Genomic DNA, 72,089 nt, shown 5'->3' with positions numbered 1-72,089 from the left:
TTCAAGCTTGATTCGAAACTCGATAATTTCAAATATTTTGGCTCGATCTCGGCTCGAAATGAAGCTCGAGTTCGAGTTCGGCTCGAAACATTCGAACATGTTCGTGAACTATTGCTCGGATATTATGGTTCGAAAAGATCGAAATGTTTGAAAATGTTCGAAATGTATATATATTTATTATATAGTTATATTATATTAATTAAATATTAAGGCTCGCGAACTATCGAACATAATAATTTCGGCTCGAGCTCGGCTCGAAAAAAGTTCGAACATGTTCGAATTCGGCTCGAGTTCGATAAGTTCGAATACGAATCAAATATTTATCGAGCGGACTCGTAAAGCTCACGAACTGACTCGGTTCGTTTGCACCCCTAATCTGTATACATTAATATATTTCTGCTTGAAATGGTTGTTTATTGGACTTTTTTATTAAAAAAACAAACAAAAAAACAACTCGTGCTACATATTCATCTGCATATATCTCATAAATTAATATTGTTTTAATTGTTGGATTACCACTATAAGTATGAATTTTATATATAGCCAATCACGTGTCTTGAATAATTCATGATATATTCGACACGATATGTTTTTTTCTACCGCATAATAGAATGTACATAAATTATTTTTGAAAGTATATAAATACGAGTTTAAAACAAGGTACTTGATGTGATTAAAAGTTGTGCCTCTAATAATGAAGTAATTTATGAAGACAGTAGTTAACCTTTTACTTGACTTGGAATTTGGAAATGAATTACGAATATGACTTGATTCTCTGTTATCTTGTGATATCACCTCCCACTCAATTATATAGGTTATATATATATATATATATATATATATATATATATATATATATATATATATATATATATATATTATATATATATATATATTATATTTCCCTAATATATAAGTTGTTATTTTCTTTAACAATAATTTTTCTAATATTTTACTAATGTACCAAATTAACTACGTATTGAAAAACATAAAAAAAATTAGAATGAATTAAATAAAGATAAAATAGCAAGTTTGTATATAATTTGTTTTTTAATTTTTTTTCTTGATCAGTATGAAAAGGTTTGCCAAAAGTAGTAAGTTACGGCCAAAACTAATATCGTATTAAAGGAAATACTTATCAATATTAATGTATTCAATATTTCCACCCACCGCATTAAAATATTTCCTCTAACCCATATATATTGTCATATTTTTTTTTAACACATATTAAGAAAAAGTTATTGGAAAAGTAAATTTATATAGACTTCTTATTTTATTCATATTTAATGTATTAAAAAATAATTGCACATTTTTTAAGGTGTAGTTAATAGGGGTATATTAGTAAAGAAGTGTAAAAAAATAATTACTAAATATAGTATATGACTATATATTTGGGACAAACAAAAAAGGAAACGTGGACAATATAATTGGGACGGAGCAAGGATGAAAATTTTTCCCGCGGGTTCGGGTACCCGCCGGAAAAACCTGAAACGGAGCGGGTTTGGAAAAGTATTTTCGGGTATGGGTTCGGATTCAGGGATTTTTAAAAATCCCCGAAACATATTGTAACACCCGTTATTTTTAAATACGTAAATCCGCATGCATAATTAGGATATTTAATTATTTAAATTTTAGATTTATGGGTTAAATAATTATGTGAATTATTTGTGCATGATTTAATTTATTTTTAAGCATTTAACCCATAATTAGTGATTTTTATGATTTTTAGTATTTTAATTATTTTATCGCGTTGATGGGACCGTGGACGGACGAGATGACAACTTTCCACCCAAATTATTTTATGAGCCTTTTTAGAGCCCTAAAATATTATTTTGAGTTTTATTATCTCAAAATTTTAAGTATTTAATTTTATATAATTTTAGGAGTCCATTTTATTCAAAATTAGCCAAAATATTGACTTTTTAGTATTTTTAAAATTCCCTTAATTTAATATTTCGGGATTTTATTTTTAGTATCAGATTTTTAAGTATTAGTTGGAGCTTTTAAGTTATATATTTTAGTATTAAAATCATTATTAATATTTTAATTATCCTAAAATCTATTTTAATTAAAATAAACTCTAACCTAATCTACCCCAAACCCTTAACCGATCCTTCACCCTAGTAGCCGCCTCCATCCCACTTCTCCATCATCTTCTTCATCGTTCTAGCAAGAAAACTCCATAGGAGATTGATTTTTCAAGCTTCCAAGGTGGTTGATCATCGTCCCGTCGTCCCGAAAACGTTCTACGCAATTCGTTCTTTGAATTCATCGGTGAAAGGCATGATTTCTTCTCTATTTTTGTGCAATATCAGTGATATAGGGTGTGTGTGTATGCATCGATTTTTATTTAAGTTTTCTTTTAGAAATTCGATCGGTATTGAGGTATGCATATGGTTCTTGTTTTGGATTGATCATGTACACGTTTTTTTTCTAGCCATGGATGTTCTAGCTGCTGGTAAGGGTCCCTAGGGTGTCTAGGGTGAGTCTAGGCTCGATTGGCTCGGTCGAATCAAGCCAAAAGAGCCCAGAAATCGAGAGGTTGCAGTCGGGCTCCATGGGTGCGCAGCTAGGGTTCGAGGGAAGAGGGGCTCGGGTTTTGGTTTAGGGCGTGCATGGGGCTGGGGCTAGGGCCAGGTCGGGACCGCTCAGACGTGGGCTACGTCTGGGCGGCGGGGCTCCGGCCAGGGGCGGCCGGAGCTGGCCGGCAGCAGGCCGTGAGGACCTGCTGCTCTCGGCCGAGAGGGAGCTAGGGAGGGAGGTCACGGGTCTGGGCTAAATTCGGGTCTGGGCCGGGTCTGAGGGGCCCGGGTCGGGTCAGTAGGGTAGTGGATCGGGTTAAGTGAGTCCGGGTCCGGGTTTGGTGGGTCGGGCTCGAGTCTTTTTATTTTTAAAATATTTTATGAATTTATGGGTTTTTGGGTCAATTAATTTGAAATAAAATTATTTGGATTCCCAAATAATTTTATTTGGACTTTTAAAATTTTAATTAAGTTAGTCCATTAATTTGATGGGCTTTTGAGCCCATAAAAGTTATTGGGCCAATCTTGGGTTTTTGGGCCCATTGGGCCAGTCTAAGTTGTTATTGGGCCTAGAATGTTTTATGGGCTTTAAATTATTTTAATTGGGCTTAGAACAAATTTATTGGGCTTAAGTATGTAAATGGGCCAGATTTAAGTAATTTGGCTTGAGTGTTAGGGCCAGCAGTCCAGTACAATCCATGAGAAATTTGCATGTGTCCTGAATATATATTTAATTATTTTTATGCATTGAAGTTATTTTAATATTTATATGTTAGTAAGAAATTAAATTAAATATATATGAAGGGCACACATTTTTATTTAAATACATGCATTCATGAAATAATTTTATGCATAATTAAATGTTTAAGGTTGAGCAATAATAAAATATTTTATGTTGGAAGTTGAAGTAGTGTGACAATTTAAGGGGGATTCGTCCCCATATGTGAACTATTGAAGGGCAGTTTACTGCCAATTTAAGAGGTGATTCGTCACCGCCACGTACGTTGGTTTCCACGCTGATCAGTATTTAATGTATGATTTAAGGTTACACTACGGATACAACCATGCGATGTTAGAAAATAATTGCTCAACAATGTTTATGTATTATGTTATTTAAGTTAAGTTAAGTTATGTTATGTTATGAAATTTTCAAGCATGCTCATTCATGTATATGTATGTATTAGTATTTAATTGTTTTAAATTATTTTAAACCCTTGTTATGTTAGCATGTTGGGCCTCTAGGCTCACTACACTGGTATGGTGCAGGTGAGTACGTTGAGGATGAGGTTGTACCCACCGGAGGCGAGGATGTATGAGCGGGCATGCAGTGACCCCGTGACCGTGATAGATGTCTGAGTCACATGCATGTTTTTGATTATGTCAGCATGTTACACATTTTATATTATTTTTCAGTGGTTGTGAGTTTTGAATATTTTATTGAATATTGTCAGTGCATGCAAATTTTAATCAATTTATTTATGCAGTATTTTTAATTAAATGTTTGACTCAGATATTTATTCTATTTTAAAGAATGCATTTTTATTTAAGTATTTAATTGTTTATTTATTTATTTATTTTAAAATCTTTTTATATTGTGCATATATGTATGGGCATATATGTACATATTTTATTTAGTAAGTATAAAAAAAAAAAAAAAATTCCGCATATTTATTTATTAATTATAGAGTTAGGGTCGTTTCGGTTGGTATCAGAGCCAGGTTCTTGGAGGGGTCATTACTGCTATGCGAGCTCAGAAATCCACGCTACCGGTCTGTAAGTTTTAAGTATTTATAGCATGATTTAATTTTTTAGAATTTAAGTTAGCATTAATTTGAAACAACTTAGTTATGCATGGCGATTTACGTAAAGAAATATGTGGTGGTGCAGAATGCCTCCGAGACCAGTTAACAGACGTGGGGGACTTCCACCTCCACCTCCACCTCCACCTCCACCTCCGCAGAACCCTATTGCAGCATTGGAGCAGGCCAATGCGAATATGATGGCGGGGATTACTGCTCTGTTAGAGCAGCAGGCTACTCGTCCCAGGTTGTCCCATGAGGAGGACGTTGCTGAGAGGTTCCAGAAGAAGGGACCCAAGGAGTTTGTTGGTACCACCGATCCTTTGGTGGCGGAGGGATGGATTCGCTCTCTGGAGTCCATCTTTGCTTATATGGGGATCACAGACACTGACAGGGTGAACTGTGCGACGTACATGCTGAGGGGTGATGCAGCGCTCTGGTGGGAGGGTGCAGCCAGGGGAGTTCACCTTCCTACACTGACCTGGGCAGAGTTTAGGCGTATCTTCTACGCCAAGTACTTCACTGAGGATGTGCGCAGTCGCATGATCCGAGAGTTTATGAGTCTCCGTCAGGGGGACAAGACAGTGGTTGAGTATGTGAGACAGTTTGAGAGGGGCTGTCACTTTGTGCCTCTGATTTCAGATAGTCCACCAGAGAAGTTGAGGCAGTTTGTGGAGGGTTTGAAGGCGGATATCAAGCATGATGTTCGCATGGCAGACGTCCTTACTTATGAGTCTGCAGTCAGTAGAGTCTTGCGTTCCGAGGAGGGTCGGAGAGAGATCCAGAGGGAGCAGCAGGGGAAGAGGCAGTTTCAGGCAGGGTATCAGCGACCATCTTCGCAGCCTCCTGCGAAGAAGCAGTTTACAGGGCCGGCTAAGGGCCCGAATCCTCAGCAGAGGCCGCAGCAACAGAGGGGCGGGGCCCCTAATGCCATAGCTTATCCTACTTGCCCGAAGTGCCAGAAGATGCATTCGGGACCTTGTCTATTGGGAGCAGGAGTTTGCTACCACTGTAGGGAGCCAGGGCATCAGATAGCTAACTGCCCGAGGAAGAAGAACACCGCTGGTAGGGTGTTTGTGATGCAGGCCGAGGAGGTAGATCCAGACACCTCCTTGATCACCGGTATATCTTATCCCTAGCATTTTAATAATTTTCCTTTGGTTAAAAATTTCGTCTTTAATTTGGAATTTGTTGTTATTTGGGTTATTTAACTGCATGTTAGAATAGGAAGCATGTTTTACTTGTGATTAGAATTAAGAATTTGTAGTGACTCGTTGGGGAAAAATTTAGTAGTGGTATGAAACTGTTGGGAATTTTCTGCGTGCAGGGAGAATTCTAGTTGGAGGCAACTCCACGTTTGCGTTGCTAGATTCAGGGGCTACGCATTCGTTTATCTCCCTGGAGTTTATCAGGTGGGTAGGCATCACACCTGAGAGTAGTGACAGTGAGTATGATGTTACTATGCCGTCAGGGCAGATTATTTCTACCTCGAAGGTTATTCGAGGACTGGAGTTGGAGCTGCAGGGACACTCCATTCGAGCAGATGTAGTAGTTTTGCCTTTGAGTGGATTCGATTTGATTATGGGCATGGACTGGTTGACAGTCAATGGAGCTTCGATTGATTTTCGTCGGAGATCAGTGTCAGTGAGACCTACAGTAGGCGACCCGTTCACTTTTCATGCATCTCAGAGCAGTGATATTCCTCAGGTGATATCTCATATTCAGGCGAGGAAGTTGTTGAGACGGGGTTGCCAGGGGTTTCTAGCGAGTATTGTCACGACTTCAGAGTCATCTAGCAGATCATTATCAGAGATAGAGGTGGTTCGTGACTTTCCGGATGTCTTTCCGGAGGATGTTGCCGGAATTCCACCAGTGAGAGAGGTGGAGTTCAGCATCGACTTAGTGCCAGACACCGTTCCTATCTCTAAGGCACCTTACAGACTTGCTCCTACCGAGATGAAAGAGTTGAAGGAGCAGATTCAGGAGTTGTTAGAGAAAGGCTTTGTTCGTCCTAGCTTTTCTCCGTGGGGGGCTCCGGTGTTATTTGTGAAGAAGAAGGATGGCAGTATGAGACTGTGCATCGATTACCGAGAGCTCAACAGGGTCACAGTGAAGAACAAGTATCCACTGCCGAGGATAGAGGATTTATTTGACCAGTTGCAGGGAGCTTCAGTGTTCTCCAAGATCGATCTGCGATCTGGTTATCATCAGTTGCGTGTCAGAGATGCAGATGTGTCCAAGACTGCTTTCAGGACACGATATGGGCATTACGAGTTCTTAGTGATGCCATTTGGGATGACCAATGCTTCAGCGGTTTTCATGGATCTCATGAACCGAGTCTTTCAGCCGTATCTAGATCAGTTCATCATAGTCTTTATTGATGATATTTTGATCTATTCTAGGAGCATCGAGGAGCATAGACATCATCTTCAGACAGCCTTGCAGACTTTGAGGGAGCATCGGTTGTATGCCAAGTTCAGCAAGTGCGAGTTTTGGATTGAGCAGGTGGCATTTCTTGGCCACATTATTTCGAGAGATGGGATTGCAGTTGATCAGTCTAAGGTTGAGGCAGTGCAGAATTGGGGTATTCCGAAGAATGCTTCAGAGATTCGCAGTTTCTTGGGTTTGGCTGGATATTATAGGAAGTTCATCAAGGGTTTTTTCTCTATTGCAGTACCCTTGACTTCCTTGACCAAGAAGAATGCGAAGTTTATCTGGAGTTCAGACTGTCAGAGGAGCTTCGATCAGCTGAAGGAAGCACTCACTACTGCACCAGTGTTAGCGATGACAGTACCACACGAGGAGTTAGTGGTGTACACCGACGCGTCTAAACTAGGTTTAGGCGCAGTGCTTATGCAGTGTGGTAAGGTTATTGCGTATGCGTCGAGGCAGCTGAAGATTCATGAACAGAACTACCCGACGCATGACTTGGATTTGGCAGCAGTGGTCTTCGCTTTGAAAATCTGGAGGCACTATCTGTATGGCGAGAAGTGCAAGATTTTCACAGACCACAAGAGTCTCAAGTACTTCTTCACACAGAAGGAGTTGAACATGAGACAGCGCAGATGGTTGGAGTTGGTGAAGGACTATGATTGTGACATTAGCTACCATTCGGGTAAAGCTAATGTAGTGGCCGATGCTTTGAGTCGGAAGTCGTCAGTGGTATAATGTTTGACCGTACAGTTACCACTACAGAGCGAGATTCAGAGACTTGGCTTGGAGTGTTATCCGAGTGGTCGTGCACCGAGCTTGTCAGTGTTGACGGTGCAGCCAGTTCTGCGAGATCAGATTAGAGAGGGACAGTCTACTGATGAGGAGTTGCAGCAATGGAGACAGAGAGATGAGGCTAGAGGTAATCTCTTGTAACAGTGGAGGATGGTATCGTGCAGTACCGTGGTAGGATGTGGGTACCGAACGTCGATCAGTTGAAAGCTGAGATTTTAGCAGAGGCTCACACATCTACGTACTCCATTCACCCCGGAAGTACGAAGATGTACAAAGATTTGCAGCTATTGTATTGGTGGCCCGGGATGAAGAGTGACATCGGGAGAGTGGTGTCAGAGTGCTTGACTTGTCAGCAAGTCAAGGCAGAGCATCAGCGTCCAGCAGGACTTTTTAGACCTCTTCCTATTCCGGAATGGAAATGGGAGAATATTACGATGGACTTTGTGGTTGGCTTACCGAGGAGTGCCAGAGGTTGTACAGCGATTTGGGTGATTGTGGATAGACTCACCAAGTCAGCTCATTTCTTGCCGGTGAGGACTACTTATACTTTGACACAGTATGCAGAGCTTTACATCAGAGAGATTGTTAGACTGCATGGCATACCAGTGTCTATTGTGTCAGATAGAGATCCGAGATTCACATCAGCGTTTTGGAAGAGTCTGCACACAGCTTTGGGGACGAGGCTTTTGTTCAGTACAGCATTTCATCCCCAGACAGATGGTCAGTCTGAGAGAGTGATCCAGGTTCTCGAGGATCTTTTGAGAGCTTGTGTCATTGATTTTCGGGGCTCTTGGGAGACTAGACTGTCATTAGTGGAGTTTACCTATAACAACAGCTTTCAGTCGTCTATAGGTATGGCTCCTTATGCAGCATTATATGGGAGGAGATGCAGATCTCCTGTGCATTGGGATGAGGTTGGTGAGCGGATTTTGCTGGGTCCTGAGATTGTGCAGCAGACAGCTGACATAGTGACTCAGATTCGAGATCGGATGAGGACTGCTCAGAGTCGGCAGAAGAGTTATGCAGATGCCAGACAACGAGATTTGGAGTTCGCTGTAGGTGATCACGTATTCCTGAAGGTGTCACCTATGAAGGGAGTAGTGCGTTTTGGCCGGAGAGGCAAGCTTAATTCGAGGTATATAGGGCCATTCGAGATCTTGGAGAGAGTTGGCACGTTGGCCTACCGTTTAGCTCTACCTCCAGGGCTAGCGGCAGTGCACAACGTTTTCCATGTATCTATGCTTCGGAGATATGTCTCCAACCCGTCGCATGTGTTGGATTTCGAGCCCTTACAGTTGCCACCAGATCTAGTGTATGAGGAGAGGCCAGTGCGGATCTTGGCTAGGGAGGAGCGGAGGCTTAGGACGCGGGTCATACCGATGGTCAGAGTCCAGTGGCTGAATCACTCAGAGGAGGAAGCTACTTGGGAGACCGAGGCAGACATGAGGACTCGCTACCCGGAGTTGTTCGGGTAAGTACTTTAAATTTCGAGGACGAAATTCAATTTAAGGGGGGGAGAATTGTAACACCCGGTATTTTTAAATACGTAAATCCGCATGCATAATTAGGATATTTAATTATTTAAATTTTAGATTTATGGGTTAAATAATTATGTGAATTATTTGTGCATGATTTAATTTATTTTTAAGCATTTAACCCATAATTAGTGATTTTTATGATTTTTAGTATTTTAATTATTTTATCGCGTTGACGGGACCGTAGACGGACGAGATGACAACTTTCCACCCAAATTATTTTATGAGCCTTTTTAGAGCCCTAAAATATTATTTTGAGTTTTATTATCTCAAAATTTTAAGTATTTAATTTTATATAATTTTAGGAGTCCATTTTATTCAAAATTAGCCAAAATATTGACTTTTTAGTATTTTTAAAATTCCCTTAATTTAATATTTCGGGATTTTATTTTTAGTATCAGATTTTTAAGTATTAGTTGGAGCTTTTAAGTTATATATTTTAGTATTAAAATCATTATTAATATTTTAATTATCCTAAAACCTATTTTAATTAAAATAAACTCTAACCTAATCTACCCCAAACCCTTAACCGATCCTTCACCCTAGTAGCCGCCTCCATCCCACTTATCCATCATCTTCTTCATCGTTCTAGCAAGAAAACTCCATAGGAGATTGATTTTTCAAGCTTCCAAGGTGGTTGATCATCGTCCCGTCGTCCCGAGAAACGTTCTACGCAATTCGTTCTTTGAATTCATCGGTGAAAGGCATGATTTCTTCTCTATTTTTGTGCAATATCAGTGATATAGGGTGTGTGTGTATGCATCGATTTTTATTTAAGTTTTCTTTTAGAAATTCGATCGGTATTGAGGTATGCATATGGTTCTTGTTTTGGATTGATCATGTACACGTTGTTTTTCTAGCCATGGATGTTCTAGCTGCTGGTAAGGGTCCCTAGGGTGTCTAGGGTGAGTCTAGGCTCGATTGGCTCGGTCGAATCAAGCCAAAAGAGCCCAGAAATCGAGAGGTTGCAGTCGGGCTCCATGGGTGCGCAGCTAGGGTTCGAGGGAAGAGGGGCTCGGGTTTTGGTTTAGGGCGTGCATGGGGCTGGGGCTAGGGCCAGGTCGGGACCGCTCAGACGTGGGCTACGTCTGGGCGGCGGGGCTCCGGCCAGGGGCGGCCGGAGCTGGCCGGCAGCAGGCCGTGAGGACCTGCTGCTCTCGGCCGAGAGGGAGCTAGGGAGGGAGGTCACGGGTCTGGGCTAAATTCGGGTCTGGGCCGGGTCTGAGGGGCCCGGGTCGGGTCAGTAGGGTAGTGGGTCGGGTTAAGTGAGTCCGGGTCCGGGTTTGGTGGGCCGGGCTCGAGTCTTTTTATTTTTAAAATATTTTATGAATTTATGGGTTTTTGGGTCAATTAATTTGAAATAAAATTATTTGGACTCCCAAATAATTTTATTTGGACTTTTAAAATTTTAATTAAGTTAGTCCATTAATTTGATGGGCTTTTGAGCCCATAAAAGTTATTGGGCCAGTCTTGGGTTTTTGGGCTCATTGGGCCAGTCTAAGTTGTTATTGGGCCTAGAATGTTTTATGGGCTTTAAATTATTTTAATTGGGCTTAGAACAAATTTATTGGGCTTAAGTATGTAAATGGGCCAGATTTAAGTAATTGGGCTTGAGTGTTAGGGCCAGCAGTCCAGTACAATCCATGAGAAATTTGCATGTGTCCTGAATATATATTTAATTATTTTTATGCATTGAAGTTATTTTAATATTTATATGTTAGTAAGAAATTAAATTAAATATATATGAAGGACACACATTTTTATTTAAATACATGCATTCATGAAATAATTTTATGCATAATTAAATGTTTAAGGTTGAGCAATAATAAAATATTTTATGTTGGAAGTTGAAGTAGTGAAGGGGGATTCGTCCCCATATGTGAACTATTGAAGGGCAGTTTACTGCCAATTTAAGAGGTGATTCGTCACCGCCACGTACGTTGGTTTCCACGCTGATCAGTATTTAATGTATGATTTAAGGTTACACTACGGATACAACCATGCGATGTTAGAAAATAATTGCTCAACAATGTTTATGTATTATGTTATTTAAGTTAAGTTAAGTTATGTTATGTTATGAAATTTTCAAGCATGCTCATTCATGTATATGTATGTATTAGTATTTAATTGTTTTAAATTATTTTAAACCCTTGTTATATTAGCATGTTGGGCCTCTAGGCTCACTACACTGGTATGGTGCAGGTGAGTACGTTGAGGATGAGGTTGTACCCACCGGAGGCGAGGATGTATGAGCGGGCATGCAGTGACCCCGTGACCGTGATAGATGTCTGAGTCACATGCATGTTTTTGATTATGTCAGCACGTTACATATTTTATATTATTTTTCAGTGGTTGTGAGTTTTGAATATTTTATTGAATATTGTCAGTGCATGCAAATTTTAATCATTTTATATGCAGTATTTTTAATTAAATGTTTGACTCAGATATTTATTCTATTTTAAAGAATGCATTTTTATTTAAGTATTTAATTGTTTATTTATTTATTTATTTTAAAATCTTTTTATACTGTGCATATATGTATGGGCATATATGTACATATTTTATTTAGTAAGTATAAAAAAAAAAAATTTTCCGCATATTTATTTATTAATTATAGAGTTAGGGTCGTTTCACATATTGGAACGGGTATGGGGATGCTATCCCCATCCCCGAACCCGTCCCGATAATAATAATAATAATAATAATAATAATAATAATAATAATAATAATAATAATAATAATAATAATATACAAATATTTTAATTATCAAATTTTATTAAAAAATTAAAGTTATTATTATTATTTCGTTTATATAAATTTTTATACATTATATATAATACATCCGTTTATGATAACGTAGTTTTTTATAACATAAAAATATTATTTAAATCTCATTCATGTTACGTACAAATATAAAATATTTATATTAATCTATCTATATATATATATAATTTATTTTGATAAATTTAAAAACAATATATAATCTTAATAAATTTTTGATACATAGTATTGTTTTTTAAATAATAATTTTGATTTATAGAAATATTTTGTATTTAAAATATTTTTATTAATTTTAAAATTTAATATTATAATAAAAAATTTGACCTAAAATATTTTAGGTATTTTATTATAAAATTGAATAATAATTTTTATATTATTATATAATAAAATTTACTAATTTATATATATATATTATAATAAAATTTATTTATAATATATATATATATATATATATATATATATATATATATATATATATATATATTCGGGTATGGATATGGGTATGGGGATGGGGACTTGGTCTGCTCGGGGATGGGTACGGAGAATCCCCGATAAAAATTAATAGGAATCGGGACGGGTATGAAGATCGAGTTCGAATTCGGGGACGAGGATGAGGAAGACATCCCCATTTCCGACCCGCCCCATTGTCATCCCTAGGACGGAGGGAGTATTTGAAAGAAATGACAAATTAATACATATTTAAATGTGAAGTTTTTTCGATTTTATTTTTTAAAATTCAAATTTGAGCCGTGTTATTTGGAAAATCAACTACATTTAAGTGTCTGCATTTGTTATCTCGTTTTATTTAATTTAGGTTATAATTTTGAATATTGTGTTATTTTCATATATTTATTTCTAAATATTCTCTAAAAATTTAAATAAAATCTAAATTTGTATATAATATTAAGTTTTTCAAATTTTTAGGGAACATTGTTGTAGTAAATTTTTGATATATTGATTATCTATAAATTGAAATTATTTTCATGTAGCTTAGTCAGAATTTTAATATAAATATTTTTTAACATGTTCTCAGATATAATTAAAAATTTTAAAAAAATATTCATTTAGATGACTGACAAGAATATGACTTGTTTAAAAAAATTATTTATTTTTAAATTTTTTATAAATAAGATAATATATGAATTTTAAATATATTTTTATTAATAATAGTTCCACTTCGCAAAAACATCGAATACAATGTTAAAAAATTAATGGCAAAGATTGTTATCCTCTTTTCAAAAATTGCACTCTTGGCAATCCATGGAAATCGATCACATAATGTAAGATCATGTGTTTGTCATTATACCAAAAGTTATAGCTGATGATAACAATTTAACTATAATATTTTAAACGTATAATATCACATATATTACGTTTTGAGTTTCGACCGTTTTTCAAACAGTGGAAATTATTACATATTAAAATCAAATATTTATTTTATAAAACGAAATTCAGAGAATTAATTTTATGCAATTTTCAAGAGTATTTAAATGAAATGGTATTTATTGTGGCAAATATATTTTATTCCAGGTGTTGTCTGATACATTATATTTGTGGTGTGCACAAAATTGCCTTGATCGATATACGTGGGAGGGACCATGTCATTAATTCATATGCATTTGTTTTTGTATATATTCTAATTTCAAACAAAGAAATCAAACACGAGATTTTATGGCTGTCTTGTCTCCAAACACACAAATAATTGAACATTCATTTGAATACGTTTTAGGTGAAAAGAAAGTTAACTGCTTTTGTTCAATTAAAGCTTGTAAGATATATTAAATATAAGTCGAATATCTGTAATTTTTGGTTGAGTCAATTTAAATTATAATAGTTGGATATTTAAATAACAAGTATCGCCAACTATATATATGGTCTTATACATTTTAAATACATAATACTTATTGCAACATATTTTAACTGTATTGGTCGAAATTAAATGGTGTGCCGCTTTCAACATAAGCTCGCTTTTCATTAATTACTCAACTAATTTATGGACTTATTGACGTGACTACAAACATATATGTCTATATTTATTTATTTTTGATGAGTTGAATATCTCCCAGTGATGGACGGGAGTTATCATATTATTGAAGTGTACTGAATTTGTGCCAAATAAACAATATTTGATGTGTTTAATGGTTTCCGATGAAAAAATATCCAAGTTTCTGGATAAAAACCCAAATTTGGCAAGTCACATTATTAAGATCCAAAATAGACCAACTTACAGATTAAAATCCCAATTTTCCGGCAACCAAAGCGTCATAGTTTGGGTAAGTGAGATCCTATCTGTAGAAGCACTGCCTCAATGGAGATTTAAGGGTTTAGATCTATCAATATATGTGAGCCCTGCTATTTTTTAAGTGAACTCGCAAATATTGCTAAATCACCACCCTTAAATAAATCATTGAAATAGTACCTGTAAAGATAGAATGAAATTATCCCATAATAATTTGATTGCTCTCCCAACAAAGGTAATAACTAATAATTGCACCATAACAGTCTTCATCTCATTAATAACACTCTTGAAAATACATTAGAATTGAATTTAGTCACTTTAACTCTCATACCAACGGTAGACCTGGCCAAAAGCCGGGTCTAACTCAGAACCGACTCTTTGTCAACGGTGAGCCCTACTATTTTTTAAGTGAACTCGCAAATATTGCTAAATCACCACCCTTAAATAAATCATTGAAATAGTACCGGTAAAGATAGAATGAAATTATCCCATAATAATTTGATTCCTCTCCCAACAAAGGTAATAACTAATAATTGCACCATAACAGTCTTCATCTCATTAATAACACTCTTGAAAATACATTAGAATTGAATTTAGTCACTTTAACTCTCATACCAACTGTAGACCTGGCCAAAAGCCGGGTCTAACTCAGAACCGACTTTTTGTCAACGGGCCGGTTAACCGGATCAACATGTTTGGGTGCCAAACCCGTAAAACCGTCGGGTTGAACGAGTCGACCAGTCGAGTCAGCCCTTTTTAAAAAATATATCAATATATATGTTGAATATATAATGAAATGTGATCGAGTCAATGTGATTGAATATAATGAAAATGCAATATGTATATTCGTTATATAAAATGTTAAAAATTGAAATATTATATATTTTTTATTGAATACATGTAATATATTTTTTATTGAGATAATGAAATATTTGATAGAGTTTTTATAAGTTCAATTGTGCAAAATTTTATTTTTAAAATTCATTTTTTATTATTTAAATATTTATTTAAAAATAATTTTTAAAAAAATACAAGGGTCGAACCGGACCCAGAAGAACAGTCAGAACCGCGGATAACCGAACCGTAACGGGCCACGGGCGGACCGATTAAGGGTCAGCCTTTTGTTGAAGCTGCAAACTCTTCTGCCCGATTCGGACCCAGACTATGACCAGGTCTCACCAATTGTAGGAATATAGCTTTTCGATTCACCAAAAGATAAAGTTGTTGATGATAGTTTAACTCTAATCATTTAAAATTTACAACAACTAATATCAGAGTCATGTTTCGATTGTTTTTCTAGTACGTGCAATTATTGCACCCCATTTTTCTTTTATATTAAAAAAATAGGATATGAAGCATAAAATATTCATATATTCATATACATATATATATATATATAGTTCTTTTATGGTGGCCAACACTATACGTCCACTTCATGCCCACCATGTACAAGTCAACTCACCTATTGTACCGGTCAACTCACCTATTGTACATGTTGGGCATGAAGTGGGCATATAGTGTTGGGCGCAATAAAAGAATTCTATATATATATATATATATATATATATATATATATATATATATATATATATATATAAAAGTTTGGATAGAAGAGCATGTTTTTCAATTGTGTATTGACATTTGACACATTTAACCTTCTACAAATACTTCTACATTTACCTTGGCCCATCAAATTATTAACTCACATCTTTCTCAACTAACTAAATTATTTACCTTCAATTTTTACCTTCATTTTGACCAAATTATTTACTTATTTGAGATTAATTTTTTTATAAAAAATCTTACCTCCTTTATTTTGGTATTATTTCTTTATTATGAACTGTGAACACATTTAACCTTCTACAAATACTTCTACATTTACCTTGGCCCACCAAATTATTAACCCACATCTTTCTCAACTAAATAAATTATTTACCTTTATTTTGACCAAATTATTTAATTCTCTCGGATTAATTTTTTTTAAAAGAATCTTACCTCCTTTATTTTGGTATTATTTCTTTACTATGAACTGTGAACTATCCAAATTTTATAGTGCTCTAATATTTCTCATTATTAATTATCATTATTAAACTTATAATGCTTTAATGGTTATTTCACTTAAAAATTAACTCCTTAACAATTGGCCCACCTAACCAAATTTTTTACCTTTATTTTGACAAAAATATTTACTTCTCTCGGATTATTTTTTTTTTTTAAAATTCTTAACTCTTTTATTTTGGTTTTATTTATTTACTATGAAGTGTGAACCATCAAAATTTTGTAGTTCATTTTAACTAAATTATTTACCTTCATTTTGGCCAAATTATTTAATTCTTTCGGATTAATTTTTTAAAAAAAATCTTTACCTCCTTTGTTGTGGTTTTATTTTTTATTATGAAGTGTGAACTATCCTAATTTTTTTTACCTTTATTTTAACCAAATTTTAAGAACCAATAATTATGAACAATTAAAAATAAATTATTTATCTCTTTCATATATATGTACAAAAGAAATCAACAACATAGTAAATAATTTAACTTTTTTTTTGGAAACGAATAGATTTTTTAACTTAATGTTATATGTTCAACTTCTTTGATAGACGTCTTTTATTGGTAAGTTATGAACATTATGCTTTGATACATATTAATGTGATCATTAGTTATCATTATATATCTATCTAAATTTTTTATTTATTCTGTTTTGTAATTACTGTTTTTTATTGTATGATGATGTGTGGAATATGGGTAAACATTTTTTTAAAATATTTGTTTCAATCCATATTGTTCTACATGTGTTATGCTTATTATATTATCATTTGCTAATAACACATGTTTTAGATATTAAATTTTTTAACTATATATGTTTTTAATTCATATTATATTTAATCGGTGTAAACGTGCATTGCACGTTCTTTTTTCTAGTGCAATGAAAAAATTGAAAATTTTAAAAATGATATTGTTTTTTTTTATTTTTTTAAAAAATATATACTTTATTTTTAAAAAAATATTAATTCCTTATACTCAAGAAAGCGTGGGGAAGCTACTTACTCCCATTGATTTCAATTCAATATTACCCAAGCACATGCTTCAACATAAAGGTCATCGGATAGTGTAAGGTGAAAATATAAACCTTGTCCAACTTTTGCTGCCTTTTGTGTAACCTTGTCCAACTTTTGCTCACCTTTGTGTCACAATAATGCTATGTTCTTTGTGTTATTTTTAATGAATCACGATTGTTTAGAAGATGGGGGACTAAAGCCTTTTGGTTGTGCATGAAAAAAATCTAAATATCTTTTTAATTAGGATCCAATCCACAAAATTATTGACTTCACTGTCCACGTCAAACATAGGCCATGAAAATAAATTTCAATCTTGATGGTCGGACATTTGAAAATGACCGAAAATTAGGTGAAATATTCAATTTCTGACCATCTTCACATTTTCGACCACCGAGATTGAAATTTGTATCATATGATAAATTGTTGGATTTGCATTTTCGAGACAACCCTACCGTAAAAAATTTCAAGGCAATCGAAGTTGTTTTGGGCATGGATCCACGTGGACATATATGTGTGTGTGTGTGAGAGAGAGAATTGATCCCCCGCACCAATCCGTGCACATCCGTACCCAAAACAATTCCGATTGCATTGAAATTTTCAATGTAGGATCGTCTCGAAAATATGAATCCAATAATATATATATATATATATATATATATGTATGTATATATATTTCTTGCATATCAAAAGTTATGGTAAATATTAAAGAATACATTAAATTATTAGAAAAAATTATCCAATCCGATCGATTGCAGGATTCTTTTTTTTTTTAAGATGTGAAAGAAAGGCAAGGGAGTCCTTATCGGGTGATAAGAACGATCGATAAGTCAGCTACCGGACCACCAATTCAATCATCCGATGCTTGAATTGAGTAGTGGTCCTTTCTTACTGAGCTAACGACCCGTCTATTCCAGCATCCTATGATAGAATAGAGTAAGGGTCTACCGAAAAAAAAGCGGGGGACCCCCGCTCCTTCAGTTTTAACCCAAGAGCACCCAACCACAAAGTGAAGGCATGCTTGGGCAGGATGCAAGAATTCCAAACAACTGTAGCCCACGGCACCTTAGGATTTCCCTTCTGCTCCTAGAAAGCGTCCGAAAAAACCTGCTACGAAACTACCGAGAAGGGCAAAAATCCAGTGTATCATCAACTGACTGCAAAAGCGTAGATTATAAAAGGAAGTTAGACTAGCTACCAACTATCTCACGCTCTCTCTAAAACCCAGCCAGCAACTATTACTATAAATAATAAAAGGCTAGGTGTCCATGCCACCAACCAACTCCTGAAAGAAAAACTTAAACTGAGTCCAACAAGATAAATCAGAAATTTAAAAAAAAAAATCAAAGGAAAAACTGTCTTCCAAATCAATCATAGAACATAATGTCTTAGTCAAAGCATGAACATCTTGATTCGTTGATCTCTTAATAAAAACAAATAAATAAGAGTGAAAACCCTCGACAAGAGATTTACAGTCATCGACAACAAACCTAAATTGAACAAGTCAACATAAGATGAATTCAAAGCTTCTACTACTAGTTGAACGTCTGACTCAAAAATAATGTTTTGAAAGTGCAAGTCTTTGAAACCCCCAGGATTAATTTAAAACGTTATAATGCGATTAAATATTTAACATATCGCTTGAATGGGGAGATGAATTACGAATAACTCTAATAATTTGTGCAACTTGAGCCAAATGTTATAATCGTCGTTTTATATATATCATCGGTCGTCTTGTATTGACAATCAAGTCATTCAAGATATATATCACCATTCATTATTTTGACCGAATGTTCATTATGTGATCTGTTTCATTGGGTACGTACAATTTATCATCATATATTAAAAGATGTACTCCTAAGATTAAATCTATTACAAAAGTCCATAGATTACGGATTAAATTAATTAAGTGGATAAATTGTGATTAAAAAAAAATGGATACTTTGTGATGTCCTAACTCCTAAGCATGTGTAAAATTGATGCCCACCAATTATTATCCACCATATAGTTTTGACTCAATTAAGGAAGCAATTAGTTTAGATAAGTGTGTTAAATTGAGTTCGCTGCAGGTTTCACATGTTATCTACCTTGAAGTTATAAATTTTCGACATTGAGCCTTGTGCATTCGGTCTTATTATTTTTATCAACTTTTTCTCTCTTTTTTGAAAGATATATAAAAAGCTGATGCCATGCATTAAAAACTTGGTTCTCTCTAAAGAGTAACACCTCTTGTAATAATATTTTTGGCATAAAATGTAATATTTTTTAATGAATAACTCATATAAAAGACTCGTCTCAAACAAATGACCCTTGAGACCGTTTCATAGGAGTTTTTATCCTTTCTAAATATCAATTTTTTTAGTAGTTTTTTTTGGGACAGTCTCACGGATCTTTATTTATGATATATGTCAATTCTGCTCATATTTACAATAGAAGAGTAGTCTTTTGTGAGACGGTATTTTTTTCGTATTTACATAAAAAAATTAATATTTTTGGAATAAAAATATTGTTTTTTCATGGATGACTCAATTAGAAGATCCGTGAGTTTTTGTGTTTTTTATATTCAAAATTTTTGCATATTATATATTTAGTAGTTATAATATAATGATTATCTAAACACAATAATTTTTATTATTTTTATATTGATGATTTTTTCTTAATCTAAAAATTTTAAATAGAAAAAAATTTGATTTGAATTTTAAAATATTATAGATTGGATTTCCAGATTTAAAATAAAAGGTTATTTTAGAAATATATATATAAAGTTTAAACAATTATATAAAACAAAGTTATATAATGAAAATATTTCAAAAAAAATATGTAATTATAAATAAAACTTCATTAAATTAATTAAAATTCAGGTAACATAGAAATCTTCATTTTAATTAAATAATAAGATATATTTTTTCTTTATTTTACATCACGTGGATGATTTTGAGATTTGCCATTTGAATTTGTTTCGTCATAAACTTAAAAATGGGCCTCATAAGAAAATTTATTGACAAAGCTTTTCTTCCTTTAAGCGGCCCAAAAATGATTTATAAAAGATGCTCTTGCTGAATCAGCCCAAAACGAAAACGGTGAAATTATATATCTGGAATTTTTCTAAATTTACAATATAAACTTTAAAAGTTTTTATCAATATTTTCTTACAAATTTTTTTCGAAAATACTTCTTTTTTTTTTTTTACTTTGAACTCTCATATAAAAATCCAGCCTATTTTTGGACTGTTCGTGTGTAACATAATGTATAATATTATGTAGGACATGTTTACATATTAAAAGTATTCGATATGAATTATGTTTAATATTAAAAAGTAAATTAAGTCCAAAATATTATATTTTTGTCATAAATTCTATGACATTGTATTAATTTCATTAATAAAAAAACAACGTTCATTTAAGAAAATAATCAAATACATTGTACTAAAAAAATTATAGGCAAGTCCAAAATAATCTAAGTATTTATTGTAGAGTGTTGAGTTGTTAACTTGTTATTAGAGGTATCAAAACGGGCTGTCGGGCGGGCCGACCCATAACCCGTCGCAACCCACTATTAGGCGGGGCTGGCCGGCCCACCTTTAAGGTGGGTTGGGAAAACTCCAACTCAATCCAACCCATCTATTTTAACTGGCGGGGCGGGTCAACCCGACAGGCTTACGTGTAATTTTGCGGGTTTTGGCGGGCCAACCCGCAACCCACCTCAACCCACCATTAGGCGGGGCGGTGCGGGCCGGCCCACCTAACCCACCTATTTTGTATAGCGGGACGGGCCAATCCGACGGACCTAGCCCATTTTGACACTACTACTTGTTATAATATATTAAATATATTCATCACATATTAATCTATCTACCTGTCTACCTATTTAAAATCTTGAAATCCAAACATAAAAGTGTATGCTACACGGTCAATATTATACGCTTGTAGGTGTCTAAATTTTTGAAAATTTTAGATTATTATATATATCACGTATAATATATAATATAAGTATTTTTAAGCTTTTTTGTTTTAATATATTATTAAAATCTCTAGAGTTGCACACAAACAAAAAAATTTAATAAGTATATATCAGCGTCTCAAAAGACACTGATTTTATATAAAAGTTCTATATAATTTAATATACGTAATGACAATTAATAGATCAAATCAACTAATATCTCAATTTTATGTAGCACTGATTCAAACTTATAGTTTTTTTAATTGAAAGGTACAATTAGCTGATAGGATCGGTCACGGTGTGTAGATGGGGGTTAATAGATACTTTAAAAATATTTTGAGCTACAATAACTCGTTCTTGAAATGCTCGAATATGAACCGAACACCGATAAATTATATCGAGTTTGGTTACAAAACCAAACGAAAAACAATGGAAATAATTCATCTAAAAACTGATTAAGTATTTGAGAAATCGTTTGAAAAGGAAGCTAGTTGAGATAGTAAAAGCATTTTGGTTGAAGCATTTTATCAAAAACTTTGTATGCAACATTTTGACACCTTAAAGAACATATAAAATGCTTCAACAAATCATCAAAAAATAGTAGCAAGAAGTAAGTGCGATAAAGTAAAGAGACACCAATTTATTTATGGATGTTCGGAGCTCAATCTCCTACGTCACCCCTTCTTCCTCATCAGAAGGATCCACTAGAAGACTTTGAGCATTACAACGTCTTGTAATCACCCCAATCCAACCTTAGGACTTATCCCACTGGCTAATTCGGAATTTAACGTATTTATGCCAAAACTTACAAACACAATATTTAATGTCTTTGTGTTAAGACTCTCACTCAACTAATGTTTACAAATCATCTCTCATATGTGTGTGAGTGAGTTAGGGTTGGGGAGTGAATAACTTGACTGTGAAAGCTCAAGAAATCTAGTGTGTTCTTCACACCAAGGGCAAGCTCTTGAATAAGCTAAATGGATATGTTTTGATGCCCTCTTCATGTGGAAAAGTTCTAACAAGCTGAATGTTATTTTGGGTGTTCACTCTCTCTTTTCTTCAATCTCTACATCTTGTATTTATAGCCTCCAAGAATAATATAGACGTTAGATACGAGAAATATGACCGTTGGAAAGGGTTCTGTATTGTTTATGATATCACAACGTTCATATTTCTCTTTCTGCACTGTAGCTTTGATTGGTTGACTAGATCTGGATCTGGAGCAGTAGACAGGCGAGATCAGGTGACAAGCTTGGTGAGCAGTCGAGTGAGAATCTCAACTGCTTGAGTTGACAAGTTTGGTGAGCAGTCGAGTGAGATTCTCGACTGCTTGAGTTGCTATTGTCTGTTCAAATGCTTGTAACTCTTTCTGCGTTGCCTTCTGGGCAAAGTAGTAAACATAAAAGTTGTATCCCTTGATTTTGGCTTTCAAACGCAGCACGAATTACTCAATTTTAAGTTCATATGCAAAAGTTATGCCCGAAATACCAGAGCTGCTCAAATCGGTCGAGGTCTTCATCGGTCGGGAGAATGTTGATCGGTTGAGGTCTTGTAGATCTTGATGCGTTTATTTTTGGGAAAAGTGGTGAAAATAAAAGTTGTAGCCCTTTGTCTTGGCTTTCCAACGCATCAAGAATCACTCTATTTGGATCTCATTTGAGAGAGAGATGCTCAAACTACCAGACTGTGTACAGCCTCAAGTTCTGTTATCAACCTGTGCAAAACCAGCAACTTCAACGTGCTTTATCATCTTCTTAAGCTCCGATTCGGACTTTGACTTGTGAAGATGACTTGTAGATCATCTTAATATCTTTCCAACACATACTGAATCATTACAATTGGATCGCGGATCTGAGTGATATGACCATTAAACCAGAGCTGGTCTGTCATTGCATCTGTTGTCATCTTGTTCATCCAGTTCACTCTTGAGATGATGGTTTGACTTAAATATCATCCGAATTTGTCCACATGTCATAAGATATGACTTGTAGACTTTTGTGTTGTCTATGCAACGGTTTAGGCGGCTGGTCATTTGGATCATTGAGCTATGAGATATGTTCAAAACAAAAAGCTGCGCCAAAACCTAAGTTGAACTGAAATTGTATTCCAACAATTTAGCGCATTCAATTTGTCTTCTATCAGCTGCACACTTAGTTTATATGTCAGAAACATAATAACAAGTTTTGTTATCATCAAAATCAAGATTACTTGCATTTTCGGACCCAACATTAGTCCAACTGGTTTTACTATGGCTATAGAAATAATACAATGTATCTTATTAAAAATTAATATATGTATTATGAGAAAAACTTAAAACTAAAATATTTATAATCCAAGGTATTAATTAGGGGTGGAATCGGGTCGGGACCCATCCCGTAACACCCTTACCCGATTCCCGTCCCGATAGAAATTGAGATATTTGTTTTCTCTCGATCCCGCACCCGAGAAGTGTCGGGACCCGAACATTCGGGATCCCGTCGGGTCGGGAGAGGGTAATCCCGAATAATATTTTTTTAAAAAAAATATTCTATGAAAATATTTTTAAAAAAAATTATGAAAAAAATCAAACAATTTTTTAATACATTACAAATAAATTAAAATTTCTTTATATATAACCATTAAAAAACTAAAACTTTTTTTTAGTACATTACAAATAAACTAAAACAACTACTTAATTAATAAAAAAAACATATAATTATTCATAATAATAAAAAAAACAAAATAAAAATTTATAACTCAATGATAATATTAAAAAAGATAAATATAAAAAAATATATGGTATATAATTATAAAAATATTAATATTAAAACATAAAATTTTTTTAAAAAATTATTTTTTTAATTAAAAAATATTATTAAAAAAATATTATTTTTATATTCGGGTCGGGTCGAAAATCCCGTCGGGAAGAGTAGCCTATCCCGATCCCAATCCCGAAATTAATTGGTCGGAAAAATTTCGGAACGGGATCGGGTTGGGAATCGGAACGGATCGGGATTTATATAAAATTTGTCGCCCCTAGTATTAATTAACCCAAAGCCCAATCGAAGGCGCCAGACTAGCAAAGATTCTATTAAGTATTGTAATTACTGATTCATCGTCATTAAATGATATACTATATTGGGGACTGAGGAGCAAAAATTTTTAATTTAAATACCCTTGGCAATTTTTCTTTAATTGCAAATGCACCAAAGTTTGAAAGTAATAAATTGCACTTGAAACTTGAATTTGAAACAAGCATTCATCAAAATTTTCTGAAATTATTTCTTAGGATATTTTAACCGACAAGTTAATATCCACACCTCAAAACATAAAATTTTTGTGTTCAACATTATTAATTGTTTTTTTTATTCTTTAGATTTGATGTAGATTATACTTATATTATTTGCTTCGAGTTTAACAAGTTTTACAAAATCTTATATATATATATATATATATATATATATATATATATATAAGATTGTATTTTAAAAATAATAATAATATAGTATTCTACTATATATCTTACTATGTTATTATAGTAGAGAGCCTTTAATTAACTAACTTTAAATTAATTGGTGAAGCTTGAGATGAAATTATGATTATATCCTAATTTAATTCCAAACAAAAACCAAAATTATTAGACAAATTAGTCATTTTATATGATCTCTTATTTTTTTTGCCATTAGATTTCATCTTATTTACCAAAATAACATGCTCTATTTTTGTTTGTATTTTTAAATTTTTAGATTAGATTGTTATCACTCTTAAAATTTTGAATATTTAATTCATCATGTGACTTCTAGAAATAACATGAAAATCAATTAGCATAAAAAATTTATATATATGCACGCATCGCGTGCAAAGAACGCTAGTATTATTACTATAGTAGAAAGCCTTCAATTAACTAAATTTCAATTAATTGATCAATCTTGATATGAAATTACGATTATATCATAATTTAATTACCAACAAAACCAAAATTATTAGATAAATTAGTCATTTTATATGGTCTTATTTTTTTTAGCTATTAGATTTTATCTTATTTACCAAAATGGCATATCGTTATCTTTGTTTGTGTTTTTAAATATTGAGATTAGAGATTTATCACTTTTAAAATTTTAAATATCTAATTCATTATATAATCTCTAAAAATAACATTAAAATCAGTTAACATAAAAAATTTTATGTATATACACGCATCGCGTGCAAGGGACACTATTATTAAAAAAAGTATGCAAGATCGTTTCGGATCAACTTTGTGAGACGGATCTATGACACACCTTGATTTATGAAAACTATTATTATTTTTATATATAGCTAAAGTATTAATTTTCAACGAAGAATATAATTTTTTTATTTATCTTATGAAATAATATTGTGTAACATATGATGATTTTATTAAAAAATATTTGACTCATTAAAATTATTATTTTAATGTTCAAAAGTATTATTTTTAATAACAAAATCATCATGTTTTATAGTTATGTTATTAATAAATATGATGTAATATTATATCTTGTTTTGTGTAATATAAATCGGTAAGACTGTTGCACGAAAAACCTACTTATGTTTTAACCATATGCTTGTTTGAACGTGTACTCCACCAAAACATTTTTTTACGGAAAGACTAAATTATCCTTATAAAGCATTGAGAACAAACACAGTTTTTCTTTTAAAAGCCAATGTTGATTAATGCAAAATCTTTTAAAAGTTCCAAACTAAATTATTATTGCAAAAAATAAAACAAAATGGTGAGAAAGTGGGACCCACAATCCTCATAAGATCTAATCAGATTACAACTCGGACAGGACTCATATCCCTTTCCCATTATATATAACCACAAATCCCCTATCCCCACTATTCCCGCTCCGCCCCAAATTAATTATTCCCCGTATAAATTCCCCCGATCCCTTCTCCGCTCCTCACGGCGGCGGCCCCCACCTCCTCCGATGTCGCAATCCGAGCCATCGCGCCTCAGCCGCGGAGCTCCTCCTCCTTTGCACAAGCAGAATTCATGGTCGCCGGATATCATCCGCGACGAGGTGTGGAACAACCGCCGCAGGAATCACCGACACCGCCGCGGCCGCAGCGTCACGGACGATGACATGGACGAGCTCCGCGCATGCTTCGAATTGGGATTTAACTTCGATTCCCCGGATTTGGATCCGAAACTCTCGTCTGCGTTTCCGGCGCTCGGGTTTTACCACGCCGTGAACAGGCAGTTGAGCAATCCTCTGTCCCGGTCTTCTTCCGCCTCGTTTTCAGACTCCGATTCGGCGCTTTCGTCCGCCGGAGGCAGCTCTAGTTTCATTGATCCAGGTAAAATTCAATCAATCACATTGTTTTACTCCGTTAAGCATTCGATTTCTATCGCGAAAGCTAAAGATTCTTCTCTACAAATAGGTGATAGTCCGGAGACGGTGAAGAACAGGTTGAGGCAGTGGGCGCAGGTGGTGGCGTGTTCGGTGCGTCAATCTTCACCGAATCTAATCATTGATCAGTCAGGATTTTGTGAAAAATCTTCGTAATCTTCATCTAATTTTTGTAAATTAATTTCTCAATTTTCTTCTTCCCCCTAGTATTTTTTCCTTCGGATAATCCTTGGTTCAATTGTATATAGCTGCTGGAATTTTGGGGCTTATTTCAACAGTAAAAAAAAAGAATTGTTGATTTTTTTGCCAAAATTAGGGTTACTGGTGTGATCACAATTTTTTCAAATTTATTTTGGAACCCTTAATTTTCACATTCAGAAACTTCTCTCCAAATTCGGAATAATATCGAGATAAAAGTCAGTGTTTATGCATTAAATTGCTACCATTTTGAAATGTGATACCATTATTTTGACCGGTTGTATTATTTGATGAACTTGAATGCTATTTAAAGTTTTAATTTTGAATTTTGGTGTGAATTTATTGATCGGATTCGAAATTTTAAAACAAACTAATTTGAAATCGAGTTTTATTTGTTTTTCGAATTCATATACAACGAGACACTCTTTGGTGGAGAGTAAATGATACTCCATCATTGTTTTATCCAATAGTCGAAATTCATTACGATTTTATTATCTCATCTCAAGAGTTTGTGTCGAGGTAAATGGTGATATTAAATTAAGTGGTATTAAAAACGAAATTTTTTTAATACTGTATAGAATTTTCTTTATATTGTATAGTTATTTGGAGTAGGAGAATTAGGTCATCCATACAAAGAAATGAATCAATCACACAATCCATCTCTTGGGAGGGATATTTTAAATATATTCTTTTCTTTTCAAACAAGATATTGGAGTATAATATAATGGTTACTTATGGTGGGCCTAAATCTAGTTTTTTGAGTTTGGCCTTAATCCCCACTTGGATTATTTTTGGAGAAAATTCCCATTAAAATTTTGAACATAAAGGAATATTTCAGAATTTTATGGGAGTGGGAGCAAAGTCCGAAAATATTTTTGTACAAAGAAGTTTATAATTAGAAAACTGGCGTGGAAAGAAAATGAAGACACGAAGTGGTTTTGGTCGAAAATCCCCTAATGTTCTCTAATTAATTTGTGTCTCGATGTTTGTTTGATCAATGGAGGGCCTAAATCTAGTTTTGTAAGCTTTTATTTTATGTTACATATGAATGTCATTTTGCAAAATTTTTTTTAACGAATATCGCAATTCAAAAAGAATGTTCGATCAATGTCAATTTTCAAAATATCTCGTGTAAATTTGTTCGATAACAATATTACCAAACTGATTTTTATTTTACACGGCCTTCGGGTTCTCGTAAGTCGTATCTCGTACTCGTATGATCGAACGATTAGGTATATTTATTTATGGTCATAGGGATCACTCTTTAAAATATCGTGATACAAATTTACAGTTCCTACGAATAAATCCATATGGACTTGGATATTTAAATCAATCAAATGAGCTGGTGAACCAATTCACCCCATTAAAGAAGGGTGGAGGACCTAACCGGACTAATTTGATGAATGCTTTCTCAGAAAATAAAATAATAATAATAATAAAACCGTCTAAATAAATATTGTATCCATTTGGGGGAGATGAGATGCCAGTCCACACTACAGAAATTGTCATAAGAATGGAAACCAGAATAAATATTAATCGATACATGTGTGGATCTCACGGATGAAGAAAAATATCTATCTTTATATACACTATTAGGTACCGTTTGGTATATTGGATGAAAGTAAGATGATCCACAAATTTTTACTTATTTCATGTTTCTAACAATTTCATCTCATGACCCGACATGACATTATACATGAGCTTGATGAAAAATCTCTTCAAACTCATGATATTAGTGGATGATGAGTAAAAATTAGAAAAAACAATTAAGATATTCTATAGTAATAAACACAATAATTCTACAAAATTCATTTGAATAAAAGAATTTCAAATATATATATTTCGATTATAATTTTATTGTGAAGAATAAAATCTTAAATTTATATACTACTTATTCACACATTGTTTATAAAAATATATTTGAAATTTTTTCATCCCAACGCAACCTAAAAGCGCCGGATGAAATTTCTTTCTATGTTTGGACCTCGACTCTTTAGAAGTCAGAAATTGTGGATTTTACTCTCCTAAATATAAAAATATCTAATGGACATACATATATAATTGAGATCTGACCTGTCAGTTTCAATAATGTGCCTTCTGGGACAATTAATTGGGAGACAAAAGAAATGCTGATTACAAGTCATAGTTTCGTGGGGTTCTCGTGTTTTAACCCGCATAAGAGTTCGACCAACCAAGTAAATTAACCCATAAAATTATAATTTTTCAAAATTTTTTTATATATAATTCTAATTTTAAAACATTCATTTCATTTTTTTTTATTTTTATTTTTTAAAAAGGGATATGGGCAATATGTATGAATAGAGAGACAATTGGAGGCTGCGTGCCAGCTTTTTCTTAGTAAGGAGGGGAAAAAAGAATCTTTCCAGTTGGGTATGAGGAAAGGAATAAACCACATATGATTATTGCTTTACATGTTGATTGTTGCGTTGAACTTGGTGGAATCCTTTTGTTCAAAACTACAAAACACATGTCATTTTATGACACATTCAAAATATATATATATATATATATATATATATATATATATATAAATATATATATATATATATATTTTGAATGTGTCATAAAATGACATGTGTTTTGTAGTTTTGAACAAAAGGATTCCACCAAGTTCAACGCATATATATATATATATATATATAATGTTGACGTGGATATATTGAGAATAATATATAAGTCAAATCAGAAATTAAATCAAGCGTAAATTTGCTTTAAATTCCTAAATTTAAACATAATTTTGCATTCAGTTTATGTCTGAAAAAATTATGTTTGAGTTTCTTGTTCTATAGAAATATGTTTATACACTTTTTGGGCTCATATGTTTTTTTTCGGATGAAAGTTGATACAAAACATTGAAAATACATTGCTGATAAATGATATTTGATCATAAATTGTTTCAAATTTGGTATTAATATATGATCTTTGAGTACTCAAAGATGTATGCAAGTATTGATATTGGTTACATATTTGTCTTTTTAAAATTGAACGACAGTACAAAACATTGGAAATATAGTACTAATATATGATATTACAGTATCAATTATTTTAGATCTAGTACTAATATATGATTATTGAGTATCCAAATATGTGTTTTACGTGTAGATATAAATTATAGTTGCTCAAATTTTGTACCCAAAATTTTATCTTTGTATTAGATTTAAACCAATTAATACTCAAATATCATATATTAGTATCATATTTTCAATATTTTGTACTATTTTTTACCCGTAAAAAAACATGTGGGCCCAGGAAGTGCAAAAAAATTTTTGTATGGAATAGAGTTAGGAAGTTCAAACATTTTTGTTTGATAGAGACTAAATGCAAAATTATGTTTGAATTTAAGGATTTAAAGCAAACTTATCCATAAATCAAATGTGGAATAAAGATGTATTTCATTTTTTATTTTTCTTATTAAACAATCCTTTAAGATATGTAATATGCTGTCTTGTAGTAAAATAAATGGATATCTAATTTTAAAATCAATGTTGTCTTGTAGTAAAATAAATGGATACCTAATTTTAAAATCATGCAAATTAGTCCATTGCTACTAAACGAGAATATAACCAATTGAGTCTTCTAATTTGTCTATTTGTGTCTCCTAATTTGTAAAAAGTTGAGTCGTACATGGTTGTATTTAATCCATAGAGTTATATAGTGTTGATGGATTTTTATTGACTTTTATAAAATTTCACAGATTTACGAACATAATTCCATTGATTTCTTATAGATTTTTCGTATCACTTTTACAGAGATTTGTAAGTTTTTCATATATACAATCACATGATTTGTATCTTTAATATATCTTATTATTTTTCATTGATTTCTTTGAACTAAATAATTATTTGATATAAATAATGTTATTTTTATTAATTTTTTTTTTGTTATCATGTTTGTTGTGCGATTATTCAAATATTTGAATTACTTCGTTTTATAATTCATTGAATCATATTTAATTATTATTAAATATTACAATTATTGGTATAAATCATAAATTAAAATCACAAAATTTATTCCAAAATTATAAATTTTCAAATGAAATATTTTTTTATTTTTTTGATTTCAAACCATCCTAAAAGTTTTAGGAAGAGAATGAAAAATACATGAAGATGAAAAGAGATAGTTAATTATACATATAGATATTCATTTTGAAGATGAGAGAGTGAGACAAAGAGGAAAGGTGAGAAAGAGAGAGATTAAAAAATTTTGGTGGAAGAGAAAAAGAGAGAAATTATGTGGGCTATTAAGGTTAGGCGAAATACATTTTTTTATAAATTATAGTTGTACCTTAAGCATTAATATTTATATATCAATAAAATTCATGTAATTATTAAAAGTTCACTGACATTTTGAATAACACAGGAAATTTGTAAAATTTTTAATAGTCAATGTTAAATATCACTTGACTTTTAAAACACTACAAAATTCTATTTTGAATATCATTAGATTTTTATAGAGTATATAAAAATCATGATTAAATACCCATGAACTTTTAAAATCCACAAAATCAATTAAATGTAATCAAATCTCCTCCATTGAAGTTTTGAAATTTTTTTAGTTATTTTTTAGTCATATTTTTCCAGAGAGTTAACGTGATGACGAGCACGTCAATTAAACGCGTTGAAACGGGCAAATGGGGTGGGATGACCCTTGACCCACCAAACCTCATCATTTAACTGGGTTGTTGTGCAGACCGTCATTTTGATGGATAGTGATATTATCAACCCGACCTATCTATTTGGTGGGACGGTCGCCAATTTATAGTTAAATTTGGAGGGTTGGACATGTTGACCTGCAACTCGTCGATTGACGGAGTGAGGTGGACTCACAAATTATCAACACAACCCACATATTTGCAGTGCATGATTGGCCAATGGATCCAATCCATTCTGATAACTCTAACATCAACAATTTTAAAGTGACATGCCATTATTTATTGACTTCTCGTCAACGTTTTAGTAAAATAGGAGTAAAACCAATTAAAACAAAATTAGAATATTGAAACCCAATTTTCCGACATTGATAAAGTTAGATCACGAGAATAAAAACGACGACAATTTACCTAAAATACAATTTAATGTAGGCGACCAAAGGTCCGAAACTATTTCACTACTCTGTTTCAGTGTCTTGAGATCCAATCGCAAATCGCAATGCCCATTAATGGGCCTTTTTTACAATCACAAAGAAAAGTACTATAATATATTTTAGCTTCTCCATTATTACTGTAACGGGCTTGAATTACTGTAAACGAAGCTGGCCCATTTTCGTTTGTTGAAATGGGACATAAGTCCAATAGAAAAGTCCAAAAAAATTAGTCCTTTAAAATATAGCAGGTTTTCGGTTTTACAAATTTTTATTCACGAATAAATTCTAAAAATATATATAGAATTCAATCGCAAAAACTCATGTGAGACGGTTTATCGATCAATTTCATGAAGCAGATCTCTTATTTGAGTCACACGCGACAAAATATTACGTTTTATGCCAAAAAAATTACTTTAATTTTAAATATCGACAGTGTTAACCAATCTCACTGATTGATTTCGTAAAACTGTCTCATAAAAGACCTACTATATTCCAATATATTGGGTTGGTATATGCATAAATTGTTTTCTATAATCTAATTCGATGTTGAAAGGCTTTATCGGAACATCTCGACAACCATGCAACGAATGCATTTTCTTTAGTTTTACCAGCGGTTCGATTCATTGTAGTTCGGGATTAATTTTAAGTTGGATAAATTAATATTTTTTCGTCGCAATCCAAGAAGAAAATAAACAACTAAATTCCCATGAGTTTGATGAATTTGTTGAAGTTTAAAATACTTTTAGAAAATGATTTTTCAACCATAGCAATAGAATTATTCGAAACCACAGATAAAATGTAAATAAACGTAGGCGCCATATGTTTTGGAGTTGCTGGAATTTTATTTTATTTTTAGTTTATTTGAAAAAAGAAAAAAAAATGAGGCGTCTCGAGGTTGGCTCTTGCCCTTTCACTTTTAAGTGAGGCCACCCCCTCGTCTTCTTTATTTGTTAAAGCCCACCCACACATATGCAAAAGGAGCTTAGACTATTTGATCAAATTATTATTATTATTATTATTTTTAAAAAAAGTGAGTAAAATATAATAAATTAACCAACTCAACAATTTTTATAATTCACTTGGATTTCAGCAAATTAATTTTAATAAAAAAATTTATTTAATTAATACTAGATGTGGATCTAGATCTAAAATTCCCATCGGTCAAATTAATTAAAAACTATCGTTTAAGAAAATACAAGTCTACACTTTTTTTCAATGACAATAATTTATAAGTCAAGATTTCATCTGGGTCCACTCAATCCAAAAAAAAAAAACAAATGAAAAAAAGAAAAAAAAAAAAAAAAGAAAAAGAAGAAGATGAATTTGTGGGTCGAACCCCTTAGGTTGTGTTTTAAGGCATAGACTCTCTCACCTTGTTAAGGTGCAAATTTTTTCTTGTTCTCTCATTACTAATCCATTTATACTAGTCACGATGCAAACGCGTTGCGTGTATATAAAATTATATTTGTTTAAATTGAAATATAATTATTATTAAAATGTTAAAATTTTGAAATTTTTTAGATAATCATGCACTCTATTTTAAAGAGAAGCAAATACCATGAACTATAAAATAAAATGGAAGTTAGTTAGTGGGTATGTTAGTGGATCTGCACGTGTGTGTGAATTTAGAGGTGGAAATGTGAAATTTTAAGACTAATTTAGATATGTGTATTAAATGTTTTTACTCATTTTTTGGTTAACAATGCATGTAATTATAATTTTAAAATAAGGGTAATTTTGAAAAATACTTACAAATACATAAAGAATTAATATAATATGTTCTTGCTTTATTAATAGTATATATAAAGAAAATATTCATTATTTGAGGAAGTTAATTTCATTATTTGAGGAAGTTAATGCTGAAAGCGTTTATTGCAGCACTCTCCTTTTCAACCAATCATTGATTCAATTATCACATCTACATGAAAATGTGTATCCAAATATTAATTTCAAACAAATTGTTTCTTTTCCCTTCTTAATTTGAAATAAAAATAAATATACGTATATACATGAAGATTAATATTTTAATTTAAAGGTGATAACTTTGTCACTGACCAATCAGCTATAACACTTTAAGGATGCTGTTTCGATGATACACGTGGAGTAGTGTTTTAGTTTCTTCCTCACATATCAATAGTCAAGTGTGTTTTCACACGTATTTAAGAAAACTTTTAAGAAAATAATTTTTTTTAGAAATAAATTTCTCATTTTACCTTTATTTAATGAAAATTTTATTAAAATAAATCAATTGTGTAAATATTTAATGATATTAATTTAATATGAGTAAATTGATAAAATAATATGAAAGATAAATTAAATATGAAAATTAGACTATATATTTGAGATTGATGCAAAAAAAATATAACCTAAATGAGTAGAAGGGAGGGAGTAATGTTTTAGACTTTTTTTTTTGGAAAAATTCTTATAAAACGTTTTTATAAAAGTATTATTGTAAAATTTTTATAAAATATTTTAAAATTCGATCTTGTCCTAACATATGCTTTAAAAAATTTTAAGTTATAAAACACTAAAAATATTATTAAAATGTTTTCCAAACAGACCCTTTATAATCTAAACACTTTGAGTGTACTCATGTATTGTTTTACATTGGGCAGATAGTGTTTTTATATGAAAACACGTAAATGGTTCAAGTTTGGGCGTGCAATAGTATGTAAAGTACATATATATACCGATATACTTAAACTCAAAGTGTTATAGGAAAATTGAAATGTAAGATCATGATTACATTGGGACATCATTATAAAATGTAATGAATATTTTTTGTTTTCATTTTAAAAAATTTAAAAGATATTCCGAAGAAAATAAACAACATTGTCATATATTTAATTTTCGTATGACTAAGGGAGTGTTTGCAATAGATTGTACTTTTGTAGAAGTGATTAATTTATAAATTATAAAAAAGTTAAGAAAAATCAAAAGTTGGTAGTGTTTGAAAACAAATGTGAAAATCTAAAAATCAAAGTTGGGTAGTGTTTGATAAATAAGTGATTAGAGTGATTTTAACAATGACCTTCTTATTAGAATCACTTTTGGAGAATCATAATCACAACATGACTAGCTTTTGGATTTCAATTAAGTTAAGCATAAGGTAACACATAATCTAGGTTTAAGAAACACATAAAAATGATTTTTTTAAGTCAAAAGCTAACAATCACTTTTTTTTAGTGATTGCAAACACTCCCTAAAAGACCGCCCCGCACCAAATGGGTCAACTCAAATCAAATGTCGATTTTGGAAAAAAAAAAATTCACAGTATTTGATTTGATTTTTTTCATAATTTCGAGGAAATACATTCTAAGATAAAAGTTATGCTTGGAATTATCTTTATAAAACATTTTTTACTCAGTATTTTACATAATTTGGTTTGAAAAATATCTTTAGCGTGTTTATTTAAAGTAAATTAAATTTTTGCGTGAGTAAACTAGTATATATAATTAAAATTTAAAATAATAATTATATATATATATATATATATATATATAGTTTCTTTCAAGTTCCCACCTATCATGCCCACTATCATGCCCACAAATGATGTGACACTATTCTATTGGACCTACAATTTATCACATCTTTATCACATCCAATAGAATAGTGACACATCATTGGTGGACATGATAGTGAGTATGATAAGTGGACACTTGAAAGAAACTATATATATATATATATATATATAGTTCTTTTATGGTGCTCAACACTATATGCCCACTTCATGCCCACCATGTACAATTGATGAGTTGACCGATACAATAGATGAGTTGAATTGTACATGGTGGACATATAGTGTTGGGCACCATAAAAGAACTATATATATATATATATATATATATATATATATATATATATATATATATTTGAAACACGGATGGAGTTTTCTGATCTCTAAGCGCCGTTGCCCGGCCACCACCACCACAAGCCGCTATCTTCCAAATCTCGTACCCCTTTGAATTGACAACTTGTTACATGGTTTATTTCACATTTATTTTAACATTAAATAATCCATAAAAGGCCCACTCGCCACTACATGCTCATCAATTTTAAAATTTAAGATCATGTATTAATATTTTTTTCATTATTACTCACATATTTTTTCTTTAGCTAAGGAGGAGTTTGTTACCAAATTCTCGTTCTGAATTTGAGAACTTATCCCTAGCTTAAATATCATTATAGCATAAATTCATCTCATTTCAAACTTAAAAAATGGATGAACATTTCGACCTTTCTCATATCAACATAACATAATAATGAGATTTTTGTGCGAGGATCTTACATATCTTATAGATTTATATTCTTAAAACAAATCATATAAAATATCTCTCCCGTGTAATTAATTTATAAAAATGTTGGATTTGTATAACATAAATTTTACTACACGCGGCCTAATCATATTTTCATTAGTGTATAATGTATTAGTAGCTAAATAAATTAGTAGGCGTGAAAAGTCCATCATACCCCCACAATGGTCTTAATGACACGTGGCACAACGGATCAAACAAACGTGAGCCACTTCTATTCGATTCTCCATCAAGAGGGCATTTCGGTAATATAACAATAACTTTCAGCTAAGAATAGAAAAATGACCTTTAGCCATGTTCAAGAGTCCAACGCACACCACTTCTTAAGGTGCATTGCCCCCATCCTACAAAATGGTCTCACCTCCCCACGTCCTCCCTCCACCACACACCGCCGCCGCCGCCGCAGCTGCCGCCTCTACAAGCTGCATTCACAGTCTTGCTTTTCTTGGATATTCATCACGTTATGGAATCACTTTCTGTCAAATTCTTGGCCACTTCACTGTCAAACCGCAATACTACTAGGTTCAAGAGCATCAAGCTTCATGCCATCCCACCGCAGACGGTGCCTCCGCCGGCATCGGCGGCGGATATCGGTTCCGAGAGGTTGGAGCCTAGAGTTGAAGAGAGGGATGGGTACTTTGTGCTGAAGGAGAAGTTCAGGCAAGGGATATCTCCCCAGGAGAAAGCCAAGATTGAGAAGGAGCCGATGAAATTGTTCATGGAGAATGGGATTGAAGAGCTTGCTAAAATCCCACTTGAAGAAATCGAAAACTCCAAGATCAGCAAGGATGACATTGATATCAGGCTCAAGTGGCTCGGTCTCTTTCATAGGAGAAAGCATCAGTGTAAGTTCCGATTCCGTACTGTTTGCAAAACTTGGATGATTAAGGTTTTCAATTAAAGTATTATAATGGTGTGCAAGATTTTGTTTTGTTTCCCTTTAATGAATTTTACATGTTATGAATCTGTGGATAAGATGAAATTCTTGATAGAAGCTTATGATTTGTGGAGACATTATTTGGTTATTATTTCTTGATCCCGTTTGATTAATATATCTTTAGGAGGTCCAAAGTTTGTTTCTTTTGCATCTGTTGACAATGCCTCTATCCATTCAGATTCATCGGTCATGTTAATTTGCGCGAAAATCGAAGTAATTGTTGTCCTTGATCACTATATTTATCTGTTGAACTCACCTGAAAATATCTGAATCAATGAAACTTATGTTCCTGTTTCTTGAACTGTGAATTTGCTGTTCTCGATGACCAGATGGGCGGTTCATGATGAGACTCAAGCTCCCAAATGGGGTATCAACAAGTGCCCAAACCCGATATTTGGCGAGTGTTATCAGGAAATATGGCAAGGATGGTTGCGCAGACGTGACCACGAGGCAGAACTGGCAGATTCGTGGCGTCGTTTTGCCGGATGTGCCGGAGATTCTTAAAGGGCTCGAAGCCGTCGGATTGACTAGTCTGCAGAGTGGAATGGACAATGTGAGGAATCCGGTCGGGAATCCTCTTGCTGGCATTGATCCACACGAAATCGTCGACACCAGGTCTTACAACAATCTGCTCTCCCAATTTATCACTGCTAATTCGCGGGGCAATCCGGCTTTCACCAACCTGTGAGTGTGTGGCATAATTCGATATATGATATCTGCCAAGATTTCTAGGCTAAAATCTATGTTGGTGCAACTTTTGCAGGCCGAGAAAGTGGAATGTGTGTGTCATAGGCTCGCACGATCTATACGAGCATCCGCACATCAACGACCTTGCTTACATGCCAGCCACGAAAAATGGCCAATTCGGATTCAACATTCTCGTTGGGGGGTTCTTTAGCCCGAAGAGATGTGCCGAGGCGATCCCTCTCGATGCTTGGGTTCCTGGTGACGATATACTCCCCATCTGCAAAGCTATACTCGAAACTTTTCGCGATCTTGGTTTCAGGGGAAACAGGCAGAGAACGAGGATGATGTGGCTTATTGACGAACTTGTAAGTGATTCTACCTCTTCTTGTCAATTTTGTAAAGGAGAAGCTCATAATCACCATATCGAACTTCCACTCAACACAGGGGATTGAAGGATTTAGAGAAGAAGTTGTGAAGAGGATGCCTCGGTTGCATTTAGAAAGAGCGTCGTCCGAGGATCTTGTCCGAAGCGACTGGGAGAGAAGAGACTACTTCGGAGTCCACCCTCAGAAGCAAAAAGGCTATAGCTTTGTTGGCATACACATACCTGTTGGCCGGGTCCAAGCCGACGACATGGACGAACTCGCACGGCTGGCAGACGTATATGGATCGGGTGAACTCCGCCTCACGGTCGAACAGAACATAATAATCCCAAATGTAGAGAACTCCAAAGTCGAGGCACTGCTGAATGAAGCCCTCCTTCGGGACCGGTTCTCCCCTGAGCCACCCCTGCTTATGAAAGGCTTGGTGGCTTGCACTGGGAACCAATTTTGCGGGCAAGCCATAATCGAGACGAAAGCACGTGCACTGAAGGTGACCGAGGAGGTTCAAAGGCTCGTCTCTGTCACGAAACCGGTGAGGATGCATTGGACCGGCTGTCCTAACACGTGCGGGCAAGTGCAGGTGGCTGATATCGGGTTCATGGGATGCATGACTAGGAACGGAGAGGGGAAGATGGTCGAGGGGGCCGACGTTTTCGTCGGAGGGAGGATCGGGAGTGACTCGCATTTAGGAGACGTTTATAAGAAGGGTGTGCCTTGTGATGATTTGGTCCCATTGGTTGTTGATTTGTTGGTGGAAAGGTTTGGTGCAGTTCCTAGAGAAAGGGAGGAAAGTGAAGATTGATTCGAGTGGGGCTTCTGTTGTTGATTGATATTTGTAATAAGGAACGAAATAGCTTTTACTTGTGCTATTTGTTTTCTACTTGTTTATAAGATATGTTAACTCACACGGAGTCTATTTTTCAAAAGATTTAACATATGCCGCTAAAAAATAGTCTTTTTTTACACCAACATTTCATGTATATTCGTAAATTGATGGTTTGTAAGTTAGCCGTCTCTTGGCATAATGAAATCAAATATCTCAAACATTGAGATTGAGTTTTAAGATCGAGATGAATCAAATCTCTTCCCCGCTTAAGACCAACATTTTTTTGGGTTAGTCTGTTGCACAGGTTTGTCCAATGTGGTTTACCCGACTGACATGATCTGCAGGCTATTGATTTAATACAAGAGTTTACCCAATGCACATAAAAATATCTCTGGAGTTATATGTCATTTTTTTAAGGCAGTTATATACCTTAATAAAATGTATAATACAAATGTTATGTCATTAACATGTATTAGTTGGTTCTCATTCCACCCCAATCATAATGAAAACAAAAACAAAAACTTATTTTTTGGTCAATGTTGTTGAAATATTATCCCACATGGGTAGGATATAGTACTGGGAGCTCTTAATATAGACAAGGGCAATCCTCACCTCTTGAGCTAGCTTTTGAGGTGAGTTAGGTCCAAGTTTAATTTCTAACATGGTATCAGAGCTCAGACCCTCTGTGTGTGTTGGACCGCCCATAATTGGGCTGCCTATAGTTAGGCCACCCGTTAATATTTCCACGCTTCAGATGTTCATTCCTGGGCGTGTAGGGGGTGTATTGAAATATTGTCCCACATCGGAAGGATAAAATTCCTGGGAGCCCTTAATGTAGACAAGGGCAACCCTCACCTCTTGAGCTAGCTTTTGAGGTGAGTTAGGTCCAAGTCTCATTTCTAACATGGTATCAGAGCCCAGGTCCAATCTTCAAGCTCCAGATGTTCATTCCTGGGCGTTTAAATCACCCATTAATATCTCCACGCTCCAGATGTTCATTCCTGGGCGTGTGGGGGGTGTGTTGAAATATTATCCCACATTGGTAGGATATAGTACTGGGAGCCCTTAATATAGACAAGGGCAACCCTCACCTCTTGAGCTAGCTTTTGAAGTGAGTTAGGTTCAAGTCTGATTTCTAACAAATGTCACTTTCAATCCACTTTTTATTACTCATAATATATACAGTCATACTTCATTTTATGAATGAAGTAAGATTTTATGGTATTTATGGCTGGGTTATATATAAACATAAAATGGTGTGCCAATAATTACTTCGTTTAAATGGGTGAAGCTTTCAAATTTGTTACTTATTATTATTATTATTATTATTATTATTTAATTAGTTATAATAATGTTGAAAGTTCGTCGTCGCTATCTATACCATATCCACTATATCATTAAATATTTGGGCTCAAATAAACTATTAATTGATGTATGAAATATATCAGGACTTTTTTTTTTTACAAAATATCCATAACTACAACAAACTTATTTTTATTTTTATAACAAAATAAAATCTTACACATGATATCTGACACCAAAAATTAAATAATTCTTATATTATGTATATACTCCCTCAGTCTTAAAAAAACGTTCAACTATATCATTGAATGAAAAAAAAATAGATAAAAAATACGAAATTTGCTCATAAATTTTATTTTTGAGATATTTTCAAGACCGGTAATTGAAACTTGTTTTTTGAAAAAGCACGTAAGCCAACGTGCAACAAGCGACCAAAAAACAGGTAGATTTGTGAGGATTAGTTTATTCAAATACTCTGGGAATATTTCAAGATCTCTCCACTCTCGAGTCTCTTTCCCTCACTCACTCGACTTATTTATTACTTGATGCTCTTCCCATAATTTTTCTTATCCGCCAATCCAGCTGCAACCCGGCAAGATTTCGACGAAAGATCCTCACTTGCTTTGATTTCTACTGTTCTGCATCATTGCTGTGTGTATATTTTTGCTTCGATTTGTGCAGGAGCGAATGTACTCAAACAAAATGCTGTGATGATTGATTGCTTGATTGATTGGTTAACTTGTTGGTTTGCTTGAAGTGAGTATCGTTTCATGGAATCGATCTGGGCGCAGAATGGCGTCTCCAGTGCTTCTCAGTTCGTCGTTGCTATCTATTTCGCTTTTGCATTTGCTGCTGCCAGGTTTTTCCTTGACAGATTCATCTTTCGTGTAAGATTTCTCGATCTCCTCCAGTGGGTGCATGCTTTTGTCTGTTTTTTTTTTCATTCGATTCAAGTTATATGCGTAGTCTTTGGATATTTGCGTAGTACATTGTTATGGTCCTTGTGGTGCAATGCAATTAGCTTTTGGGTGCTTCTTTACGAATTTTGTATGGCTTTCTGTTTGAGTATCTAGTTACTAGTTAGCACCATGATATATTCAGATTTTATAACTGTTGTCCCGTACAAACAGAGTTGCGGTGTCATCTAAAATGTTGCATGTTGGATGGAAATTGGAATGTCAGTTCTCACATCTTAAGTTGTTCCAAGATCCCAATTTGATTCTTGAAACGAGCGTACAAATGTTAAGGAAGTGACAATTAATAGGAGATGGGGACCTGTTCGAAAATTTGAGGCATTATAATTTATTGCATCTATTCCAAATACTCTTGGTGTCTGGATATGATTGAGTGATGTATGAATCAAGTGCATCCACTGCAGCTTGTCTTGGATGCATTATGAAACATTAAAAGTTTGGGAAGACTGTGTGCTTTGCTCTGCTACTGATCATCTCAAAGATTTTGTTTTTCTGCTGAACTCCGGTTTGAGTGATTTTAGGAGTCCTGGTATCATCTGTTACTACTCTAATAAGATACGTACATAACGATATATTTTTTAGCCTGTATTATTTGCTGTTTGCACTGAGCTTTTTGGACAAAGAGGAAAAAATATCATGTTGATTAATAAACATTTGCCTCGGTTGTCCTTAATCTACTTGTATGCCCAAGGTGGATACATGTCAAATTTGGGTACCAATGGCATTGCTGTTAGCATTCTAGGATCATACAATCTGAATAGGACTGATTCCAGTAGTCACAGATAATTCTTCACGCTGTTGATATAACTGTTCATTGACAAAAAATTTCTGGTTCTTGAATGATTCATCTATTTCAGTGGCTCGCGTTCTGGTTGTTGAGTAGAGGATCCCCCATGCTAAAATTAAATGATGCTGCAAAGGCTAAAATAGGGAAATGTTCAGAGTCAATGTGGAAACTAACCTATTATGCCACCGTCGAGTTTTGTATTTTGTCAAGTACCTATCATGAATCCTGGTTCAGCGACGCGAGGGGGTACTTTAGAGACTGGCCTGATCAAGAGCTGAAGTAAGTGTTATTGTTTCATCATGGATACTGTAGCAATCAGTATGCATTTCATTTGATTTTTGAGTGATACTGTGATAGGAAGGAGAAATTTTCTGTCTTTCAAATGTCTTCATGCTTTTTAATAGGTTTTTTTGTATGATATCTGCTTGATCGCAAAACCATGTATCTCTCCAGTGGTGTTGTATTACCATATATCTGTATTTTCTGTTAATTTTATGTGATTCAATTGCATGTGTGTGTGTTTGTGTTTACTCTCGAATAACTGAAGTGGAGTCCTGCTGATAAAACAACTTGTTTGTCAGTCCGTGACCGTGTGTACAAATACTCTTCTGATGCATGCGTAGTTATTTCTTAGGAAAACCTTCCTTGTCATTGCTATAAATAATCTCCATTGGATTGCATTAATGTCATGATTGTATGCCTTCAGCTATGGAAGCTATAAGCTATCAATAGCAATGTCCATTGCATTTTGATTAATGTTGGATTGATTGTTCCAGGCGTTCCCTGAAACTTATTTACATGTGCCAGTGCGGATTCTATATCTATAGTATTGCTGCCCTCCTTACTTGGGAAACACGCCGGAAGGATTTCTTTGTCATGATGTCTCATCATGTCGTCACTGTGATCCTGATAGCTTATTCATACATCACGAGGTATCTTTTTTCTTAATCCGCTTCCTATGATTGCTGAAGTCCTGAAATAGGTTTCTTAGTTTCCAATAGAAGGCCTGCAACAATAACCAACTAATCAGAGATGATAACAGTATTTTTTTGGGAATTTTGTTGTGATCTTTATGATTTTATGCTAGTGATACTTATTTTGTACTAGCCTTATATATATATTATCTAAATCAGTGATGTGGAAATCTTGATCTCTGGAAATTGGAATCACTATCAATACATATTAGCCAAAATGCCAAATCAACATCACAGAAATATCAAACTTTGATAATTGAACGAAAACATAGATAGTTATGAGAATGAGTCTGTAAAAGATTAATTTAATTATATATATTAGGATATTAAAGTTATGTTTGGTTGTATTGGACTCCGTTTGGACAAATACTTTAAAAATTTTTTTAGTATTTTATAAGTGAAAAAACTTGAAGTACGTGCTTGGACAATATTTTTTTAAACATTTTTGAAAAATATTTTTAAAAAACTGTTGTCCTAGTATAGTTTTTTAAGAGCCACTAAGACGTGTTTTTTGATATTTTTAAAATTGAATGCAATGATAACTCTAAAAACATTTTTGTGGAGTAGTTGTCCAAACTCAGACTTATTCTTAAAACAACTTTTTTTATATTTATTCTTAAAATAACTTTTAAAACATTTTATAAAAGTTTTTTTAAAAAACATTTTTATAAAAATATTTATAAGTATTTGTCCAAACATAGCCTTGATATATTTATCCCTATACTTTTAAACATGAAACAGCTAACGACAATCAAGCGATAAATTAGTGCCTGGATACCTGAATGGAGCGTTATTTTGGATATCACAGGTAAAATGTACAAAAAAAAAAAAAAAAAACTACTGTATTAGATAACGACACAGATATACATGGAGCTACACATGCTGATGATTTATTCTTAAAAGGACAATGCTGACTAATTTGATTTGCACTGTCACAGGTTCTTTCGGATAGGAGCAGTCATTCTGGCTCTGCATGATGCCAGTGATGTATTCCTTGAAGCTGCTAAAGTTTTTAAGTATTCCGAGACCGATCTTGGAGCTAGCATATGCTTTGGTTTTTTTGCCTTGTCGTGGCTTGTACTGAGGCTCATCATCTTTCCATTTTGGGTCATAAGATCATCAAGGTTGATAATTAAATTCTTAGGGAGATTGCTTCTTAATGATGAGTTGGTCTCTTCTATTGAAGGAATTGTATTTTGATGGCATAGGTCTCCGTGAATCGTAGGATGGAGTTGAAATTTATAATTTTTAGGAAAAATTATATGTGATATTTGAGTTTTTCTAATTTGGATAGGGCTACTGTTGGCCTTTGCTTGATAAGTCCATGCCTCTTTCCTCTTATCGATTTTTGGTTGCCATTCCTCAGCTACCATTCCTGCGAATTCTTGAGACTACCGGAGCCTTACATGGTGATGATATACTACGTCTTCAATACAATGTTATTGACCCTGCTTGTTTTTCACATTTACTGGTGGATCCTCATTTGGTCAATGATCACTCGACAGCTGAAAAATAAAGGAAAAGTCGGGGAAGATGTACGATCAGGTAAGAATTACAGGAAGTTGATTCAAACACATATTTATCATTCACTCTCCTGCAAATCGCATGTGAGTTTTCCCTGAGTCTCTATGCTTGTGAATTTTCAAATCTTGTTATTTGGATAAACTAAAATTTGACCCCAGAAACCTGTTAAAATGTTGGTTCGTTTTTGGCGCAAGCAGTTCCCGTTCACAGACGATGATTTTTGTCGCTCTGTTGGATCGATCCTTCGTGTATCTTTAGAGTTTCATGACTTAGGTCTCGCGTTTCAGTCACACTCGATGCTTTTGACTGTTGGAAACTGTTCATATATCTTTATTCTTCCTTGATTCTAAGTGTGTAGCCATGAGTTCTTGTTTGTTCTTTAGATAAAGATTATCCATTAACATCTACTAAGAATGGGATATCCTTGCACAGATTCAGAAGATGAGGACTAGTTGGAAATCAGGCTCTAAGACAAATGTGTCTGCTCGGTAAAATTTGCTGCAGATCTTGCAGTTTAGTTCTTATGATTTATTGGTTAAATCAAATCAGTAAACTATCCCCATCATGTGTATTTGGATATTCAATTCCTTGTATCATTACATAGGGTAGCACTTCCTAGTGTTTCAGTTTTCAAGTGTACGATGTTTTTTTAGTCCAATGTTTGTCAAAATTTGGGGTTACCTTGATTTTTAGCTTTGATGGAATATCCATTCATTCAACACTTCGTTGCTACAAGGCCGGATGTTTTTTTTTTTTTTTTTTTTGAATCTAGGGAGATGATTTGTTATAATTGGATTTCGATCTCGAAGTTTTGTTCCAAATAAGATATTGGCATCAGATAGATTATAATCTATCTGCTATAAGGTCGGGTATTTTGAGCTATTCATTCATCACATGTTCTATATTGCGAGGAAATTTCCACTCAGTGTAGGTCTTATGTAGTGAGAATTTACTTGGCACCAGAAATATATGAATGAATCAGGTACTGAGAAAATGATTTCTTCTTAAAATTTGTACATTAAACCGTTGGAATTTTCTCATTTTTCCTATTTCAGTATTTTGGTTGATGTCGTCAGATTTTATACTATATTTATTATGTAGAAGTTACTCATAAGTCATACAGTCTAGCGTAACTAACATAGTAAATTTATTTATTGTCATCTTTTTAAATCAAGTTTATCACTAGTTATCCATGCCTGAAACAAATTATCTAAAAATTATCAATAGATCGATCTCTTGTGAGATCACTCTGATAGGTCGATTCAATTGATATATATCGTGAAAAATAATGTTTTTTTTTAACAAAAAGTAACTATTTTTCGTGGATTGTCTCATAAGAATTTCAGTGAAATTAAGTTATTAAAATTCAAGAATGTGCGATTTCTATCAATCAATACCCTATAATATTGAAAAATACATGAAGGTAAAAATGACAAAATATTTAAACTTTGTAAATCATGTGATTACTCTTATGAGACTTCTCTCGGGTTAATTTTATGAAATATATATTTGGATCGACTCATAAAAAATATTTTTTTAATGTCAAAATCATTACTTTTTGCTATGAATATAGACGAGTTTATCTGTTTCGTAGATATCTTATATAGAAACCCGCTCATGTATGATAAATTCATAATAATTTACATTTTTGTTGATATTTTCAAATAAAAACATTTTAATATTTTCAAATCAAGTGACTGAAGTAAAGTGAGTATAACATTAGATAATAGATTTTTTTAAGAAAAATAAATGTTGTAATTTCAATTAATTGTGGGTATATAATACGTAGAAATTACCGTGAGTTAGTCTTATTGTTTATTTTTGTGAGATGGGTGTGTTATATTCTATTCTACATATGAAAAAATATCAATTTTTTTATACTACATTATGTTTCATTCCATATGTGGATCGATTCGATTTATTTCACAAACAAATATCCGAAAATCACTGACAAGAGTCCTACTTATAATGATAATATATATATGTTGAAATATGTTCTTAAGCAAATACTCAGGGATATGACATATTTGATTTTACTTATAAGTTAAGGTACCGTTTGGTTTGAGTGATATGATAAGTAATCCATAGATAAGTAATATAATGTAAATTAAAAACAAATAAGAAAAAATAGTTAATACATTATTTGATTTATGGATAGATTATAATTTATTTGATTTAATTGATGTAAAATTATTAATTAATAAATAGATAAATAATATGACAAAAATAAGGCAAAATTCATTGGGATAAGTTATACATAGATTAATAATACATCAAATTAAAGATTTAAAATTGAATTGATCTGTAACCTGACACAATCCACCATTGTGTGAAACGGAAGCTACTCAGCCTGTCTGACAATTTTCCAACTCAACTTACCTATTTGGCAGAGGACTTGGTTATGCTAGCAAGAAGAACGTGCGATGCACGTTGACACAAAAATATAATATACATTAAAAATAAATATATAGTTAAAAATGTATTCTATTAAACTTGTGTTATTAGCAAATGATAATATAATGAGCATTAACACATATATAACAAAATGGATTGAAACAAATTTTAAAAAAATGTTTCCATCCACGCACCATTACAATAAAATAAAAAGCAATAAAACATAATAAATCAATAATTTAGATAGAGATATAATATGTATCAAAATATATTGTTGGTAACCAATTAATATAAGAGTAACGGTAGATGTAAACTTTAGTGTAAACCTTGGTTTACGCCTTACTTATTAATTACAAATTTTTTTTGACCAACGAGATATTTATTTCTTATCATAAGTATTTTTTTATTTAATGAGCGAAATTTTAGGTGAGTCTAAACTAAGGCGTACACAATAAGGTGTAAATCTAGCATTTTTTAATATAATATAAAGAACGTCTATAAAAAAAATTGAACATATAACATTAAGTTAAATTATCTACGATCTTGTTAATTTCTTTGGCACATTTATATAGGTGAGATAAATAATTTATTTTTAAATGTTCATAATTATTTGTTCTTAATGTTATTTAGGTGAAAACTATTGGATATTGAACTAATATTTTTATTAATTTAATTTAATATATTTTTAATATACCATGATACTTGGTTTATTACCAATAAATTATAATATTAATAAAAAAAATTGACCAAAGTATTCACATTTTTTCATGACTTTTAAATTGTATAATTTTAATAATGATTACAATATATATATATATTTATATATATATATATTTGATATTCTTCTAACTACAATCATGTTGCTATTTTACAGATTCCATTTAATAAATTCTAAATTAAATTTACTTTATATTCTATTGAGTAAAATTAAGTTAAGATATTTACATAACTTAAATTAAATTAAAATGATTTAATAAATTATAAAAAAGAAAAAATAAAAATAAACATTGAAAATATCGCATTAGTTTTACGTTTAATTGTTTATCAATGTTTCCATTTTATCATAGTTAATTATGTATTATTAGATCAGTATAATTTCAAATTAAAAGTATACATGACTACAAACTCAAATATAAATATAACTCAACTTTACATTTCTATTTTTAATAATTTTCTTGAACTCCAATTTAAATAATGAATTAAATTAATAATGTTATTTATGGGGCTATTTTATATCCGTTGAATAAACTTAATAAATTATTAAAAATAATTAATGTAATGTAATTAAATAAAACTCCTACGAAAATAACACAAAAAACTCACATGCATAGCCAATTATTAATAAATCATGTGTATAACATAGCAATCAAAAATAGCAACCTAATTGTAATAAGATTGAAATAAACATATAATTAATATGAGGAGGAAGTAAATATATACGATTAATTAATTTGTCCATGAAATTAAAGTTGATAAGTAAAGCAATATAAATTCTCATGTCTTTTAAATTTCAAAAAAAAGCTATCTAATTCTTCATATTGTGTCATATTGATTTTTAAAGTTTTATTTTTAATTATTTAATTCATTTTATAGATATATTTTTTTTAAGTTTGATTTTTAATTTTTTTTTTCATTTTATAGATGGTTATTAGTTATAATAATAATTAATTAGCGGTAATGCTAAGTTGAGGAAAATGTGGATAAGTAGTTGGTGAGTCAACCTAATAATAATTAATATTTAAATATAGAAGTGTGTATAACATAACAATAAAAAATAGCAAGCTAATTGTAACGTAGATTGCAATAAACATATAATTAATATGAACAGGAATTAAATATACACGATTAATTAATTTGTCCATGAAATTAATTAAAGTTGAAAGTGGAGCAATATAAATTCTCATGTCTTTTAGATTTGGAAAAAAAAATCTATCTATTTCTAATGTTTGTCAACGGTTCATATGAAATTTATTTTAAAGTAATTCTCAAATTTTCACGGCATATACATATGACAACTTATTATCATTGCCACTAATTAGTTATCATTATAACTAATTATAAATTACTAACTATTGAATAAATGAAAAATATAATGTAACTATAGAAGTTTTATATATTTAAACATAGAAGTGTGGATAAAAAGTTGATTTTATAAATAATATTGATTTTTTGATGTTTTAATGACAATTAATTATGTTAGTGGGAAAATTTATAAAGAATTAATTATATTAGTGGGAAAATTTATAAACAATATTGATTTTTTATGTTTTAATGACAATTAATTATATTAGTGGGAAAATTTATAAAGAATTAATTATATTGGTGGAAAAATTTATAAAGAATATTGATTTTTTATGTTTTAATGGCAAGTAATTATATTAGTGGGAATAGTTAGCTGAGAAAAATGTGGGTAATTTAGTGGGAGGTTAAATGCGTCAATTCACAATTAGAAAACACTCTCCAATATCCATACTTTATAGGTATATAATATAGATTATGTTGGCCGAAATGAGTTAGCCCACAATAGGTCATAACCTCCATTTTGCATGCGGGGTGGGTCAGCTCGTTATCTAGGTTGGTCGGAAAATTATTGATCCAACCCATGCATTTGGTGGGACGGGATCAACACAATGAAGTAATGAACCAATTTATTTTGACAATTGTTTAATTGAGATTTTTTTATAAAAAAATTATTGTAACTGTCGGGTATACATATTTTTGAATATATTTTGTCGAAGAAAAAAAATGCAAATATAAATCATTGAATTGAATTATTATTTTCTTAAATATCGAATTGGGCTAGTCTCTTAAATCTCGATTTGGGTGGAGGCAGCAGACGAATAAAGCTTTGCCGCCAAGTTTTGTGAATTTAAAGCTGGCGAGAGAGAGAGAGGGAACTCATACTCATAGATGAAAGAAATGGAGCTCGAAAGTGAATCTCTCTCGCACAGCGATTCAGCAGAGTTTGAATCTGATTACAGTCTCACACCCGAAGCCAGTTCCCAATCCAACGACGAAGAGAAATCCGTTGTCCGTTCATCTCCTTCACAGGATTGCGAATTGAAGTCGCAAAACGTAGCCGCTCTAGTAAGGTTCGCTGTTATCTTATGTCACGAGCAAATTCAATTTGTTTCAGTTAATTAGCTTCGTCGCCTACATATTTGTAGTTCGAATTCATTTTTCAGTGATTTTGGATTCAATAAGGTCTTATCAATATGCACAATTAATCCAGGTTTTGTATGCGTGATGTGATTCAGTATTGATTCTTGTGTTTTGTTAACAAATACGTTTCACAAGTAAGTTCCTTTTGTGGATGGAAAGGGAATTTTTGGTTATTTTCCCTCTTACGAGAGAGCATCAGTAAGTTGTAATAATGACAGATAAAGTGGAAAAGTGGAGCTGAAAATTTGTGGAATGGTTGTGTTTTTCTGTAAATCACAATGTTAATTTGTTTGATTTGATATTATGTGGTGTCTCACGGTATTGTAATAGAACAACCTGAATGGTGGCGGGCAAACCTGATGGCCACCGAGACTATTCCTGTAGTGTTGTCCATGTTTGGGTTATCTTGCAGATGGATGTGTGTATATGTGTTCGTGTGTATGAAGGTACTCATTCTTACAAGTGAAATTTGTTATGAAAGATTTTTGAAACATTAGCGACATGCTGGTTTGAGTGTATTAAGTACTACTGTTATGGGTGATTTACTTCATAACCATGGAGACCTGGGTTCCTGAATTTGTCATACATTGTTATTCACAGCGGGAACATAGAGGTGAAAAGGCAGTCTCTATTTCCCAGAATATATTCAGTGAAAGATGTAGAGGCCTCTTTACGGATGCCTTTTAAGCCTCCCTCTTCCACTGGTTACTCTGACAACAAAGAGCTGACACGCAAGCTTTTGGCTCGTAAGAGGTTTGTGCCATGGGGATCTACAAGACCCGTCCTGATTAACATCACCAACAAATTCCATATCCCCGTAACTATTGAGAAGGAAGATCTAGAGGAGAGCACATCATTGCCTCCAGGAATTGAGCCTTTGGTGTTATGGCATCCCGAGATATCCAATGACAGAGACAGTGATTCGGTGTCTATAATGGTGGATCCCATCCTTGTAAAGTATCTCCGCCCCCATCAAAGGTATAGTTGAAAATTACTGTATACTTTTTGTTTAGTACCTTCAGAATGTGTAGCTAGAAATTATTGAATTAGTAAAGTTAACTGATATTTTTTCATTCAACTGTGGGATCTTGACTCTCGATCTTCAATATCTTCTTAAAAATATTTCATGTTCATTGAAGTTCTGTTTTGAATTTATTCAATTGGATAGGTAATACTATGACGACATTGATTTTAATGCTTATTATTGGGTACTGTAACTGATACTTTTTCATTCAACTGTGGGATATTGACTCTCGATCTTCAATATCTTCTTAAAAATATCTCATGTTCATTGAAGTTCTGTTTTGAATTTGTTCAATTCGATAAGTAATACTATGACGATATTGATTTTAATGCTTATTATTGGGTACTGTGAACTATGTCTTTTACGTCTATGGCTCTCCCTGTTATGATTCTTTTTAAGATCATGTTAACAAATTGCACTGACAAGGAATTTGTTCTGGTGATTTCAATTCTTTACTTAATCGGAAGATGCACTTGATTTTCACTTGCAGAATAGGGGTGCAGTTCATGTTTGATTGTGTCTCAGGTATTTTGAGCGATGCCAACATAAATGGGTGCATCTTAGCTGATGATATGGGGTAAAAGTTCTGCGACCTCTTGTAATGTTTTTATTTCCTGCTTTTAAGTGAACAGTTAATTAGCGCATACTCATGCATGTCTTCCATATTCCAATAATTGGCGTTGTTACGTTGCAGGTTAGGGAAAACTTTACAGTCCATCACACTATGTTATACTCTTCTTTGCCAAGGATTCAACGGGAAACCAATGGCAAAGAAAACGATAATTGTGACTCCCACCAGTCTAGTGAGTAACTGGGAAGCTGAAATCAAGAAATGGGTTGGGGAGCGAGTAAAGCTTGTTGCTCTATGTGAGAGTACTCGAGAAGATGTCATCTGTGGAATTGATGGTTTCACTAATCCTTTCAACCCTTTACAGGTAATTTTTGGTGCATTCTGAATTATTAGAAAGAAGCACCACATCAACAGGCTTTCTAACAGGTATTGATCGTCTCTTACGAGACATTTCGAATGCATGCTTCAAAATTCAATCAAAGAGGATCATGTGACCTGCTTATATGTGATGAAGCTCACAGGCTGAAGAATGATCAAACACTAACCAATCGAGTAAGATACATCATTTTCTCATTTGATTGTAGTTTTAATTTAATGGGATGAGTTTATGATAACCGTGCGAATTTGGATACTTTCGCAAACTTCTGGACCAGGCATTAGCGGCTTTATCCTGCAAACGTCGCATTCTTTTGTCAGGGACTCCGATACAGGTGAGGAAAAATATATCATATTTCTCTGTTTTTTTTTTGGGGGTAAATTGTTCTTTTTCCTATTATCCAAACTCAGAATGATCTTGAGGAGTTCTATGCCATGGTTAATTTCGCAAATCCCGGGGTCTTGGGTGATGCTGCACACTTTCGACGTTATTATGAGGTAAGTATGCAGGGTGTCTGGAATTTAATTGAGGAAGATTCCCTTTCATGTTTTGTTCATAATATTGGGTTTTCTGCGTACCGCCTGAAGATGCCAATTGTGTCTGGTAGAGAGCCCACAGCTACTGAAGAAGAGAAAAGGCTTGGTTCAGAGAGATCTGCAGAGTTAAGTGCCAAAGTAAATCAGGTAACTACATCTCGGAATGATTTGATGCTAATCTGTATGACTTCAGCTTTGAAACACATCTGGTTCAAGTTTTCATATTCTCTCTTTGTTTGCGATATCTCAGTGCCAGAACTGGAAATGAGTTTCTACTGACATGATATACAATATTATGGCTTTAATATCTCACAAATGTTCACTGCTTGGTTTTCAGTTTATACTCCGGAGGACTAATTCTCTTCTATCTAACCACTTACCCCCAAAGGTATTTCAGTTGTATCATCAAATCTCTTTAGCAACTGTGTTGTTTATTAATGGAACCACATACATTTTTCATCTCTTACTGCAGTTCAACTATGGGAAGCCAAAGGCACTCATTGCTTAACTCTTTATTTCCTTTGAAAAAATTTTGAATTATTTCTGTGATGGGTCTGCTAGATGACTAACACTTATCAGGGTTTACAGATGTTTTTTCTAATTCTCTCTCTTCCTTTTTCTCAGTCTGGAAATAATATTTTGTTTTATCGAACTATTTCCATTTACTCTACACTCTTTCTGGAAGGTGTATGGTGTATTACATGTTAGCGTCGGAAGTTCTGTTTTTTGTATGTGATTTCTGAACTTGATTGTTGTTGAGACAAATCCAGCTGATTTCATTCACTAATGCATGGGTTATTCTCTTTATTTAGTACCACATTAATGACTAGAATGCATACCCTTTACTTACCTAATCGGCTCAATCGAATCTCACCTTCCCCCAGGATCTAATGGAGACTACTCTATGACCACTTTTTTTACTTACAATTTACGCGAAATTGAGGACCTATTCAGTTCCCAAATTTAGTTCTGGCAATAAGTTCAGTATATTCCATAAAAAGCATTTTGCGTTGGTGTGCTGAAAATCTCTTTTAGAAGTAAAAATCTTCATCCTGTTGCGATGGTATGATGATAATTCAAAATATCTCTTTTTTCCTTCAGATGATTGAAGTCGTGTGCTGCAAGTTGACAACTCTACAAGCTGATCTCTACAACCATTTTATACATTCAAAAAATGTAATCTTCATTTTCCTTCTGTATGGTTGCACTTGCCAGTTTGCTTAAGCTTCTGGTTCTTCTTAACAATGAGAGAATTCAAACATTCCATTTTTTTTCCTTTGAATTCTAACATTCCAAACTTTAAGTATAGGTCAAAAGAGCAATTTCAGAAGACACAAAACGATCAAAGATCTTAGCTTATATAACAGCTCTCAAGAAGTTATGCAATCACCCAAAGGTATACTGTTATTGGAAGGTGGTATTTTTGTGATTTGTAATTTTTTGAACTTAATCTCTTTTCATGGACCGGAATGGGCAAAATCATTGTTGGGCTGAAGGGTCTCTCGCATAACAGAATTTGTTGATATATTAGTTGCTTGCTGCACTAATCTGACCGTGTGTATGAAACATGGATTCTGGACATTTTGTTTCACATGATGCTGTAATTAAATCTGAACTCTTGATTACCATGTCTTTTATATTGCAATGCAATATAAAACTATTGTGGTAAAAAAGTGCATGATACAGGAATGGCATAGTTCAGTCGCTTTCTTGTGTTGATGGCCAAACTGGAAGGGCATTAACATATTTATTCTCTCCTAGTTTTGGATTGCACATGTTTCTGTTTATAAATGAGACAATTGAACATTTGATATAGTAGGAGGAGATCACTACATACATATCGTTGTAACCATCCAATCGTTTATAGCCCCAAATCAACCAAATGTTATCAGACACTGAAAATCTCAAGAAAACTTGAATGATAGAAGAAAAGGGGCATCTTGATTTGGAGCAGCGGTTGTTATTTGTTACTTGTAAAACGAGTTTTTCTTTATTTCATTGTGTTGCACTGTGAAATGAGAATCATGCTTCTTGCTTGACATGGTCGATCAGAAGTATGTAGGAACTCAGTGATCTGTAGAACTTGTTTTTTATATATCCTTGCATGTTAGTAGCATTGTCTTCTTCTGCACAGAATGGACCAATTACCGAATAAGATTTTGAACCTTCTAGTTTTATCATCTATATCTCTCAACCCTTGTGGATGAGTCGAATATTGTCAAACATGAGTTCTCGGTTTCATTTTTTTTCCCTCTGATAATTTAAATTACATTTTCCCTTGTCTTTTGTTGTTTGCATCTTTTGATGCTGTTGTCTTTATAAACATTCACTCATTACAGAAAAATTTATTCTGAAGCTAATATATGACACAATAAAGGGTGGGAGTTCAGGGGCATCAGGGTTTGAGGACTGCCTGCGTTTCTTTCCAGCAGAACTGTTCTCTGGAAGGTGAATCTTGCCTGTTATTCAAATTTAATGTTTTCTAAATAACTAAATTTAAAAGTATATCTACATTTTCTATCAGATCTGGATCCTGGGCAGGTGGCGATGGGATTTGGGTTGAACTATCAGGAAAAATGCATGTCTTAGCTCGATTACTTGCTCAACTCCGTCAAAGAACAGATGATAGAATTGTTCTAGTTTCAAATTATACACAGGTAACAAATGACAACTTTGGTAACTAATTGATTCAGTAATTTATTTTGTCAACATAACTTGTTGATGCATTATTCTTCATCTCTCAGGTGAGGATCATCAAATCTTAAATCCGATCTTTCAGTTTCATTTTTCCACCAGATATCAGTCATGGTGCTAGCAAATGGAGATCTTCATTTTAACCCTTCTTAGACATGCTTATATTTTTATGAGAGATAGCTAATGATCCCCACTAGGTGGTCTGATATTGATGGGGAGAGCAACATCTAGACTCCAATGAATGATACATATAGTTTTAATTTTGTGTTAAGTTTATATTTTTCTGAGGCTTCCTATGACTTTTGCATTTCTTAGCACTTCATACTTCATAGTCCATAGATCATATAAGCAACTACCACATTAAGATCTTTAATTTTGGACAGTGTACTTCTTGTGGTAAAGACTAGGTGCTGTTTCTTTGACAATTATGAGCAGATGGAGATGATCTATTCAATCTCTTTGATGCATTGTTATAATTGATGAATGGATTATAAAACATTATGGAAATTATAAAGGAGCCCTAATTTTCTTCCTCTTTGGTTGATGTGTGGGTTTTGTGGAGGAACTTCATTAGCCATTGCTCATTGTTTTGTGCTGATACCGAGTTTTAGTAGTGCAGGAAGATATGTTTTTGTGTCATAATTCTTGTTAATTGTAAATTCTGCAATAAAATGTTTGATGTACGTGAACCTATTGTTATTTTGAGTGCATTAATGAACCTCTGAGTGCTTGTCAGATCTGTTCGATGATTTTTATGACGATTGTTTTTCCCTGCGAATTTTACGTCCGTTAACCCTTTGAGGTATGCATAATCTCGTTCTGTTTTCTCCTCCCGCAGACATTGGACCTTTTTGCTCAATTATGCCGTGAAAGAAGGTATCCTTTTTTAAGGCTCGATGGGTCTACATCAATCAGCAAAAGGCAAAAACTGGTTAATTGTTTCAATGATCCATCAAAGGTAGTTGAATTGAACTTAAAAGTTTTGGTCATGTAAGGATATGGATGCATTTTTTCAAGGTTGGATTACAAAACTATGCTTGCAGGATGAGTTTGCATTCCTCTTGAGTAGCAAAGCTGGAGGTTGTGGTCTTAATTTGATTGGTGGAAACCGGTTGGTTCTGTTTGATCCTGATTGGAATCCTGCCAATGATAAACAGGTAATCAGCCATTTTATTCTGAGGATCATTAATTCATTATTCATCTCCCGCCTGTATTGATTATAGAGATATTACTATCATGTAGACGAGCTTTATTCTTCAATTCTCTAAATCTTGCAGGCTGCAGCAAGGGTCTGGAGGGATGGGCAGAAGAAGAGAGTCTACATTTATAGATTTTTAAGTGCCGGAACCATAGAAGAGAAGGTTTGATGCAGCAAATTCTCTGTGTTTTCCTTTTCATATTTGATTGATTCAAAATATTTCATAGGTATACCAGCGCCAGATGTCGAAAGAAGGGCTTCAGAAAGTAATACAGCAAGAGCATGTGGATTCAGAGAAGGCATGTTTTGCGGTTCGCTTTCATTATAAGTTCTATGTAATCTGTCATTACTCTTACTTACCATGATATGCGTGGCTTATCGCAGGGAAATTTAGTATCAGCAGAAGATCTACGCGACTTGTTCACCTTTCAGGGGAGTGTGAGGTTTGTCCCTTTTTAAGTTATGTTGATGAAAAAGTTAGACATGATGCTTATTGAATTCGTGTGGGATAGGCATAGCATTCTTCTTTCTCGATATTCATCTGGGTACCATTCTGATTTCATGAATATTATATATCTCTTGGAGTATAATTTATGAAGTTAAATGAAAATTTAAACAATACAAAATAAAGCAGAATGATAGACCTGCAAGAGTTCGTCTCAACTGGTACCTCCTATCTTGCGTCAAGAGAATAATCCTTTACTGGTTTATGAATGTCATCTTTGGTACATAAGTTATATGGGAGAACATTTAGAGGCGATGACGCAAACTGTTTTAACCTTCAAGAAAAACCAAGCACACAATAAACATTTCTTTTGTTTCTTGTTTTATTTTTTTAAGCGCTGAATAAAGCAATCATCTTTCCTATAATTTATATTGATGAGACGTTCGTTCCCTCCAACTTATGCTACACCTACATAGCTCGGAGATTCATGAAAATATGTGTTGCTACCGTTGCAAACAAAATGAGATAGAGTTTGATTATTCAAATGATGGCGGTCAGCCTGAGGACGATGATATAGGGGGATTTGCAAGCGTTGCCGGGTGCTTGCATAATTTGAAAAATCATGAGAAACAGGTACGCAATGGCATCGGGTTTTTAGGGGTAACTTATGCTCTTTTATTCACAAAATATTCTATCTCAAGGTTGGAACTCCAAAAGAGGAGGATTTAGCTCAATGGGGGCATCATCATCTTCCATCATCTGTACCTGATTGTATATTCCAGGCTTCAGCTGGCGACGAGGTGAGAATTTTGTGGTAACTTATTTGATCACTTGATTTCCATTTCAAGGAATTGACATTTGAAAGTACATTTTGCAGGTCTCATTTGTATTTACAAATCAAGTAGATGGGAAACTTGTCCCAATTGAATCAACCGTTCGATCAAAGGCAACGGAGGCAGATGAACACACTAACCAGACCAATCCGAGAAAAGCCTTCCCTCATCGAACAATATCATCATATAAACACGACAAACCGTTGCCATTGTTCACTCCTAGCAGAAGTGCTGAGGTTAACTCCTTTAATTTGAACCCTCTGCAAAAGCCATGTTCAAAGTTAATGAGAACTTTAGAAGGTAGAACCCGGGTCAGTCTGCCGCCTAAAATTTCCTGTGATAATCAAATATATTCAAAACGAGTATCCCCTGCAAACTTGATAGATGACGATGATGACGATTTTGAGTAGATATTTTTGGATAATTTTGACCATATATTCATAATCTTCAAATGCCTGTGAGATGAGGACATATTGGTCTTTACTGTCATGTTTCTTCAAGAAATGAAGAAGCTTATGAGACTACATCACATATAGTATTAGAGAAGCCATATTAATGGATGCCCAATAATCGGGTTCTGGTTGCGACCAGCAAAATTTACTTTTCGAATACTATAGAGAATTTCATTTTGTAAATACTTGTTTGTGATGTTTGTTATTTCGTGATATTGTAAAAGAAAAATTGTTATTGGGTGAAAATGAATATGTTTTTGTTTTTTTTAAAAAAATTATTTATACGCATACACAAGAAAATGAAACTTGTTTTCTCAAAACATTACCATGTTTAATCTTGAATTGCGTTGTGAGTTTGCTTCTAGTTTAAGTTCGCTGCCAGCTGAAACTAATCGGTGATGCTTCTAGTTTAATAAAAGATCAATTAAGTAATTATTTTCGTAGTTAAGTTGTTGCCTTAAAGTTACATATATTTCAATAAATATATGCATTACGTTGATGGCCTACACTTTTAGTATTTGTTTGAAAGAGGAGTTTGACTTGGGCTGTGAGTTTGGGATGTGAATTCACAAGCATGGAAAAATTGTCTCCAATTTCTATGTATTGATACCACATTTTAGGATTAGGATCATGCTCAGCTACAATAAAATTTGTATAACAATTTTTATAACATAAAAAATTATAAACAAAAATTTTATTTATCAAAATCTCATGGTAAATTAAATATAAAATCTAACAATATAAATATATAATAGCAAAATTTTATGATATAATTGATGTAAATGACGTTATATGATATATTTATTGTAGTTGTAGCATTATCTTATATATTTTTAATTAGAAAAGAAGTTCGGCATAATTATGTTTTGAACCTGATATCTCATCCACAATCATGATTTTCAGCTGACGGAACAAATTTAAAACAGATTTTTGGGAGATTTTGATGAAATGAGCAAGTTCATGGCACCCATAATGGGAAAAGTTGATTGGATAAAGATATTCTATCCAGTGTTTTCAAAATCGGACCGACCAGTTCGATTGAGAACCGGTCACTGGTCCGATTCGAAACACTTTCAAAAACCGTTTTAACGGTTGAACCGCTCGGGACTCAGTCAAAACAGGTCGAACCGGCCCCAAGAATCGGTCAAAGAACCGGTTCAACCAGTTTTCAATTTTTTTTTAAAAAATTAGTTTTTTTTTAAATTTAAAACTTTAATTTAATATTTTATTATATATAATAAATGATTATTTGTAATTTGTATATAGTTAAAAATATTATTTTAATTTATTAAAGTTTTTTTTGATTAATTTATTTACTTTTAAAACTATATATAATTATAATTAATATTTTGAATATATTTATATCGTTATTTATGTTTCAAACTAGGTTAAATATTTTTTTTGTCTATTGATATACATATTTTAAATTTTAAAATTAAAAATATATTATTAATTATATTATATTATATAAATGATTTTTTCGATCCGATCGTGCGGTTAAAATGGTCCGATCGATTAGACCGTTTTTTTCAAAATAAATCGATTCGATTATCGATCCGATTATAAAAACATTGATTTTATCATCTCTGTTCTTTTGACTTTGACCAAGTTCTAACTTTTTGTGAGGAGTGTGAATACAACAAAAAGGGGAAAACTTTCAAAAAAAAAAAAAAACAAAACAAAAGAGGGGAAAACCAATAGGTGGTTAGAAACTTATCCATAAATTGTTATTTTAATTATTAAGCTGAAAAAAGGGCAAAATGCAAGGTATCCAATATTTATTTAATATTAGAAGCCCTCTTAATAAAAAATTAAATACTAGAGAAAGCATGAAAATTGGTTATAAATTGTAAGAGTAAAAAGACAAAAAAGATTGTTCATTTAATGGGAGACCAAAAGAAACACAGTGCAAAGTATCTTCCACCTTTTGATGGTCATTTTCTTCCAAATTAAGTTATTTGTTTTAGTAAATTTAAATCTTGGGAATCATCCAACTGTTTTGAACCCATTTGACTAATCCAAAAGCATTGGATTAACCATGTGAGGTCCATCCATTCAACTCGAATATTATTTTTTTTCACAAAAACTGGTATACGATTTATTTATACTCAAAATTGAATGTCGATTAGCTCTTTCAATTCTGACAAGGAAAAAAGTTTCATTAAAAAATGTTGAGTAGGTTTTTTGTTAGACGGGTTGAATCAATTCATATTTGTAGTGAAAAATAATACTTTTGACATAAAAATATTTTTCATCAATTGAATTTGGTTGGAGATATGCCTCACAAAATTGATATGTATGACGGTCTCATAAGGTTTTCGTGTAATGTTTAAGATCAATTTTCATTTTCATGTATAATTTTTGGACAAACCGATTGAAGAGGGTTTACGAATTACAGGTAGCTTAATTAATTCCTCGTGAAATAATCGTTCCATTCAATGGATTCAACACTTTTATATTAAGTCGAGTGAAAAATGAAAATCTTTCGATTTCGTGTTATTTTTTTTCCTAATTAACTAAATTTAGCTTAAAGTTATGATAAATAATCTCAAGTATGCATAATAATATGTAATTAAACTTGCATGTGCCACTGCAGTTGTTGCCAGTTTGGCCTAAAGACAACAAATCTACGCACGATGAGTTGTGTGTACGTATATAAAGTGAGAAAACCTTATTCTATAAATCTTTGCAAAATGACAAATGAGAATGCGTCTAAAATATTGAATTTTATTTTTTTAAAAAAATATACGTAATTTTTGATATATTTTCGTCCGTTACGCTGATACCAAGATCTTAAATATAATAAAAAAATTTCGAAATTCAATTATAACAAACCAATGTTCAACTAAAAAGAAAAATTATTGATAGATCTTAATTTCCATATATAAGAATAAGGTCAGACTAATGCATAAAAATATGGGTGGAGTAATTATTATTGAGTTCTTAATAATCCTTCTTTTTTTTCCTTCTTTCAAAAAATAAAAAATAAAAAATCTTTTTCTCTTTTGCTCTACGTGTCCTATCAACAATAGTTATTTATTATCATTTTTATCAAACTTATTAATTACTTTTCTTTTTCTGAGAATGAACAGTATTAATTTTAGTTACTTGAGGTGATACTTGATTTAAATTCGGAGAAATGATAAGTAACGCAACCAAATTATTTGCACAAAGAAAACATCTAAATCTTAAAAAAGTTTTAATAATTTGATTTTCTCATTTATTTCCATTTAATTCATGGATAAGAGGGAGGCAGCGAGAATATTAAATATCGTCGTTTTCCAAATAAAAAACTTTTATATTTATCGATGTGTTTTTTTTAAATAAATTTTATGATTCATAAATTATTTTTCTAATATACTTTAAGTGACATTAAATTTGTGGCGGATTAATTAGTTGCTACTTTTTACTAGTCAAATGACTTTTGAAGATATCTATGAGTAGTGTACATTATTTTCCAAGAAATCATGGATCTTGGAGCTCTAAACAATGCATTATATCAGAAGGGGTGAATATGAATCAAATCATAGGGGGATGTCCTTCAATTAATTTCACCACTACCTTTTGAAATTATATATATAAATAAAAAAAACTTCATCACTATATCGAATTTTAAATTTCATATATATATATATATATATAAATATATATATATTATTTTTTAGTCATTGTAGGTATTTCATGTTGATATTTGACAATACAATATTATCTATGGATTGTCATTAAAATTTTATAGAATCCAAACCAGCTTTAATTTAAAATTAAAATGGGTTGCTTACATTTAAATTGGAGTTGCATGCATGTTACCCTATACATTATTTATATACTCAAGAAGAAAGACGAATAAACATTCACCAGCCTTAGTCAACATGTAATGAATGAATGAATGAACATGTTTTTATTTAACCATAAAGACATTTTAAATGTTTTCACATGCCTTCCAACTGTACTTGTGAAATTTCAATGTTGAGCATAAATTGACTTTAAGGTGAAAATGAAAATCATATATATCACTATTTTAGAAGTTAAATTTCATCATATATATCCTATATCAGAGAAAATTACAAAACTCCTTGGGCAAGTTACGTTACCTAATTTTTCTTTTGATGATCATGTTATTCGTCACAATTTGGTTTTAGTCTAATAATTTAGTATCTTTCTTCCACTAACGTTTAGTTATTCGCCCTGGTGTTGACGTGACACAAAACAATATTAATATATATATATCCAACGCCATGTTACTCCTTTGAGACACTAGAAAAAAATTGATTAAATGTGATACAAAGAGCAATGCAATGGTCTAAGGCATAATTTTGACGGACTTGCAAGGCCAAAAACGAAAGCATGCTAATTTATGGATAGGGGTGGTAAAAAATACCAAAATTTTAGTATACCGAATATATCGTGCCGAAAAAATATCGAATTTATCGAATTTTCGGCATACCAAAAGTTTTGGTACGGTACGGTATCGATACCGAATTTTTCGATACGGTAAAGGTATGACATTTCAAAATTTTGGTATAAAACGGTATACCGAAATACCAAAAAATTATTTAAAAAAAATAAAAAAATATATAATATTTATAAACAATAAATTTAAATTTTTTTAAAAATATAAGATTTTTTTTCGGTATGAAACGGTATATCGGTATACCGTAAAATTTCGGTATAATCGGTATGCTATTTATATGTACCGAAAATTTCGGTATACTGATATACCGTAATTTTCGGTACAATATACGGTCTGCGGTTTTCGGTACGATACGGTATGCCACCCCTATTTATGGAACATAAAAAGTAATTTCCCCACATATATTAAACTAGTAGCAATCGAGGTCACGTGATGTATGTTTAACATAATAAATAAAGTAATAGACAACGTAAATAAAAAATTGAGAAAGATAATGAATAAGGAAATATATGGAGTAAAAGAAGTACTTGATAAGCAATTCTTATAATTTTTAAATTGTAGATTATTTGAATTTTATTAGATAATAAAGATGATGTAATTTTGATTTTGATTTCTTTGTCAAGATGTGTAGTAACCCAAAACTCATTTTAAGATAATAATATGTTAAACATGATTAAGAGTTGGTAATTAATCAATTTCGGAGTGTTATTGGACTTCGGAAGAGAATTTGGGCTTTTGACTTTGGGCCGGATCGGAAGCTCCGAACCCAGATCGAAAGCTCCGAACCCAGATCGGAAGCTCCGATCCCAGTCACTTCGGAAGCTCAGCGGAAGCACCGAGATCAGAACCGATCCTGGAATGGACGTTCCGATCTCCGGCTGCCTGCTTTACCCGATGACTCAGCCACAAGTTTGAAAAGTGTTGATCGGAGGCGAGATCGGAAGCTCCGATCATCGGATCGAACGTTCCGATCCCGGCGTGTCATGCATGCAAGGCGTGAGCTGGATCGGAAGCTCCGATCCCGAGATCGGTGGTTCCGATCCTGGCCGGAAATTTTACCTATAAATAGGGCTTCCTAGATTCATTTCTAAATACGAATTCCGAGTTTTCTTCTTCAATTATATAGTGTGAGATATACACTTGAGGGCCCTATCGGTTATAATAGAGGTTCTGGAATAACCAAGTTGTGGTTATATTCATCCAGGACTAGCATCTCCAAAGGGCTATCTACGGACGAAGGTATGGTCCGAGAATCTATTTAAGTTTTGGGAGTACTTATTAGCTTAGTTAAGGCTTATAGAATTTATGTAGTGATACGGTGAAATTTTGAATATAGGCTTGGAACCTAGGATCCTACTATACTTGAACTAGCCTAGAGATACATACACATTGACTGAGATTGCCAGCGAGTATACATGTTTATATGTTGCATTTATTTGGCATTATTATATGGTATGATATATGATTTATCGCTTTCTATATTCATATGTCATGTGCATATACATGTTGAGCCTATACCTTGTTATACCTGACTATAGAGCCGCTCAGCTCTATACTCGATAGTCTGTCACTGAGAGTACCGCGACGGCGGGGGCATTTATGTCTGTCTACTCTGGTGTACTAGACGAGTGTGGTTGCACCCAGAGGTTGATCCGTGCGGTGGCAGCACTCATGTGGCGCCGGTACTGAGCATGACTTTTCAGATGACCCTTTACCAGTCATCATGTTGCATGCATTATATACATATGTTTACTCATGTTTATGTACTGGGCGTTAGCGCTCACGTCCTAGTTGTTATCTTGGACACCCTATTTCATGGGGCAGGTCGCAGGATGGACGGAGCTGGTGGTTCAAGGCAGGATTAGGGAGCAGGCCTTGAGAAGTTAATTATACAGCAGAATTTGATATAGCTGTATAATGTTTACTTTTAAGTATTTCGATATGGTTGTATCACTACTGATGAATAAGCTTGACACTTTTATACTAAGCTGATATGTAATTTATGGTTATGTTTCCGCACGTTTTACTCTGTTAAGTTATTTTGCTGTATTAAGTTTAATGCATGCTATTAGTTGCCAGTTAGTAGGTGATAACATGCAGGGTCACTACATTTTTGGTATCAGAGCCTGCATAGATTTTGGGAATTAGTACTTGAGATTTAGTTTAGTCTTGAGTAATTCTTGCGCATTTGGGATTTTAATGTGCAATTCTTTTCAGGATATGGCTGACGAGAGTCACGGTAGTGTTGGACAGGGAGGTGGCCATCATCATCGTCATCATCGCCATCATGATGATCAACATCGTCATCATGAGGGTAGACGTCGCTACTCTATCAATAAATTCATGCAAGTAGGACCGAAACCTTTGGTGGGAGGCGAGAATCCTGAACAAGCAAGAAGTTGGATGTCTAAACTCGAGAGTACTTTTCGTGCTTTCGATTGTACTGAGGATCAGAAATTGAAAGTTCTAGAATTTGTTCTAGAGGATCGAGCACGTTTTTGGTGGGATGCCAAAGCTGCTCAGGCACGTACTGAGAGAGGACAGGTGACTTGGGGAGATTTCTGTCAGTAGTTCCAGAAACTGTATTTTCCTCCAGCTGTTCGCCAAGCACGATTGATGGAGTTGCTTACTCTGAGGCAAGGATCAATGACTATTGATCAATATCAGCAACGATTTATTGATCTGCTACCTTTCAATCCTCATATTAATGAGAGTGATGCATCGAAGTATGATTTCTTTCTACAAGGCCTGAACCAAGATATCTACTCACAGGTTGTTGTCTGTGATGACCCAGTATCTTATGAGACTTTGGTGAACCGTTGCCGTCTTGTGGAGACCAGCAACAGGCATGCACAGTTGTTGATGCCAGCACAGCTTAGTGGATCATTTGAGCCTAGAGCTCAATCTATTGTACAATCTGGACCTACGTCTTCTTCTACTCCTACTACTTCATCTGGATCTTGTGGTTCACGAGGTATGTTCCGTTTTGGGAAGAAGAAGAAGAAGGAGGAGTTTTGTAGTCACTGTGGAGGGAAGCATCCTGCAGCTTCATGTCGGAGAGCTACTGGTGCTTGTTATATTTGCGGTCAGCAGGGACATCTGCGGAGAGATTGTCCTCAGCGCATGGGTTCTGCTAGTGGATCGGGATCACAGGTTGGATCTCAGGCTTTTACTTTTCCACAACAGCAGCCAGCACCACAAATTTCTTCTGGTTACCGTCCCCAGACTCAAGGGCAGGTATTTGCTCTGTCTCAAGAACAGGCTACTGAGGGAAGCGATCGCATGTTGGCAGGTACCTTTTTGTTATGTGGTATTCCTGCACTTATTTTAATTGATACTGGAGCATCGCATTCCTTTATTTCTAGTCGCTTTGTTAAGAGACATAGATTACCTTATGTATCATTAGATATGGATTTAGTTGTATCTACTCCGCTGGAGCAGGAGATAATAACTAAGCGTCTAGTGATGAGTTGCCTTCTAGAGTTTGAGGGTAATACGTTATCGGTTAATTTGATGATATTAGCGATGACAGATTTTGACTGTATTTTGGGAATAGATATGCTGACTTTGTATCATGCTACTGTGGATTGTTATCAGCGTCTGGTACAGTTTCATCCTACTGAGGGTGATAGCTGGTATTTTTATGGTGAGGGTGCGCGACCTCCGATGCCACTTGTTTCGGCTCTGAAGGCATGTCATGTCTTGGAGTCAGGTGGGGAGGGCTACCTTATCTATGCAGTTGATATGTCCATGAGTAGTACGGGTATTGATCAGTTACCGATAGTCAGTGAGTTTTCTGATGTATTCCCTGATGAGATTCCTGGTTTTCCTCCGGTGCGAGAGGTTGAATTTGGTATTGATTTAGTACCAGGAACTACGCCTATATCCCGAGCGCCTTATCGTCTAGCACCATCAGAGATGAGGGAATTGAAACAGCAGTTACAGGATCTGCTTGATAAGGGATATATTCGTCCGAGTGTTTCTCCGTGGGGAGCACCTGTTTTGTTCGTCAAGAAGAAAGATGGATCGATGCGATTGTGTATTGATTACAGGCAGTTGAATCGTGTCACCATCAAGAATAAGTATCCTTTGCCGCAGATTGATGATCTGTTCGATCAACTACAGGGTACTTCTGTTTACTCCAAGATAGATCTGAGATCTGGATACCACCAGATGCGGGTACGAGACTCAGATATATCTACGACTGCTTTCAGGACCAGATACGGGCATTATGAATTTCTGGTGATGTCATTCGGTTTGACGAATGCACCGACAGTCTTTATGAATCTGATGAATCTGGTATTTCAAGAATATCTGGATAGATTTGTCATCGTCTTCATTGATGATATTCTTGTCTATTCTCATGACAAGGATGAGCATGCACAGCATTTGAGAATTGTTTTACAGACGTTACGAGATAAGCAGCTGTATGCGAAATTAAGCAAGTGCGAATTCTGGCTTGATCGGGTAGTGTTTCTCGGTCATGTGATTTCTAATGAAGGGATATCTGTTGATCCTAGTAAGATAGAGGCAGTGCTGAACTGGTCTCGTCCGACGACGGTTGCTGAGATTCGTAGTTTTTTGGGTCTAGCTGGATATTATCGTCGGTTCATCGAGAATTTTGCACAGTTGGCCAGACCTTTGACACAGCTTATACGGAAAGATGTTGCCTTCATATGGTCCTCGGATTGTGAGGAGTCATTTCACGAGCTGCGTGGACGTCTTACTACTGCACCTGTGCTAGCTCTACCTTTTGGATCAGGAGGTTATGTTGTCTATACTGATGCCTCTGGTCAGGGGTTAGGATGTGTTTTGACACAACATGGACATGTTATTGCCTATGCTTCTCGACAGTTGAAGACGCATGAGAGTAATTATCCAGTACATGATCTCGAGTTAGCCGCCATTGTATTTGCACTCAAGATCTGGAGGCATTATCTTTATGGCGAGAAATTTGAGATATTCATGGATCACAAGAGTCTGAAATATTTATTCACTCAGGCGGAGTTGAATATGCGACAGAGACGCTGGATGGATCTTCTGAAGGATTATGATTGTGAAATCAAATATCATCCAGGTTCTGTTAATCTTACTGCTGATGCCTTGAGTCGGCAGGTGAGACTTTCTGCACTTCAGACTAGTGAAGTATCTCATATGATTCAAGAGTGCTGTTCATTGAGTTTTACGCTCAAGCACAAGAAAGGGAGAAATGAGATTCGGTTGTATACTATTTTGTCTGAGCCAGCATTGTATTCTCGGATCAGAGATGCTCAGATATATGATGTTAAGACTCAGCGTTTGGCACGTTTAGCCAATGGAGTTAATACATCTGGATTTTATTTTCAGGCAGATGGTTTATTGTGCTTATCTAATCGAGTGGTTGTACCTAATGTTGCGGAGCTCAGGAACGATATTCTATCTCAAGCTCACAGGAGTCGATTATCAGTTCATCCTAGAAGCATGAAAATGTATAAGGACTTGCGAACTAGATTCTGGTGGAAAGGGATGAGGAGGAGTGTGTATCAATTTGTTTCGAGATGTTTGGTTTGTCAACAGGTCAAGGCTGAACACCGACGACCAGGTGGATTATTGCAGAATCTTGAGATTCCCGAATGGAAGTGGGAGCACGTAACTATGGATTTTGTTACCCACTTACCTATGACTTCACGTCAGTGTGATGCTATCTGGGTCATTGTTGACCGTTTGACGAAATCAGCACACTTTATTCCTTACAACCGGGAGTATTCTTATGATCGCATGACACGCTTATATGTCCAGGAGATAGTGCGATTACATGGGATTCCAGTGAGCATAGTCAGTGATAGAGACCCGCGATTTACCTCACGTTTCTGGGGTAGTTTTCAGGAGGCGTTGGGTACCACTCTGAGTTTGAGCACTGAATATCATCCGGAGACTGACGGGCAGTCAGAGCGGACGATTCGTACTTTGGAGGATATGCTACGTTCTTCTGTCATGGATTTTGGCTTATCTTGGCAGGATCAGTTACCTTTGATCGAATTTGCCTACAATAACAGTTATCATCGTAATATTGATATGGCACCTTTCGAGGCATTGTACGGTCGACGGTGTCGTACTCCGTTATTCTAGGATGAAGTCGGGGAACGACAAGTCGAGGGTCCTGAATTGGTGCAGCAGATTGTAGACAAGGTAGATTTAATCAAGCATAGGATCAAAGTTGCTCAAGATAGACAAGCCAGTTATGCTAATATTCGTCGCAGGCCACTTCAGTTTGAGCCTAGTGAATATGTGTTTCTACGAGTATCACCTTTCAGGAAGGTGATGAGATTCGGCGTGAAAGGCAAGTTGTCTCCTCATTTTATTGGACCTTTCCAGATACTGGAAAAGATCGGAGATGTTGCATATCGTTTGGCGTTACCGCCAAATCTTTCCAGTATACATAATGTTTTTCATGTGTCTTTACTTAGACGGTATATAGCTGATGAATCTCATGTGATTCAGTCTACTGATATTCAGCTAGAGCCAGATCTGTCTTTTGTTGAACGACCAATCCGTATCTTAGACAGAAAGGAGAAAGTTCTTCGGAACAAGACTATACCACTTGTGATGGTACAGTGGCAACGCCGAGGCGTTGAAGAAGCAACTTGGAAAATTGAGAGTCGTATGCAAGCAGAATATCCTGAGTTGTTTGCTTTGTATTTTTGATTACCATGTAGTTGTAATTACAGTTGTTGTAATAAAACGTGGTTTGATATTTCATATTGTTATCTTGATTTGTCTTTAGATGTTATTTCGCGGACGAAATATCTAAAGGTAGGGAGAATGTAGTAACCCAGAACTTATTTTAAGATAATAATATGTTAAACATGATTAAGGGTTGGTAATTAATCAATTTCGGAGTGTTATTGGACTTCGGAAGAGAATTTGGGCTTTTGACTTTGGTCCGGATCGGAAGCTCCGAACCCAGATCGGAAGCTGTTAGAACCTAATGGGGGGGGGGGATTTAGGTTCTATTGGCAACTTTAGCAATTTAAAGTGATTATGCAAGTACGCAAGCGGAAGACTTAAGCAATCAAATAAATAAGTGCGGTAAATAAATACGTAATGTAAATAAAGCAGTAAAAGGGATAAGAGATGTTTATGGAAGTTCGACGATAAATCGTCTACGTCTCCCCTTCTTGGTTAAGTCGATTAACCAAGGATCCACTAGCACTTCGAACGTCTTGGCCTTGATGGCTCCAAGGATAGCCTTACAACTTGACACGATCACCGCGCCGATACAACTCAACACTCTTGGCCTTAAGGGCTCCAAGGATAGCCTCAACACAACACTTGGCTTCACACTCAAGTGCTTACAACGATAGCACAACACACTTGGCTTCACACTCAAGTGTTTACAACAATAGCACAACCAACTCACAAACTATTTTTACAAACACTCTCAAATATATCACACAAACACTTTGATAGTGAGAAATTGCTTGCAAAGGAGAGAAGAGATGAGTTGGGATGTCTCTAAATGGTCTTGGCAAGCCTCTATTTATAGTTGGCAAAGATTTGAATTTGAATTTGTGTGCTTGGAGCGTTTATTGGGAAGCCAAGGAGTAGAGACAAAGTGTAGGCGCCGCTGCCTTCTTTTTCCAGCACTGAGCAGCTTTTGTGGAAAAATCATATCTTCCAATCTAACCGTTGGATTGATCTGAAATTTAAACTGAAGCTTTAAAACATCTGGATCTTCAATCTGAACGGTGGAGATTTGATTCTAACGAGTCAAACATTTCCAGTAAATCTCGGAAGTTGCAAAATCACGTTCTCGCTTTTGTTCTGAGCATTACTTGTCAAAAATTCGAATCTCACAATCCATCCGTTGGATTGGCCTGAAATAAAACACAATCTTTGTAACATCCTGATATTGATCGTGATTGGTGGAGATTGGATTTGAATGCCTCCATCGATTCCAGTAGTCTTCTGAATCCGATACTTCAGCAGTTAGCTCCTTGCAGAAATAGCTACTGTTCAACATATTTGCAAAAATCATAACTCCATATCCAGCCGTTGGATTGATTTGAAATTTGGATACAAACTTTAAAACATCATAGAAATCCATGTGATCGGTGGAGATCGGATTTTAATAACCGAAACATTCCCAGTTATTTTCTGAAGTTGAGTCTTCATAGTTCATTCCTTGCAGAAGTAAGTACTGTGCAGCTTTGTTAAAAAAACTCATATCTTCATATCCAGCCGTTGGATTGCTATGAAATTTGGAGAGAAGCTTGAGAACATCCTGATCTTGATTTTCATTGTTGGAGATCTGATTTGGATGACCGGAAAGTGCCCGGTGAATTTTGCAAGTTTCTGCTTTATAATATTGGCTTGTCCTTGTCCATTTCTTTTACAACTTCAAAGTAACTTCCAAGAATTTGATTGTTAATATGATCTAATCTGCAAAGTCTCACTTTAAATGGTTAGTAACAATTAACCGAGTTTTGTAATCATCAAAACATAATAATATGAGATTTGTTAATGCATTAAAAACATTAATCTCATAACACGAGATTTGTATGCGTTTAAGGCGTAACAATCTCCCCCTTTTTGATGATCACAAAACTTGGTTAAATAGGAGAAATAAATGTACAATATTAAATAAATAATTTAAATTTGCACAATATAATTGCATGAATAAAACTCCTCCTAAATTAAACAATTAGTTAAGAAGAGTTTGTTTATCAAATAACCAATTTTTTTATTCTCTATGCATTTAAGCAAACTAACTCTCCCCCTTAGTTAAAGTATTTAACCAAACTAATTCTCCCCCTTTTTGTGATAATCAAAAAGACTGGAAAAATAAATACAAAACATGATAATTAAATATGATTTCTAAAAAGCAACACATAAATTTCACATAAAATGTGAGCTTTATAACTTTGAATAAATACAATTAATTTGTATTATCCAAAATTAAGTTGCTCAAATTTTATATTAAGCTCCCCCTTAATATGACATTAAATTTATTTATGTCCACAAGTGATTACAACTCAATCATGCCAAGTTCACCACGCAAACGAATAAAAGTATTTTCATCTAGTGGTTTTGTAAAAATATCGGCAATTTGATTTTTAGTGTCAACATATTGAAGTTCAACTTCATTTCGTTCGATGTGGTCACGAATAAAATGATGACGAATGTCAATATGTTTGGTGCGCGAATGTTGAATCGGATTCTTTGTAAGACATATGGCGCTAGTGTTGTCACAGAAAATAGGGATTTTTGAAAAAGAGACGCCATAGTCGAGCAATTGATGCTTCATCCAAAGAATTTGCGCACAACAACTACCGGCAGCCATATATTCGGCTTCGGTCGTTGATAACGCAACACAGTTTTGCTTTTTGGAAAACCAAGAAACCAAACAGTTTCCTAAAAAGAAACAGGTTCCACTAGTGCTTTTCCGGTCCACCTTATATCCACCAAAGTCGGCATCGCAATAAGATTTTAAATCAAAGAAAGAATTTTTCGAATACCACAAGCCGAGATTTGGAGTATTTGAAAGATATTTGAAA

The 72,089-nt window shown here is 33.8% G+C and overlaps 4 protein-coding genes across 5 annotated transcripts; all 4 read left to right on the top strand.

The window, feature by feature from the left end:
• Positions 1 to 26,026: 26,026 nt before the first annotated feature.
• LOC140861166 (uncharacterized) lies at positions 26,027 to 26,605 on the top strand. Its single transcript, XM_073264176.1, has one exon. The coding sequence runs from the start codon at positions 26,027 to 26,029 to the stop codon at positions 26,603 to 26,605; it is 579 nt and encodes a 192-aa protein (XP_073120277.1).
• Positions 26,606 to 36,396: 9,791 nt separating this feature from the next.
• Positions 36,397 to 38,975, top strand: LOC140863900 (ferredoxin--nitrite reductase, chloroplastic). Its single transcript, XM_073267674.1, has 4 exons — positions 36,397 to 36,908; positions 37,330 to 37,684; positions 37,764 to 38,052; positions 38,132 to 38,975. Exons 1-4 carry the CDS (start codon positions 36,527 to 36,529, stop codon positions 38,870 to 38,872), a joined length of 1,767 nt encoding a protein of 588 aa, XP_073123775.1. The 5' UTR covers positions 36,397 to 36,526; the 3' UTR covers positions 38,873 to 38,975.
• A 1,744-nt stretch (positions 38,976 to 40,719) lies between these two features.
• Positions 40,720 to 45,173, top strand: LOC140866434 (ceramide synthase LOH2-like). Its single transcript, XM_073271420.1, has 6 exons — positions 40,720 to 41,085; positions 42,030 to 42,238; positions 42,736 to 42,891; positions 43,872 to 44,057; positions 44,300 to 44,478; positions 44,890 to 45,173. The coding sequence occupies exons 1-6, from the start codon at positions 40,969 to 40,971 to the stop codon at positions 44,907 to 44,909; spliced, it is 867 nt and encodes a 288-aa protein (XP_073127521.1). The 5' UTR covers positions 40,720 to 40,968; the 3' UTR covers positions 44,910 to 45,173.
• Positions 45,174 to 49,667: 4,494 nt separating this feature from the next.
• On the top strand, positions 49,668 to 58,345 carry LOC140864619 (protein CHROMATIN REMODELING 25). 2 transcript variants are annotated; one of them, XM_073268903.1, is made up of 21 exons: positions 49,668 to 49,943; positions 50,614 to 50,991; positions 51,528 to 51,614; positions 51,732 to 51,972; positions 52,035 to 52,160; positions 52,262 to 52,318; positions 52,395 to 52,481; positions 52,572 to 52,667; positions 52,858 to 52,908; positions 53,622 to 53,696; positions 53,830 to 53,916; positions 54,898 to 54,968; positions 55,045 to 55,177; positions 56,053 to 56,172; positions 56,258 to 56,371; positions 56,492 to 56,575; positions 56,640 to 56,711; positions 56,797 to 56,855; positions 57,334 to 57,490; positions 57,559 to 57,657; positions 57,735 to 58,345. In XM_073268903.1, the coding sequence occupies exons 1-21, from the start codon at positions 49,762 to 49,764 to the stop codon at positions 58,098 to 58,100; spliced, it is 2,742 nt and encodes a 913-aa protein (XP_073125004.1). In that variant the 5' UTR covers positions 49,668 to 49,761; the 3' UTR covers positions 58,101 to 58,345. The 2 variants fall into 2 exon arrangements, with proteins under 2 accessions (XP_073125004.1, XP_073125003.1); XM_073268902.1 differs by having other exon boundaries at positions 54,877 to 54,968.
• The last annotated feature ends 13,744 nt before the right edge of the window (positions 58,346 to 72,089 follow it).

Source organism: Henckelia pumila, chromosome 4 (genome assembly GCF_033568475.1).
Source record: "Henckelia pumila isolate YLH828 chromosome 4, ASM3356847v2, whole genome shotgun sequence".
Classification (NCBI taxonomy): domain Eukaryota; kingdom Viridiplantae; phylum Streptophyta; class Magnoliopsida; order Lamiales; family Gesneriaceae; genus Henckelia; species Henckelia pumila.
The sequence above is the reverse complement of the archived record's forward strand: the minus strand, read 5'-3'. Positions and strand labels throughout refer to the sequence as shown.

Coding starts and splice junctions, on each gene's coding strand:
- LOC140866434 (XM_073271420.1), top strand. CDS start 40,969: ATGGAATCGATCTGGGCGCAGAATGGCGTCTCCAGTGCTTCTCAGTTC. Junction 41,086..42,029: donor TTGACAGATTCATCTTTCGT/GTAAGATTTCTC, acceptor CATCTATTTCAG/TGGCTCGCGTTCTGGTTGTT. Junction 44,479..44,889: donor CGGGGAAGATGTACGATCAG/GTAAGAATTACA, acceptor ATCCTTGCACAG/ATTCAGAAGATGAGGACTAG.
- LOC140863900 (XM_073267674.1), top strand. CDS start 36,527: ATGGAATCACTTTCTGTCAAATTCTTGGCCACTTCACTGTCAAACCGC. Junction 37,685..37,763: donor AATCCGGCTTTCACCAACCT/GTGAGTGTGTGG, acceptor CAACTTTTGCAG/GCCGAGAAAGTGGAATGTGT. Junction 38,053..38,131: donor TGTGGCTTATTGACGAACTT/GTAAGTGATTCT, acceptor CACTCAACACAG/GGGATTGAAGGATTTAGAGA.
- LOC140864619 (XM_073268902.1), top strand. CDS start 49,762: ATGAAAGAAATGGAGCTCGAAAGTGAATCTCTCTCGCACAGCGATTCA. Junction 53,697..53,829: donor ATTTTATACATTCAAAAAAT/GTAATCTTCATT, acceptor CTTTAAGTATAG/GTCAAAAGAGCAATTTCAGA. Junction 56,372..56,491: donor ATCCTGCCAATGATAAACAG/GTAATCAGCCAT, acceptor TAAATCTTGCAG/GCTGCAGCAAGGGTCTGGAG.
- LOC140861166 (XM_073264176.1), top strand. CDS start 26,027: ATGTCGCAATCCGAGCCATCGCGCCTCAGCCGCGGAGCTCCTCCTCCT.